Source organism: Rutidosis leptorrhynchoides, chromosome 1 (genome assembly GCF_046630445.1).
Source record: "Rutidosis leptorrhynchoides isolate AG116_Rl617_1_P2 chromosome 1, CSIRO_AGI_Rlap_v1, whole genome shotgun sequence".
Lineage (NCBI taxonomy): Eukaryota > Viridiplantae > Streptophyta > Magnoliopsida > Asterales > Asteraceae > Rutidosis > Rutidosis leptorrhynchoides.
Window position 1 is genome coordinate 262,578,545 of NC_092333.1, and position 72,089 is coordinate 262,650,633.

At 35.0% G+C, this 72,089-nt stretch overlaps 3 protein-coding genes across 4 annotated transcripts; 2 read left to right on the forward strand and 1 right to left on the reverse strand.

The window, feature by feature from the left end:
- The first annotated feature begins 15,665 nt into the window (after positions 1-15,665).
- On the forward strand, positions 15,666-16,184 carry LOC139897528 (uncharacterized). Its single transcript, XM_071880229.1, has one exon. It carries the CDS (start codon positions 15,666-15,668, stop codon positions 16,182-16,184), a length of 519 nt encoding a protein of 172 aa, XP_071736330.1.
- A 3,565-nt stretch (positions 16,185-19,749) lies between these two features.
- Positions 19,750-22,278, forward strand: LOC139886550 (heterogeneous nuclear ribonucleoprotein 1-like). 2 transcript variants are annotated; one of them, XR_011772512.1, is made up of 3 exons: positions 19,750-20,188; positions 20,297-21,449; positions 21,959-22,278. XR_011772512.1 is itself a non-coding variant. In XM_071870392.1 (2 exons), exons 1-2 carry the CDS (start codon positions 19,967-19,969, stop codon positions 21,368-21,370), a joined length of 1,296 nt encoding a protein of 431 aa, XP_071726493.1. In that variant the 5' UTR covers positions 19,750-19,966; the 3' UTR covers positions 21,371-21,579. The 2 variants fall into 2 exon arrangements, 1 of the variants encoding a protein (XP_071726493.1); XM_071870392.1 differs by lacking the exon at positions 21,959-22,278 and having other exon boundaries at positions 20,297-21,579.
- Positions 22,279-22,380: 102 nt separating this feature from the next.
- Positions 22,381-38,913, reverse strand: LOC139886549 (uncharacterized). Its single transcript, XM_071870391.1, has 24 exons — positions 38,774-38,913; positions 38,487-38,679; positions 27,078-27,299; positions 26,885-26,986; positions 26,653-26,754; positions 26,506-26,565; positions 26,341-26,419; positions 26,109-26,256; positions 25,771-25,894; positions 25,191-25,371; positions 25,026-25,054; positions 24,798-24,946; positions 24,581-24,683; positions 24,397-24,492; positions 24,267-24,319; positions 24,068-24,191; positions 23,907-23,969; positions 23,770-23,829; positions 23,440-23,675; positions 23,269-23,362; positions 23,046-23,182; positions 22,895-22,975; positions 22,704-22,809; positions 22,381-22,616 (listed from the first exon to the last, which is right to left on the reverse strand). Exons 2-24 carry the CDS (start codon positions 38,661-38,663, stop codon positions 22,536-22,538), a joined length of 2,607 nt encoding a protein of 868 aa, XP_071726492.1. The 5' UTR covers positions 38,664-38,679; positions 38,774-38,913; the 3' UTR covers positions 22,381-22,535.
- Positions 38,914-72,089: the final 33,176 nt, after the last annotated feature.

Genomic DNA, 72,089 nt, shown 5'->3' on the forward strand with positions numbered 1-72,089 from the left:
GTCTAAAGAAAAAGCACTTAAGGGATTTTACGGCAAAGCCTAAAAATCTAAAAGTATAAAAATAACTATGGCAAACTAAACTTAATACTAAAAGTTGTAACTAGAGTCTAAAAATCTAAAGGTAATAAAACTTAAAATAAATATATATATTTTTTTAATTTTATAGACAAAATCTTAAAAATATATAAAAAAAATTTTTTTTTTAAAAAACAATTTTATTTTTATTTTTTTAACTATTTTAATATTTCTTTTTAAGGATTTTAAATTTTTTTTTTTTAAAAATTTTTTTTTTCTTTTTTTCACGAAATTAATAAATTTTTTTATTATTTTTTTTATAAAACTTTTTTTTAACTCATTTATTATTCATGAATAGTAAATGAAACGAAATTAATTAATTTACTATTCACATGAAAGCGACATGATAAAAATTATTAATTATAAGTTACATAATATACCCCTGAAGTATTTAATAAATACGACTTTTTAAAACTTTACGATTCAAATTTGATTCAAAATTATTATTATATTATTATATTTTATTTCAATATTATTATATTATTATATTTTATTTCAATATTATTATATTATTATATTTATTAAATTATTATATTTAAATTAATATATCTTTAATCAATCAAAAACTAAAAAAAAAAACTTAAATACCCAGTGAAGACACAAAAAGTGTCACCGGCAGCGGCGCCAAAAACTTGATGTGTTCTAGAGGGTGTGTATGAAACGGCTATCAGTTTTATATTTATTTACTACACGAAATCACCTAAATTAAACTAAAACACAAAATGCAAGTATACCTATCGTGTAATAATATAGCTAAGGTAAAGTCCGGGAGGTCGATCTGTGGACACTATTATTGGGTGTCTTACTAGGTCAAATTAGTTAATTAATTAGTTAAACTAGATATAGTAATTATAAGTAACTTTGGGGGGATTTACCGTTTAATGACCGGTTTGTCGATTTTATATTTTAAGCGTACAGATAAATGACGATAATTAAAGTGCGTAAAATAAATAACAATATTAAAATGACAATAAATAAAATTGCGAGTAAATGAAAGTACGATGAGAAATACAATAAAAGAATTATGCTTATTTAAACTTCCGTAATCATGATGTTTGACGTTTTGATTTTAATTTATTATGCTGGGTTAATTGTCCTTTGTCCTGGATTTATTTGATACCTATCTGGTTTTTGCCCATAATAGTTCATCGGTCATAATTATAAAAATGATCGTCAAATTAACCTTATACCCGAAGTCAAATATTCCAACTAATTGGGGATTCGAAGTATAACAAGGTCTTAATACTTTGTTAATAATTACACTAGGTTATCGACTGTGTGTAATCCAAGGTCTTAATACTTTGTTAACAATTACACCAATTACCCTTGTATGTAATCCACCCCTGTTTTAATTAGTCCATGATTATTAATTTACCCACTTGGCCAGAATGAATAATAAATTACCCAACCCAATTGATTAATTAAATGATTGTAAAAGATGTCGTATAAAGGTCACTAAATAGGACATGCATAATCATTTAATAATTATTAGATTAACTAATTTGAAGATAGGTTCGACTGTAACACCCCAGGTAAAACGTTCCCCGTAGCATGATATTGTCCGCTTTGCAGAGATAGGGACGTACCCTTGTCTCCCCCGTAGGTTGCTCACGGATTTTTCTTGGCGACCAAACACGACGAGCACTTTCCCAGTAGGTCACCCATCCTGGTAGTGCTCTCTCCTGAGCACGCTTAACTGCAGAGTTCTCATGGGATCTGCTGCGCTTGTGGTCCCAAAACGCGTCATGCTAGCAAAGGTCTCCACACCCTTATAAGGTATGCTTCGTTCCCCTCTCTAACCGATGTGGGACGGATGTAACACGGATGTTACAATCCTCCCCCCTAATGGGACACAGGGTCCTCGCTGTGCACGTTTGGTCCGGGGCCTGGCTCTGATACCATTCTGTAACACCCCAGGTAAAACGTTCCCCGTAGCATGATATTGTCCGCTTTGCAGAGATAGGGACGTGCCCTTGTCTCCCCCGTAGGTTGCTCACGGATTTTTCTTGGCGACCAAACACGACGAGCACTTTCCCAGTAGGTCACCCATCCTGGTAGTGCTCTCTCCTGAGCACGCTTAACTGCAGAGTTCTCATGGGATCTGCTGCGCTTGTGGTCCCAAAACGCGTCATGCTAGGAAAGGTCTCCACACTCTTATAAGGTATGCTTCGTTCCCCTCTCCAACCGATGTGGAACGGATGTAACACGGATGTTACATCGATAGACTCCAAAGAGTTGTCATTCGATTAGACAATACCCCCCATCTATTAATGGTCCATGGTCCAATGTCCACAAGTGTCGGTCTTTTGTCCATACCCTAATTATGGTACAAAATCCAATAACCCAATCTTTAATATTTAGTTCAACATCATGATTACGTCGGCTCAAATAAGCATAATAATAACTTAGTTACGAGACATTAATTTAAAAAGGAAGAAGATAGCTTACAGTGGTGAATAATCGCGTAGCGTTACACGGACAGAGTTCCGACTTTAAAACCCGTAAAACATTTCTTACAATAAATTAATTATTATTAAACTTAAATTAAAATTATAATTATAAATATATATAAATATATAAATTACATATATAGAGAAAGAAGATTGGAAAAAGGTGTGTCTTTCTTCATTCTCCGTAGTCTTGTTTTATAGGCAAATGTTGATTTGAAATTTTCACTTATGACCCCTTAACTATGCTCAATTAACAACTTTATATTATTTATTATTATTCTTATTATGAATTATTTAAATATTATATTATATTCTTGTGCATAGTTGACTTGTACTTTCAGCTCCGTTGCGTCGAGCGTTGAAAGTTGGTTCATGTCTCGGTTCCGGATTTTCGAACGCCTTTTCGTATAATTTAATATCTTGTACTTTGCGTTTTGCGGCTTGTACGTTTGTAATTTTTAGACGTTTCTCATCAATATATTGAACCATTTGGATTGTACTTTGTACTTTTTAGCTTTTTGGTCGTTTGCGTCTTCAAATCGTCGAATCTGCCTTTTGTCTTCACCTTTTATTATTTAAACGAATATCACTTGTAAATAGAACAATTGCAACTAAAATCTTGTCTTTCTTGAGGGATAATGCTATGAAATGTGTGTTCGTTTTTAGCATTATCAGGATGCTCCTATAAAGCTTTCATGGGGTGCAAACCTCACACCTTCGATGGAACCGGGGGACCGGTTGTGCTCACCCGATGGTTTGAGCAAACGGAAGCCGTCTTTAGCATAAGCGGTTGTCGGGACCAAGACAAGGTCAAGTACTCCACTCACACTTTCGCTGGTGTCGCTCTCACTTGGTGGAACACCTATGTACAATCGGTGGGTACCGATGAAGCCCACGCCCTCTCTTGTGCCGATTTAAGGAAAAAGATGATCATCGAATATTTCCCTCGTGAAGAAACCCGAAAGCTCGAACAAGAGCTAAGAACTTTAAAAGCGGTCGGAAACGATCTCAAGGCTTATAATCAACGATTTTTTGAATTAGCCTTGATGTGCCCAAACCTTGTGAACCCCGAGTCTTCAAGGGTTGAACTTTACATGGATGGTCTTCCAAAGAGCATCAAACATGGGATAATGTCATCCAAACCCACTAATCATCAAGAAGCTTTGAATATGGCCCGCAAATTGATAGAAACGGTGGACGAAATCGTAGTACCGGCACCTAAAGCCGAGGATAAATCGGGTAGCAACAAAAGAAAATGGGAAGCCTCCCAATCAAGCAACTACAACAACAACTTCACCAAAAAGCCTTTCACCTCCAACGCCAAGAAAAGTTATGGCGGAAATAAACCTTTTTGCAATAAATGCCACAAACATCACTATGGTGAATGTGACAAATCATTTTGCCACCGGTGCCAAAGGAGTGGTCATGTGGCCAACGATTGTAGAAGTGCCGCTCCCGTCGCTCAAAAGGGGCCCAATGCACCAAAACCGGGTACTTGTTTTGAATGTGGCTAAACGGGTCATTTTAGAAATGCATGTCCGAAGAAGAAAGCCAACACCAACACACGCGGCTGAGCTTTCAACATTAACGCCCAAGAGGCCCGAGATGACAATGAACTAGTCATGGGTACGTTTCTTCTCAACAAATCTTATGTTTCTTGCTTATTCGATTCGAGTGCCGATAAATGTTTTATATCCAAGACTTTGGTTCATACTCTTAGCACTCCACCACTCCCCCTAGATACTACTTTTGCCATTGAGGTGGCCAACGTGAACCTATTGAGTGCCGACACATATTACCGGGGGTGTACGTTAAACATTTTGGGAAATGAGTTTGAAATTGACTTGATACCCATGGAACTAGGGAGCTTCGATGTAATAATCGGTATGAATTGGTTAGTCAAAAACGAAATCTCACATTATTTGCGATCTTAATGCAATCCGGATTCCTATCAAGAACGGTGAACCCTTGATTGTCTATGGCGATAAGAGTTGCACCGAACTCAACCTCGTCTCGTGCCTTAAAGTTAGAAAACTACTCCGTAAGGGTTGTTTTACGATCCTTGCCCACGTTAAGAAAGTCGAGTCCGATGAGAAGCATATCGATGATGTGCCAATTGTTAGTGACTTTTCCGATGTATTTTCAGACGAATTGCCGGGTCTTCCACATCATCGCCCGGTTGAATTCCAAATTGATCTTATTCCGTGAGCCGCACCCATAGCACGTGCACCGTATAGACTTGCTCCATCTGAAATGCAAGAATTGCAAAGTCAAATTCAAGAACTACTTGACCGTGGTTTTATCCAACCTAGCCATTCACCATGGGGCGCTCTGATTTTATTCGTTAAGAAGAAAGATGGATCCATACGAATGTGTATCGACTATCGTGAACTAAACAAATTGACGGTTAAGAACTGATATCCTCTTCCATGCATCGATGACCTCTTTGATCAATTACAAGGATATCGTGTATATTCGAAAATCGATCTCCGCTCGGGTTATCTTCAATTAAGGGTTAAGGGGGAAGATGTCTCCAAAACCGCTTTCCGGACTCGTTATGGTAGTTATGAATTTCTTGTAATGCCATTTGGTCTCACTAACGCACCGGCGGTGTTCATGGACTTTATGAACCGCGTGTGCAAACCGTATCTCGATAAATTCGTTATTGTGTTCATCAATGACATCTTGGTCTATTCTAAAAGCGAAGAAGAACACGAACAACACCTTCGACTCGTGCTCGAACTCTTGATACAAGAACGACTCTATGCTAAATTCTCCAAGTGTGAATTTTGGTTGAAGGAAGTTCAATTTCTTGGTCATGTTGTAAGTGATCAAGGTATTAAGGTCGATCCATCAAAAATCGAAGCCATTAGCAAATAGGAAACTCCTACTACTCCTACTCACATTCGTCAATTCTTGGGTCTCGCCGGGTACTATCGTAGATTCATCGAAAACTTCTCTTTGGTTGCACGTCCTCTAACCGCGTTAACTCACTAGGGAAAGAAATTCATTTAGGCGACCGAGCAAGAATCCGCGTTTCAAGTCTTGAAGACAAAGCTAACCACCGCTCCTATCTTGTCTCTTCCCGAAGGCAATGATGATTTTGTTGTATATTGCGATGCCTCGAAACATGGTTTTGGGTGTGTATTGATGCAACGCAAGAAATTCATTGCTTATGCCTCTCGACAACTAAAAATTCATGAACGGAACTACACGACACATGATCTCGAACTCGGAGCCATTGTCTTTGCACTTAAAATGTGGAGATACTATCTTTATGGAACCAAGAGTACTATCTTCACCGATCACAAAAGCCTCCAACACATCTTCGACCAAAAGCAACTAAACATGAGACAACGCCGGTGGATTGAAACTTTAAACGATTATGATTCTAAGCTTCGTTACCATCCCGGGAAGGCAAAATTAGTAGCCGATGCCTTAAGTCGAAAGGAAAGAGCGGTGCCTCTTCGTGTCTGAGCTTTAAACATCATCATTCACACTAACCTTAATAGTCAAATTCGTGTAGCCCAAGACGAGGTTCTCAAGGATGAAAACATCTCTCTCGAACACTTGAACATCCTCACCTCTCGATTCAAAGTTAAAGAAACCGGACTCCGATATTTCGCCGGAAGAATTTGGGTACCTAGTTATGGGGACCTACGAAGCCTTATTTTAGACGAAGCCCATAAGTCAAGATATTTGATTTACCCCGGTGCCAATAAGATGTACCACGACCTCAAGGAACAATATTGGTGGCCGAACATTAAAAGGGACGTCGCTACTTATGTTGGAAAATGCCTAACTTGCTCCAAAGTCAAAGCCGAACATCAAAGACCGTCCGGACTACTTCAACAACCTGAAATCCCGTAATGGAAGTGGGAAAGGATAACGATGGACTTTATCACCAAACTACCAAAGACGATGGGCGGTTATGATACTATTTGGGTTATTGTTGACCGTCTCACCAAATACGCGCACTTCCCAGCCATGAAGGAAACCGACAAAATGGAGAAACTTGCACAACTTTACATTAAAGAGATCGTCACCCGTCACGGTGTACCCTTATCGATTATTTTCGATCGAGATGGCCGTTTTGTTTCTAGATTTTGGCGTACTTTACAAGAAGTGTTGGGAACGCGTTTAGACATGAGCACCGCATATCATTCACAAACCGACGAACAAAGCGAACGCATAATTCAAACCTTGGAAGACATGCTACGAGCTTGCGTTATCGATTTCGGAAAAGCTTGGGACAAGCACTTGCCTCTCGCCGAATTCTCCTACAACAATAGTTATCACGCGAGTATTAACGCCGCACCATTCGAAGCATTATATGGCCGAAAATGTCGTTCTCCTCTTTGTTGGGCCGAAGTAGGCGACACACAAATCACCAGACCCGAACTCATTCATGAAACAACCGAGAAGATCGTTCAAATCCGAGATAGGCTTAGGACGGCCCGAAGTCGTCAAAAGAGCTATACCGACAAAAGACGCAACGACCTCGAATTTCAATTCGGTGACCGCGTAATGTTAAAAGTCACACCTTGGAAAGGTGTAATCCGTTTCGGGAAATGCGAGAAGCTAAATCCGCGGTATATTGGTCCTTTCGAAATCTTGGAGCGTGTTGGAACCGTTGCTTATCGTTTAGACCTTCCGCCTCAATTGAGCTCCGTTCATCCTACTTTCCATGTGTCAAACTTGAAAAAGTGTTTTGCCGAACCCGAAATCGTCATCCCTCTCGAGGAACTTACTATTGATGACCAACTCCACTTTGTGGAAGAACCGGTTGAAATTGTGGACACCTCCGTCAAGACGCTAAAACAAAGCCGAATCCCGATCGTTAAGGTCCGTTGTAATGCCAAAAGGGGACCCGAGTTTACTTGTGAAAGACAAGACCAAATGCAAATAAAGTATCCTCATTTATTCGCGGATTTGGAAACGCAAGATCTCGAGGAAGAAACAACGACTACTACGCCTACTTAAATTTCGGGACGAAATTTCTTTTAAGGAGTAGGTAATGTAACATCCCGCCTTTTTTCGTTTACTTTCTGTTTAACTATTTTAAAGTCCATTGTATAATTATAACATCTTCTGTTAATACGCGTTTTAAAATATTTTGTTTAGGTAATTCACGCACCCGCTGTTGAACTTGAGGGACTAAACTTGTCAAGAGGCAAAAGACTTGACTAGTTCAACTAGTCAACAAGCCTTCTCCTCCATTCATTTCTCCTCTTTCTCTCTTTTACTACTTCAACTTTTCTCTCAACTTTCAAACAAAGAATCATCATCTAAATCCAATCTAGCAAGTGTTTTGCAAAACAAATTACATATTTGAAATCCTTGCAACTTCCTCTTCGATTCCATACCGATTTCATCAAGTTTGGGTAACTTTCTAAAATCACTAGATTCTTTGTTCTTGATGTTTTTAACTTACAAAAGTGTTAATTAGTGTCTATAGCTCAAGTCTAACATGAATATATGATTTGTATGTTCGATTTCGTTGTTTTGAGTAACTAGCATGAACTTGTCACATGAGTGTGTTTAATCTTGGGTTTTGGGTGACTAAATGTTGTTAGATGTTAGAAGTGTATCTATTAAATGTGTTAATAGCATCACTAGCTTCAATTTGATGTGTAGGTTGATCAAGAATGCTTCATTAACATGATTATTGATTTTGTGATATTGAGTTAGCGTTTGATAGAAGAAAAATGAATTTTTGATGCATTGAATGCTTTGCAATGTTGTTTGCAAGTGTTTAGTTGCATTGTATGCGTAATTATCTACGAAACGGCGTATCATATGTGTGCATTTAATTCTCGAATCATAATTGTGCATTTATGAAATTGAAGCATTAATGATGAGCATTAATTGATCATTTAATTTGGAAATTTGATTATTGCAAATGATGTTTTTGATTGATGAAACGTGTTTAGTTGTGTTCCTTGTCAAATTACCTTTCCAACGATATAAGATACGTGTCGTAAGAGTTTACGGTTTGTATTTTTTGTTTAAATGAAATTTGGTTTGGGACTTGGACAATTGAAACTGACCAGGCACCAGCTCACGTTGATTGCCGCAGCGCGGCCATCCTATGTCGCGGCGATACAATAGGCGTGTTCAGAATCTTTTCACCATGACACTTTTTTGAAAAATGTTTGCTATGCTACGCACCTCCGATTCACATGTAACTTGTTCTAACATGCTTATATATGATTAAAATCCTCAAAAAAATAGTTCGGGACCCGACCCGAACGTGTTGACTTTTTCGTTGACTTTGACTTGACCAAAGTTGACTTTTGTTCAAACTTAACCAATACTTGTTTAAACCGTTCTAATCTTCTTGCATATATGATTCACATGCTTTATAATCGAGTCGTAATGAGCCATAGGACTAATTGAACACTTTGACCAGCCGTGTTTACCGATATTGATATGAACCTATATGTTTAGGTCAAGACTAGCATTCGTTCTTGCACACGTTACCATGTGAAGTACAATTTACTATTCGTGTAACTAAGGTGAGATCATAGTCCCACCTTTTCAACAACTTTTACTTTTAAACTATGGGATGAGAAACATATACGTATCATACTTTTATGCTTTGAACACAAGTACGAAAACAAACATTCCACAGCGAGTTTGAACAAAAAGTCTCAATTTAATTATCATTAGTTACACTTGCAGGGTGTAAACGTGAACTTATGTTATGTGATCACATTGGGCTTGACGAGCCCTCATTCGGACGGTTCGCTACCGTTAGCGGATGAAATATATTTTCGAGTATAGTGTATGTTCTAACACTACGTAACAGGGTATAAAACAGTGAAGTCTTGATAATTGGGTGCTCGCGAACATACTTTTGAAATACAAACGATTTGGATAATCAACTATATTAAATCTTGTGGTTCAAAAACAACGTTACTAATACACCTATGATTTCACCAACGTTTTTCGTTGACAGTTTTCTATATGTTTTCTCAGGTCCTTAAACGCTATGTGATACATACTTCCGCACTCTTTTTGATACTTGCTTTGATGTCGAGTATATATGCATACATGGAGCATCTTTTGGCTTACTTTCAAAATTGTGTCGCATAGGTTTCATTTGTACGTTAAACATTGTAATGTAACTAGTCGTGGAACTACCTTTGTAAACTTGAAAAACTTTTACATTTGAAATGAATGCGACATATTTTGGTCAAACATCATTTTAAAGACTTATGATCACGTAACGGGACCTAAGTAGACGGCGCCGTCAATGACGATTTTGTCGGGTCGCTACAAGATGAACTGAAATTAAATGAATATGGATGTGGATATGAATGAACAAAAAGTAAATGGATATGTATATGGTTACAGAATCATCCGATTCATATCTGATCCATTGCCATCCCTAATCACTAATATTAAACCGGTAGATATGAAGTAAGAGCATTGTGATCTCTTGGATATAAAGGCACTTGGTGTAGTCCGGCTTTCTCTAGCCAAGAATGTCGCCTACAACATTGTGGGTAAAACCACGACTGAAGGAGTGTTGTCTGTACTATCCAACATGTATAAGAAGCCCTCGGCTTTAAATAAAGTCTTCTTGATCGGGCAGCTAGTTAACACGAGAATGAAGGAAGGATGCTTTTGCAGCAGATCATGTTTTTGAATCGGTTGAAATAAGTTGGGGTTAAATTTGAGGATGAGTTGCAAGCTTTGTTTCTTTTGTCTTTGTTGCCCGAGAGTTGGTTTGGGACGATTAAAACAGTTAATGGTTCATCTGGAACTACTAAGTTAACCTTTAAAGGGATCCAAGATTTATTTCCCAGTGAGGGAATTGGGAGGAAAGATTCGACTAAAATTCTGGTTCTCTTTTAAATGCAGCAGGCAGACGTAGGGACAGAAGTAGAAGCAGGACAAGATCAGATCCATCACATGTGAGAAACGTTTTTTGTTGTAAATTGTAAGCAAGTCGGTAACTTTAGATCGAAGACCCGGGTTTGAAGGTGGGTGAGAATATATTGCCGGTAATTGAAGATGCTTTGATATGCCATGAGGAGTTACTTGACGAATCTTGGGATATGGATTTGGGTGCCTCATATCATGCATCCCCATATATGAACGAAATGTTTAATTTCAGGTGGTATTCTAGTAGAGTTAGAATTTCATACAGATAATTACTTGATGTTGCAGGTTTTAGTGGTCTTTATATAAAACACTTAGATTATATCTGGATCTTGAGGAACATGAGGTTTATTCCCAAGCTCACGAAAATGTTGATCTCAATTAGGCAGATAGATGATGTAAGATGTCATGTTCTGTTTAGAGATCAAAAGTGGATAGTATCTTAAGGCGTTTAGACCATTGCTTGCGGGGTTAAGAGGAGAACCATGTATATAGTTGAGACTCCTATTGGGGAAAGGCTAAGTGGGAGGTTAGGTGTTGAAAATCCTAGCATGCTTAAACTTTTTGATTTTGTTGAGGGATCTTGATTGAGTGGGAGCTTGGGAAGAATTGGAACTAGTGGGGAATCGAGTTTTAATGGGAGCATTGAAGTCACTAAACTAGTTGGTCGATTCGGAAGCACTATAGATTTCGAGACTTCGATTAGATCACCTCCAACGGCAACTTTGTTGCAATTGACCAGAGAAGATGAACATGATTATCTTGTGGGAGTCATTGGTATTACTACATCCGTACAGTTGGAGATGACTCGGGTAAAAGAATTTGGTTCCAACACTTTATCAATACTTTTCACCTTAAGATGTGTTTCCAACACAACACATACACACAATTTTTCTTCATGTATAAACTTTTTCAATTCTTTTTGTTTATTCTCAGTACTCATACCTCTAATATTCCAACTTGCAATTTTTACTTCCATTTGAAAAACTTAGATTGCAAATAACCAGTCTTCACTGTAATACATTAGGGTCACCCCTACCTAAATCATTATCGCCAATATGATTCAAAACTTCATCAACAATAACATCCTCTTCATCAACTAAATTCATACCCATCTCATTAACATTCTTGCCCTTTAATTGATCCCATTTCAACTGAAAGTACTTTACCATATCATAACACCATTTTTTTATTTCTGCATCAGATGATTTCTTCAATTCTTTAAGAAACTTGTCAACAGTCAATCTTGGGTCTACTAAAGGGTCAGTAAATTCATCCTCATTGTCAGACAAGACTGCATACTTATTAACACTTTTATTGAATTCTTTGGCAATCTGCTCATTAAGCTTCTATTTGTTCAATGGTACTTTCTTGTTCTGTTATTGATTTACAGCCTTCTTATTATAGGTACTCTTATATTTCTTTTAGTTCTAACTTTTTCAAATCCTTCCTCATCTACACCAGTCTTTAAGCTATTCTTTACCAATTCCTACTCAGTTTGTGGTCTTACTTTACATTCATCGTGATTGTGCCCAAACACCACACAATGCTTACACAAATTTGGTTTCCAGGTATATTCCACTTTCACTTGTTTAACCAATTTGACAGCCTACACTTTATCTTTGTAGTTCACATCAGTCTTCTCCAAGAAACCCTTAGCAGCTTCAATTTCAACTAAGATCCTAGCATAACCTGCCTTATCAGTCCCCTATTCGCACATTGTAGTACTATCCATCACTAAAGGTTTCCCTATCCTGCTAGCTAAGGTGCTAATTCCCTTATTACTCCAAGCCTCAAGAGGTACACTTGACAATTTAACCCAAACAGGTAGCTTACATGGATCCATTTTTCTACAAGCATGTCTGGACTCCATTTGTGAACCACCAAAGGTTTGCCATTAACCATCCAAGGAATTTGATCTATTGCCTTATTCATACCATCTTCATTGTCAAACTTAAAGTAACAGACCTGCTCTCTATCTATTATAATATCCTTTAAACCAAACTTATTCCACATTCTTTTCAAACTATAGCTTATGGTTTCATAAGCCATATTACAACCAACAAGGTAACCACAAGCAGTAAGCTGCCATTTTTTGCTACCTTCCATTACAAGATCTTCATCAAAGATAACAAACTCATTGCCATCAACATCAATAGTCGTAGGAATAAACTCTACATTCCTAATATTGTTAGTAGTATCCGTAACAACAACATCAACATATGATACATGACTCTTAACAATAGGAGTATTAGACACATTTTCATTCAACATGCTATCCACTTTGGAATTCACACTACTGCTACCAGAATTATTCATATTCAAAACAGAGGTATCATTACCTAAAGTAACTGGAGAATTAGCCTCCTTATTGATTGGCTTGTTCTTATTCAAAACATTACCCTCATTTTCAGTATCAATTGAACCAACATTAGCCCTTGGAATTGATTCAGCTGTGTTTTTAATGTCGATCTTACGTTTGTTCAAATCATGATCCTCCAGCGTTTCAGTTATCTTCGTCTCACGTTGCGAAACCCTACGAGCTTCAGTCATTCTAGTTACACCGGATGAACTTCACCGATGTATCATAGCTAAATCTTCAATTTTTGTTAAACATGAGAGATCTGCAAGAGGAAATGATTAGAAAAACTCGCCGGAATCTAGATCTAATTGGAGAACGCTGTAACCGTTTTTCCCGCCCAATCGCCTTGTGGAGAGAGAGTTTTTTTTTTTTTTCAATTTATAGTAGTAGTAGTAGTAGTAAAGATTTTTGCACATATCTATATTTATTTATCGTATTTCGAGTGTAAATGGGTATATCCATGGATGAAACTTTTCATCCATATCTATTTAGATTTATCCATATCCGTATTCATATTCACTTAGATTATCCATATCCATCATGAATATAGATCGAATAGATATTCACCGGATCCGGTAACCATTGCGATCCCCTAGGCAAACACACACACACACACACACACACACACACACACACACACACATATATATATATATATATATATATATATATATATATATATATATATATATATATATATATATATATATATATATATATATATATATATATATATATATATATATATGGGGGCAGGTTCAAACGAGAACCACAAAAACGGCGAGAACTGCTAGAACTTTTGAATTTCAAAGTTTTTATGCATTTAAATGCAACAAATTACATGCAAATGTTAATTAATGTTCATATCATTAACAAACATATGTTCATTACCACAAATTACATGTTAATTTGTTAATTATATGAATATGTCCACTTGTTCACAAACAAATATGCACATGTGAACGAGCAACTATATATTTGATGATATAGGTAAAATATAAGTTTTTTCAAACTATTTTATGTTCATTTTTACTCTCCATTAACATTTATGGGTGATTCAATTTATGAGTATGTGAAAATATATGTAAATTAAAAGGTCTCACAGTTCTCGCCTTTTTTGTAGTTCTCGTTTGAACTTTTTACTATATATATATATATATATATATATATATATATATATATATATATATATATATATATATATATATATATATATATATATATATATATATATATATATATATATATATATATATATATATAGTGATAGGATCAAGAGGGAAGTAACCATTCGGGGGGAAGCAAAAACTTTTTTTTTTTTCGTTTTTTGAAAAAAACTTTGTTCACGAACATTATAGATGAGATGAAAATATGAACATTTAGTAGAGACACTTTGTGATAAATGTTTTTATTTTGGCGGGAAAACGCTCGAAGAAGTAATATATAACAATTATCGTGTTTTTCGAGCGTATTTTGAGGTTTTAGCTATTGGGGTTTAGATATTAGGGTTTAGATATTAGCGTTTATAGGGTTTAGAAATTTTGGGTTTAGGGTTTAGATTTAGGGTTTAGATTTAGGATTTAGATTGAGTTTTTAACACGGACGGTTTAGAATTTAGGGTTTAGGGTTTAGGGTTTAGGGTTTGGTGTTTTGGGTTTATTCCATAAACCCAAAACACCAAACCCTAAACCCTAAACCCTAAACTCTAAATCGGGCTAAATTTTACTTCACAAAACATGAAGAAAAAAAAACGTTCATGTTCTTCACGAACAATATTATCTTGAATGTTATTTTTGTCGATCGTTTTTCCGCCTAAATAATAACATTCATCATGAAGTGTCTCTTCTAAATGTTCATATTTTCGTGTGATCTTGATGCCAGAAAAAAAAAATAAAAAAAAACGAAATTTTTTTTTTTTTGCTTTCCCCCGCTTCTTCCCGATTGGTTACTTCCCCATTGATCCTGCCCTTATATATATATATATATATATATATATATATATATATATATATATATATATATATATAGTAGAGGGATAAAATGAGAACTTTTTTAATGTGAGAATTCTAGAAAATCTAAAATACACCAAAATACACTAAAATTTGAGAAAAAAAGGCAGGTGAAAATATATATTGAAATGGATTATATAACTATCCTAAATCCTAATTAAATATATAAATATTGAAAATGGACTGGTGATTAGATGAACCAGAAACTTAAAGTGGCTAAACAATTGTTAATTTTGAATATTTTGATAAGTGCAGACCAGATTCTTGTTGGCAATTATGATCGATCAATCAATATATCCATATCCATAAATTTTTATTTCACAATTCATAATATTCTGAAATAGATAGCAGTTTCAATCACGTCCGTCATCAAACTGCCTACGAAGATCTCTCTTCTCTTTGATCTCTCTATAATCTATACAAAAATTGGTCAAACAACAACGATCTCAAATCTCAATCACCATCGTCTACAGATCAAGAATAGAGAAGGCAGAGGAAGAACTGAATTGATAATAAGAATCAAAAATGGCGTCCTCATTAGGAACCCATTTCACCTCATTCATGTTCCTGTTTCCTCTCGGCGTTCGTCGTCTTCTATCATCTTCTTCTATCTATCTCAACAACAACAACCCATCCCTCTTTCGATCCAAAATATGGTATTTTTCCTCGTATCCCACCGTTTGGTCTTGGAAAAACGTTGACTTTTTTATATTCATTATTGCTCTTCCCATAGCTTCTTTCGCCCATTTCTTCTTGTTTCTTGCATTTTCAGGTCACCCCACTTATAAATTCTCCTTCTTGCAGCAATCTTTAGTACTTTTCCTCTTCTGGCTACTCCTTATTTTAATCGGCATCAAACACTTTTTTGATCCCATTTCAATGCCTGATCATTTCATTTTTGTTTTCGCTGGTGTTGCGTTTCTTGTCGAGTATCTCATGAATGGGAAAGGCCTTTTTGGTCTTGCTCAATTTCACTATTCCTTTTTAGGTGGGTTGGCTCTTGTTTGTGCTGCATCTTGTTTCTTTCTTTCTATCACACCGTGTGCGTTTTTTGCTGATTTTTTGTTGTCTGCTGGGCTTGTTTTAAAGGGTACTTGGGTGTTGCAAGTTGGATTGTCACTGTATACGGACGCGTTTGCGTTTAAAGGGTGTGGTCAAGTTGTGATTACTCCTGCACAAGGAAATACTGATGTTAAATGCGATCTCGAAGAAGATAAATTGAGGGGTATGGCATTAATGAATTTGTTATTTGTCGGACATTCGATTTTGGTACTGATAATCTGCTTTGTATTATTGGGATTAGTGGGTCGTTTTAATAAGGCGAGTTCAAGTGATCCTGCACAACTAGAGTCTAACCGCATGCTAATGCGACCTCTTCCTGCGCTTGACATGGAATGACCTACTGTGTTTGTACTATAATAATGTGATTTTGGTTTTATCTTCCTTGAAAAAATTTAGTGAGACACAATTGTTAAGCCATTGCTTTAATGCTTATTTTATTCCTTGTAGCAAATGTCATTTAGATGATTGATTTTATACAGTAAAGGTTTAGTAAAGTTCATCCAAATCTCATTTCATATGTTAGTGTAAACATGTTATGTTTGGCAGTTAATACCTTGTGTTGTTGTGATTATAATCTGCAAGGATATCGAAGGGGGAAATATTTAATCCTTGATTCAATTTCAAATGGAGGCAGTATAATCTATGATGAGCAGATTATACAGGTCCATGATCTTTTAAACCGGTACTGATTGGGAAAAATGGTAAGATTATTAGCAGATGATATTGAACTTAAGGAGGGTCCTTGTTCTTTTAAATACAAGAATTACGAATAAATATCCGTTTTGAAGACGTACCTAAAGGGGATAAGGCTAATGAATGGAGTCACTAGTATCAGGTGAAGGTTGACCAAAGTTCAATTCTGATGTTGTGGAGTTGATGTGTACTTTCGCGATATCGAAACAGCAATGTGGTATTCCCCTGGAGTCCGATTTACATGTTTTTATAGATTTTTAGGATCTTCATGTTTCCGTCATTTGGTATAGATGTCGAGCCGGTGCACACACATTGGACAGCTATCCATGTAAAAACTGATGACTTTTAACTTATAATCCTAGTGATCCCTGAAGTGAAACAGTTGACTTGTTGTAGGTGTTAAAGATGGAATCAATTTCTTTGGGGCGTTAAAATTAGTATATGTTTTGGAATATTGTTGTTATCTTTGATATAAAAATGATAATCCCACAATTGTGGATCTGGAGAGGTGAGACGACGTTAACTATGGTTGGGATACGCGAAGTCACGACACGTCCTAAGTGCCGCAGTGAGGCGTGAAAAGTCTCAAAGATAGTGTTTAATATTTCGCCGGCGTTACGATTGGGCCTCTTATTTCGGCGATTGTTATATAGGTACCATTAAGTAGGTTGTGTACTTGTGTTGGTTTTTGTTTGTTTGGTACATGTTGTAGTTGGTCGTTATCACTCGTTTTGGTTCTGTTCTCGGTTGAGCTTGGATGTTTTCTTTTCTACGATTTTTTAGGGCTTCATCTATTGGATTATGTATTCCGATGAGCAACGTTATAATGTTGTAGTCTTTTTCGCAGAAATTTAAAAATAACAAAATAAGCTCCTCTAAACACTCCGTGAATGAACGTTCATAGTTAGGGGTGTGCATGGTCCGGGTAGAACCGAAAAAAACCGAGAACCGAGGAGGAACCGAACCAAAACCGAAATACCCGAAGTTATTTGGTCTGGTCCTTGGTCCACAGTTTTCCATTTTTTCGGGTTTCGGTCCGGTCCGGGCCAAACCCGAAAAAACCATGGTTTTGGACCGAACCGGATGATGTATATATATGTGATATATTCTTTGGTGATTTGAAGAATAATATTCGTGTTCGGCATCATACAAACCATATTACATTCATTATCTACATTTACAAACAAAAAAGATAACTATGAAAAGTATTTTATAAACAATTGTGGACGTTTGCTATATACTAAAGTTGCTATATAATAAACTTATCGATGAATGCATAAACAAGTTGGTCTTTGTAGATAATATAACATCGTATTCTTGCCGAATTTTGTGACGCCCCGTACTAAATCATCATGTACGGACCATCAACAACAGGATCATTACAAGGTTAAGTACTATATGCGTTTTCAAAAAGAGTTTGCATTCATTAACTAAAGTGATGTCTAAACCAACATCGAAAGTTTTACAATTCAAAAGCATGATTCGCTAAGTAGAAGCAAATCATAAGTGTACGTGACCCCAAATGGTCGTTACAATAATAGTTCAAAAGTACTAATAGTTTGAATGCAAAGATAAAGTAGTTTATGCCGGACATCTCTAAGCAGCAGGGTGTCTATGGCAAAACAAGTATGACAGCGGAAGCAACTTCAAGCACCTGAGAAATACATGCTTAAAAACGTCAAAACAAAGGTTGGTGAGCTATAGTTTAAGTATAACAGTAATGTAAGTAGGCCACGAGATTTCAGTGCTACAACGAGCGTTTCAAAAGTATGTAAAAGTATATGCTTAACCGTGGGCACCCGGTAACTAACTTAACGTTTACGTACCCCCTGAAAGTGCACTTGGCAAGTGCGTATAACCTCGAAGTATTAAACACTCGTTAAATGCTAGCGCGACTAGCCCGAGTGGGGATGTCAAACCCTATGGATCCATATCTAAGATTCGCGTTCACGGTTCAAAAACCAATGATTAAACGTTACCGAGCTAAAGGGAATGTTTCTGCCGTTATATAACCCACACATATATAAAGTTTAAGTAGTCATGCCTGGTATGTAAAACATAAAATCCGCATGTATTCTCAGTTTCCGAAATAAGTTAAAGTAAAAAGGGAATGCTATAACTCACAATGATATGTAGTAGCGGTAAAGTAGTAGTCGGGAAAGGTGTGCAAGTAAACGGTCCGAAGTCCTCAACCTAAGTCAAGGTGTGCAAGTAAAGGTGTGCAAGTAAACGGTCCGAAGTCCTCAACCTTAATATAATACTAGCTTAAGAAATGGGCTTACAAGTCCATATAAATTGTAGGGTGGGCTTACTAGTCCAAGTCTATTAATTAAAGGCGCAAGTTTAAATAAAGATGCAATTAAATAGATAAAGCCCAAGTAATTAACCACTAACCTTGGTTAATTAAAATGATTAATAATAAATAATCATGAATGTAAATAATATCCCAAAAATATTATTCGTGAAGTTTTGTGTGTCACAAAGACGTTCCGGGCATTTAAAAGTCAAGTACGGGCAATCATGGCAACATGTAAATGTAATTACATACATTCGTTTAATCACATGTATTAATAATAATTATTATTAATAAATAAGCGTTGAAATTTTCAGGGTCGTTACAAATTTGCTTACTATTTGAAAGTTAGATTAGTGTTTTCTTACCGTAAACATGATAACATCATGCATTTCTATCATCTAAAGTTATGGTTACTACTTTAATAATGAATTTTGATTAATTTGATTAAGTTTTTTTATGTTAAACGTATTATAGATTGATAGTTATGTGATGTACATTTCTAAATTTTGGAATGAAAGAATATATATTAGTTTTTCCAAAAAATATGAATGGGCCGGGTATTTACCCGGACCATTTGGACCGAAGCAAGAATCGGACCGAACCGAACCATGTAGAAATGGTCCGGTCCTCGGTTCTTATTTTCATAAAAATTTGGGTTTCGGTCCGGTCCGGGTATCGTCTGGTTCGGTCCGGGTATGGACCATGCACAGCCCTATTCATAGTTAATGCATTTTATAGTTGATGCATTTTTTAGCTAAGGAAACAAAAAGAGGGGGTAAAAATGTAAAAGAAAAAGAACGAGATCGAAGCAAAAATCTGAGAAAGGGAAAGAAAAAGTGGAAATTAAATCGGGACCGTTAAAAGAGAATAGCATCTACCAATACACTTTTGTTAACTCGCTTCTTCTTGTGCCTCTCATCGTCGTTGACCTATCCTCACCCCCATCATCGCCCCCGCCACACACATACAATCCCCTTCTCTCTCTTTCTACGAATTCTGGAGAGAAAAAACCACAGAGTTCCAAACCCTAACTATCGGACACCCTATACATATATATTTATTCTTATTGATTCAATTAGAATAGAAAGAATTAGTATATATTAATAATAGCTCGATAGATTATAAATCAATGGATTCAGATCAGGGAAAGCTATTTATCGGAGGAATTTCATGGGAGACGTCAGAAGAGAAGCTCAAAGAGTATTTCGGTAACTATGGAGACATTCTTCAGACCGTCATTATGAGAGATAAGATCACCGGCAAGCCACGTGGTTTTGGTTTTGTCGTTTTCTCAGATCCCTCTGTACTCGACGCTGTTCTTCAAGATAAACACACCATTGATGGCCGAACGGTACCCTACTTCTCTCTCTAACCCTAATTCTTCAATTACTGCATCAATTTAGATGAAATTCTAGTAAAATAAAATGATGTTCATGTTGCTTTTGACTGTTTCTTGCAGGTTGAGGCTAAGAGAGCCCTATCAAGAGAGGAACAACAGGTATCGAAAGCTGGAAACCCGAACGCCGGTGGTAGAACATCGGCCGGTGGCGGCGGTGGGGATACGAGGACAAAGAAAATTTTTGTTGGGGGCTTACCACCTACTCTGAGTGAAGAAGGATTTCGTCAGTATTTTGAAGCTTACGGACAGGTAACTGATGTAGTAGTAATGTATGATCAGCAGACTAATAGGCCTCGTGGATTCGGATTTATTTCGTTCGATTCTGAAGATGCGGTTGATAGGGTTTTACACAAGACATTTCATGATTTGAATGGTAAGCAAGTAGAAGTTAAGCGCGCTCTTCCCAAAGATGCCAATCTTGGTGGCGGACGTTCCATGGGCGGCGGTGGAGGCTATCAAGGTTACGGTGGATCATCTGGTGGTTATGAGAGTAGAATGGATTCAAACAGGTACATGCAATCTCAAAATGCACCTTATGGTAATCCTGGATATGGCTATGGTCCTGGAAATAATGGAATGGGTTACAACGGTTATGGTGGCTATGGTGGTACGAACCCCGGGTATGGTGGTCCAACTAGTGCACCTTATGGAAATCCAAATGTACCGAGTGCAGGTTATGGTGCTGGCCCGACTGGTGCTGCACGAAACGCATGGAATGGTCAGCAGTCGTCTGGATATGGTGGTGCTGGAGCTTATGGAAATGCTCCGTGGGGTGGTTCTGCTGGCGGCGTTGGTGGTGATCCGCAAGCAACAGGACCTACCGGTCAATCTCCTAGCGGAGCTGCTGGGTATGGGAATCAAGGTTACGGTTATGGTGATGGGTCTTATGGTAATCCTTCTGGGTATGGTGCTGTTGGGGGCCGTATTGGGAGTGGTCCAAATAGCAATTCTGGTACTGGTGTTGGTCCTGGCGGAGATATGCAGTCTGGTGGCGGCAGTTATGGTGGTTATGGTGATGCCAATGGTTATGGTAACTCAGGCTGGAGGGCTGATCCATCACAAGCTTCTGGGAACTATGGTGCTGCGCAAGCTGGGTATGGTGGTTATGGAGGTGGTCCAGCTCGGCAGGGTTGAAAAAAGAGATTTTGATCTTATGAAACAATCATTCTGTTGTGGGTTAGGCCTCATGGGTATCGTGATTGCGATTGGAATGGTTGGCTTGCTTGATTCTTAGTAGTTTGCCATATCTTTTTTACTGGATTTAAAATAAGTCGTATTTTTGAGGAGTAGAGTTGTTCAATCATTTGCTTCTAAGTTGGGTTTCTGTTTGGTTTGCTTATTATTATTATTATTATTATTATAGTGTGTACTAGATTTTGTTACGGAGTTACTTTTATAATGGTGCTCTAAGATAATCATTAATCATCATTTATTATTTTAACATATATTAACTGCTGTGCTGATATATGCTGTGATGTGGTAATTTTTCTGCAACTTTTTACAGGTGAAGCTATTATACATACAAACTTGTATAAGGCGTTTTGTAGTTGTTTATCAATTTGTGACAGGAGTAAGATGTAAATAAGTTGCTTGTAGGAGTAAGTGAAAGTGTAAAGTTACCTATGGGATACTGTAGTTGTAGCGGATAGTGGTAACGTTAGTGGTAGTTGAAGTTTGACAATGGCATAATCATTTTGTCTCCTGTGCCCTTGTGTTGTACAGGAGGAGAAAGATGCTCAACTTTAAAGTGAAGTGTGACCAAGCCGAGCTTAAATCCAAGGATATGATTGTGTTGAAATTGGAGCTTGAAAGTGTGTAATGATGTTGAAGCTCCTTACATGGATGCGTTCTTCATTCGGATGGAGTTTTCATTTCTGGATATAGCTCATGGCGGTATGTCAATATAAGAATGGTTAAGAAGTTAATATTTTAATCTTATTTATTTACTTATACTACTTAGGGTTAATGATAACTTAGAGGGGTATCTTAATCTCAACAATCTCTTTAGTTATTATAGATAGTAGATGGAAATTGGTACTTTATCCAGGTTCTTTGGGAGAGTGAGTTAAATGTTAAAGGGTTGCAATAGGTTGTCTTATTGTTCAGCCATTGATAAAAATTTAAGAATGTTCCATTGATGGGGCAATGAAACCAATTAAAATATCAAAAGAATGCATGTCTTTTTGTTATCTGTTTTTATAAATAAATAACAATTGGATTGGATAAAACAGAAGACGAATAAAGTCAATTGGTACAACACAAATGAATTACTAGTTAAACTGGCCTTAAAAGATTACACTTAATTTAAAGAATAAGCTGAGATCATGCCATTGTACGGATCCTTCAGCGCATCAATATTTCCAGGCCTTGAGAATTCAACCTTAAAGAAAACATGACAATGGATTATTATTATTAGGTTGACAACATCAAATATGTATTGCCTATAGTCAGTGTTTGTAGTCGCTACCTGATAGACCCCGAGCGTGTGTGTTTTAAAACCAGCAGCACAGTAATCAAAATAGTACTCCCACGTACGAATGAACTTTTGATTGAAGCCTAAAGCAAGAATTTTGCTGCAACACACACTTGATCAGTAAGTGCAAACTGAGTCATATATCAAAACAATACCTTACAATATAGATACTAAGCCTTATTTACCTTTGCTTTTCCATGAAGTTTGTTCTCCAATATCTGAGTGTCTGATAATAATGTATCCCTATGTTCTCCACTTGCTCAACACTTACAATTTTAAGCATGTTAACGAGTTTTAAGATGACCAAAATTATTAAAGTAACAAATTAAGACTTACCAGAGTCGGGATGAGGCAGCCATGGCCGTTGTGACTCTGCTAAGTGAAGGTAAACACCCTCCCGGAAATATGTATTCTTTTATAAAATCTGAGCTCCGTCTGTACTCATCGTACCTCCCATCTGGGATGGATATGAACTAAAACATTTATAATGTCAGCACTTATTTCTTCTTGTTATTATTATTGAAATTAATAATTTTAATATTCCAAGTCAAAAACATACCTGTAAGACAAAAAGACCGTTATCTGCTAGTAGTGATTCACAACACTGGAAAAACTCCTCCATGTATTCATGACCAACAGCTTCCAGCATTTCACTGCAAATTAACAGACGCATTCATCTCCGTTATACGGATTTCATTTTTGAGATGGGACATAATTAGGCTTAACTTACCAGGATATAATTCTATCATATTTGTACGTGTCTGGCAATTGTCTATAGTCGCACAACAAAAATCTGATTCGGTCCTGTAGACCAGCTTCCTTTACTTTGTTTTCTGCGTATCGAAGTTGCTCTTCAGAAAGAGTGATGCCTGTGTATTTACATCCGGTTCGTTTCACTAGTTCAATAGCTAAAGTTCCCCAGCCACATCCAATTTCAAGAACCTTGTGGTCCTTATCAACTCTTGCCTGTTAATGGTATCAGGTATACAAACAAATATAAAACGTATATTTTGCGAGACTTACGAAAAATCAAAGTCCCAAAAAGTATGCAGACACTCACTTTTTCGATTAATGAAGAGATTTTTCTCATCTGTGCTGTTTTCAAGTCTTCGTCTTCACTCTATTGAAAGTCGTTATGTACATAAAGAGTTATTATATCGAACCAACAAGAAGGAAAATAATATTTGAAATACTAACCTTGAATATTGCACATGAATATGTCATGGTCTCGTCCAAGAAAAGGCCAAAAAGCTCGTTACTCTAAGAAGCACACAAATAAAAGTTACTTTGATAAGTCGACGTATAACACATTGTATGCTTAATATAAGTTGTTGCAACATAGAAATTTTATTTTATACCAGATCATAGTGGCGAGATATGTTCCTGCGTGCTTGAGTAACAGAATTTTGCCTTGTAATATGTTGATAAAAATACTTGGCAGATGCGACTCCTGCTGTTAAAAGCATCGGGGTCCACCAGCCTCTAATAAAGACAAATAGAATAAGTGAACAACGATATATGATGTCTCTACAAAAATTGAGTTTCACATGAAACTACCTTTTATTGGAGCTACAGGCAGTACTATTTAAATCTCTGTTAAGAATGAAAATCTGCAAAACGGGACTTTTTCAGCGAGGAAACAAACCAAGGAAATAGCTAAATATCAACTCATAACCATTTAAATTACCATAAACATATTTAGAAGGCCTTCTTTTTTATCAACAAAGGAGAAGTCCCCATTTATGTACGCATCTGCAAGACCTAAATCAGCTTCTGTAGCAATCTGCACGAAGCAATTTCACCTTATTAGCAGATGAATGAATTAGTAGCTATATTTGAGTAACAATTTGGGTTGACTCTATGTTTCTAACCTTCCAATAAAACTGGGGATTGTGAATTTTCAAATAAACTTTCAAAGGGCTCTTCTTTTTAGTTCCCTCAAAGGTAAACATTGTACCTCCTTCTTCCAATAAACTGTATAAATAAGGATATCTGTAAGTGTGTTGTTGTTGTTGTTGTTGTTGTGTAAGTGTGTGTGTGCAAGTGTGTGTGTGTGTGTGTGTCATCAAGTGTTGGAATGAAACTCACATTAAGCTACCCATAGCGATAAAATCTTGAAGGAACCTAGACACCAAAACCCGAGCACCAGTTTCCCTCAAAGAGGGCACCATATGTTTAGGGTCATTGAGTATTTCGCAACTCGTTTTAAGCATGCTGTTTGCAGCAACCATACCAGCCTGAAAATTGGTAAAACGGTGAGATTGTAATAAATCAACCAATAGAATATTAATCTAGTATTAAGAAAATTTGATATACCTTTAGTCCATCCTCATGAAATCCGTAACCTATATATAATAATATAAATTACAACCATTAATAATTCTAAAATGTTGATGAATAATTGATATAAATTGGTTAGAACATTATGAACAATTGACTTATGAAATGTGGTACAGTTTCCAAATGGGTTAAAATAACTACCTTGGTATGCACCACAGAACCAGATTCCTCTCTTGCCTTGAATTTGATGAAGCTCAAGGGAAGCTTTGGTTGCAGCAACGGATGGAACTGGATGCCCTGTTGTCCATTTCAGCATCATATTCTCTGGCGTGCGAGGTGGATTTAGGGTAACCAGATAAGGTAGCCCATTAGCATCAATGTTCTGTATATTATTATCAGTTGTTAAAAACATCAAAACACTTTGTGGAAACAAAACTAAAGTCGCCTTTACATATGAACATGTGCACTAAAAAAAGAAGCATATTGAGCAAACGCACATGGTTTTCTTAGTTCATGTTGGTTGTATCCGACCCTTTTTCCTGGTCACCCAAGATATGCTACTAATGAGGTTTGAACCTCAGACCTTTTGTGAGGAATTCAGGGCCAACCAATAGGGCTTTCCGAGATGACGTATTGAGCCAGTTACAAATTTGCCCACGTTTGACATGTGATTAGGGTTTTTTTTTTTTTTTAAATAACTAATTAAATCAAATTATCAAAAGTTTTCATACCATGCAAGAGCTCTGCATTAGCATATAAGAGTTAAGGGTAAGTTACAAACCTGAAGCACATTTAACCAGTATGTTAAGCAAGCTTTGTTGTCCACAGTTCCAAGAAAATTCCAAGCACTCCATGCTGATGGGTTCTGGGGCATTAAACTCTTGTCGCGATGTAAAAAAATGTCGCTAGAAAAAAAATAAAATATTAATTATCATAAAACTAAATAGAAGTCTTAGTCTGAATTTGAAATCCAAAGCTTAGAAGCATCACAATCAAAACTCTAGTAAAGAGAACTAGTATTTTTCGTGATAAGAAAGTGCAGCGTATGCAATGGTGATGTTCATTGAAGACATATTAAGGATAAAAAGGTAAGAGGATGTAAGGATAATGATTATATACCTGTAGACGTAATTAAAAGCGCCAAGTATTCTTGTTTCTTCGTGTGTTGCTTGTTCTCCTAACAGTCTGAGAGTATCTGGTGCATGAGCTGCTATTATGCATCCAGTATACCTTTCTTTAGATCCGTCTTCACACGTTAGTAAACATCCTGTTCATACTCCATAACATCATGATTTTAAATACATGAATAATAATAATTATTAATAATATAATTAAAAGAAAAATTTCTAACCATCATCAAGTTTAGAGACACTTTGAACAGCGCAGCCCGTTCTTATTTGGCAGCCTCTTTTCTCTAATTCTTCTTTCATCTTCGGTTCATTCCAACTTATAAGTAAGGCTCTTATTTTTATAGAATTGGATTAAATGTGACCATGAAAATAATGAAAAATTATACCTTTTTAACGTAAGCCTGTGAGCGACATCTTACAGTAAACCACTGAGGGCGGCCAAAAAGCTGATAGAAGATTTAAAACAAACAAATAATTTCAAATGTGAGTGATACAATTGTGAAAGTTTGGGTATGAGTAAGTAGTATATATACCTGAAGCAGATGATGATTGCGACAAAACGATAGAATAGAAAAGGCAGAGAAGCTCATAACTCCTTCTGCAGGGCAGGACCAGATGGAGCAGCATATTGGAACCTGTTAATACACATTAGTCACATTGATTAAATTAAATTAAAATTAGATTAGAACATTTCTAATCAGGAATAATTAATTAATTATTCATATAAAACAGATGAAAAACCTAAAATGCTGAAAGTCTTCTTACAAGGTAAGCCTTCTGAAACAATTCAGAATATTTATGTGACTTAATAAAGTCTCCCAATGTTTGGTTGCAACCAATGTCTTCATTCTGTTCAACCTTTTCAAGGTACCTACATAGATATACGGATTACAGTTAGTTTATTCACAAGTAGTTGCAAATAAAATATTTTTTTTATTGGTATAAATAATGTAGCTAGGTACCTCAAAACGTCATCTTTAAATTTGGTAATTTCTCGAATCATCTGCCAGAAGTAAGGATTAATGAGATTCTTCTTTTGGGCAAACAAACCTGATAAAGCGTTTCGACTGCCCCATTCACAGCCTCTGCCTTCATCTAAGCTGACCGAGAAGGACATATCAGATATCTCAATATCGACTCCAAGTGTCTCAAATAATTCCATCATGTTTGGATATGTCACCTGCGCGCACACGTATTACATTCATATAACACACATTCATATAACACCTCCACAGTAAAACTACTTACTATCCTAGTGTATCATTTACAGCTTACATCAGTTTAGGTGACGGGACTTGGAGCATATTGTGGTGCATACAAATTCTGATATCATCATATATATATCAACTACAAATTCTGATATTAGAGAAGATCACGAGTTAATTAAATTATCTTAATGTGTCAATGTGTGTCAGGTAGTTAGTACACATGTATAAAACTCATAAAATATGCATGTCTAAAATTATTAATGACATTTAATTGTCATTAATGGACTTTAAGTTTCAAAAGATTAGTGATAAACATAAAAGTACTATAAATTGTAAAACGTAAGACATAAATGTACCATGTCAAATGTCATATTAGAGGTATTAGAGATAACTTAGGGACCAAGTATCTTGATGAACTTGGAGAGCAAGTTTATGAGTAAATATTGTATAGATATAGTTACCATATATTGTTGTATTTATCTTATTCTTCAAGTTATGTATGTATTATAAATATGAATGAAATCTATCCCACAATGTGTGGAGAATTATTTTCTAATATGGTATCAGCCTAATCGATCCTCACGATCAATTAAAAATCCTACTATTCTTCTTCCTCTCTAAAAATCGTCTCTCTAATTTTTATTTTTATTTTCCTCACGGCTACCGCAAAAAGATGTTGCCGACAGCCTAGAATACAATATTCTTTCTATTTTATCTAGTTCTGAGTTATTCCTATATGCTATACTCCTTCACGTACCTTGCCAAGTTTTAGTCCACGCATCCGCAAGATTCTATTATCATTATTATATATCTACCATAATTTTCAAGTGTAAATTCTCCACCCGATCATTGAGTAATTATAATCATGATCGTAAACTTAATACCTTTGTCGAGCAAGTTTTTATCCAGAGATTGAGTCAGGCCCCTATGTGTGTGCCGCCATATCTACAGCGAGTCCGAGTCAGACCCCCATATATGTGCCGCCGTCGCTACATTGAGACCGAGTCAGGCTATCTCTTGCCGCCGTCTTTTACACCGCCGACACATCTAACTTCTTTTTATCTCTTCTTCTTTTTCTTGAATCTCAACTTTCTTCAATTTCTTTTGTAAAAAAAACAAAAAAAAAAAAAAAAAAACCCTTCTATATTCTATATATATTTTTTTTTGTCATGCTCGTTTTGTCCACCACAGTGTCGTTAGGATAACCTTGGAAGAAGCACCGTCTGAAGTGCTCGGTTTGCACATCACTCGTGAAGTTAGGACAACCTTAGAAGAAGCATTTTCAAGAGCTTGTACTGTTCGCTGTTCAAGTCTTTCCGCACCAAGCTCGAGTTGGTTTCACACCTCTTCGCTTGAGAGGGGTGGGGGGGGGGTGGGGGAGGGTATTAGAGGTATTAGAGATAACTTATGGACCAAGTATCTTGATGAACTTGGAGACAAGTTTATGAGTAAATATTGTATAGATATAGTTACCATATATTGTTGTATTTATCTTATTCTTCAAGTTATGTATGTATTATAAATATGAATGAAATCTATCCCACAATGTGTGGAGAATTATTTTCTAATATGTCATCACGTTCAATTTGACACATCAAACTATCAGACTACTACAAATGCTATTGGTCAACTTAAATTGAAGCATAGAGGCGGATCTAAGACCACAGATACCCGTACTTCTTCTACCCACTCTTTGATGGCAACACAAACGTCTTATAAGCGCTTGTAATGGGGTGTTTGTGGGTGATTTTGGGCAAGACTTCTGTCAATCACAAACACAAGAGGGGAGGGGGAAAGAAAGTGAGGTGGCAAGTGCACATTTTTTTTAGAACGACAATTTTGGCATCAAATCATCTCATTTGCCACCTACACATCCGTTAGGAAGAAACTCTCCGCATCCATCGTGCAAAGCGTACCCGGAATGCTTTAGGTTAGCTGCTTTAGGTGGCAAGTGCCCATTGGTTGGCGTTATTACTTTTTCAACTTTTTTATTTTATTTACCTTTCAAATAACAATCAAATTTTTAACACATCATTCATTATCTTTCTACAACCCTCTCAACAACCTTCCCCATTACAACTCATCCATTCCCTCATCATTTTCATGTAAGCACCATAACTCAAAAAACCCCTAATCCACTCCACATCAGCTCCACCATTATCCATGGTATAAGGTTATACTCAATTGTCAACTTAGATTGAATCATAGGGCGGATCTAAAGTTGCACTTGATTGCCTCTTAATGAATTTATTTCACGTTTTTTTTAAAATCAAAATTAATTATTTCACTTGTTTATTTCCACCTTTTAATGATAAGCGATGTTGGATAAAATAAAGGGTTAAAGGTACAAATATGTCACATACTTTCACTTTTGTTCCATTGTAGGCTATATACTCTAAATACTCTTACTGTATGGTATCAACTTTCAAAAAGTGTGTTCATGTAAACGACTAAACTTTTTTAACCTGGAACAGAAACAAGTGATGACGTGTCATCCTACTTGGCGTTAAGTTGTCATTCCACGTAGGAACAAAAGAGAAACTATATAGCTTACATTAGAACAAAAGAGAAACTATATAGCCTACATTGAAAAAAAAGAGAATGTATAAAGCCTATTTATAGCTTTCACCCTTAATTATATTCATTCCATGTCATCTTTAAATGAAAAGAAAAAATCTCACATAATTAATTTACCGGTACAACCGGTGCAAGTAACGTTTTGTTGACATGAGTATACTTTTTGAAAGTTTATAACCTATAGTGAGAGTATTTGAGGTATATAGCCTACAATAAGACAAAAGTAAAAGTATATGAATTATTTGTAGCTTTAAGCCTAAAATAAAAATATGCGTTAAGATATTCAAAGTTGATATAAATCTTTTAACCGTTAAGCATCTTCAATTTCTTTGAAAATCCTCCTTACATTATATACATAACATTTAGTAATCAAACAAGTGAACCATTCGTCTCAATTCAGTAGGCCACAGACAAAAACGATACACAGTTTTAAAAATGTTACTATCAAACTGGACTCTTCATTTAATTATCAATTTCACTCTTAATTTTTATCTAATTTGTTTTACATGCATGTAAGATTATAAAATAACTTTATCTCTTTATTGTTATCAGTTATAAAAGTTGACTAATAATATTTTATGTAAAATAATAATCGTGTCCCTTCTCATTAATTATCCAAAAGTATTTATACAAGAGCTTAACTTGCTAACCAAGACTTCCTTTATATTAGAAAGGAATCCTAATCTATTTAAATTAAGGAATCCTATACAATTTATAATAAAAGTGATTAATTTGATGGCTAAGATAATTAGATACGCTATTAGTTCCCCACAGTCTTAGCGAGCGGTGTACAAATGCATAGACTGGAACGAAAATCACCAAACAATAGAAGTCCTTTAATAAAAATGTCTGCAATTTGGAAGGGAGTACGCACATGTAAGACATAAACTTGACCACGAGCGACATTTTCACGTACAAAGTGTATACCTAATTCAATACATTCAATGTGTTGATGTTGGACCGGATTTCCTGACATATTAATAGCACTAACATTATCACAGAAAAAGTGTTGCGTTTGACACTGGTCGTTGAAGCTCGAGAAGAAGGTTGCGAACCCAACAACATTCAGCAACCACATTAGCCACTCCTCTATATTCTGCTTCGGAACTAGACCTAGAGAGGGTAGGTTGTCGTTTTGACGACCACGAGATAATATTATCACCCAGATATACACAATAACCGGAAGTAGAACGTCGAATGTTCAGGCATCTTGCTTAATCTGCATTTGTATACGCCACGAGAGAATGAGATGGTGTGCATGCAATATGTAAGCCAAGTTGAAGAGTGCCTTGAAGATAACGAATGATGTGTTTCATGGCATCCATGTGAATCTCTTAAAGAGCATGCATGTGAAGACATATTTGTTGAACTGCATACGAAATATCGGGTCTAATAAACGTGAAATACTGAAGTACACCTACAAGGATGCAGGAATACGTTGGGTTATTATACGGTTTGCTAGTAGTAGCACTCACTTTACCATCAGTGTCAATTGGTGTGGATACAAGATTATAAAAGGGCATTCCAGCACGTTCTATAATATTTTCAGCGTAGGCTTGTTGAGTAAGGAAGATCCCATCTTTATTTCGAGTTACCGAAATTCCAAGAAAAGAATGTAGTGGCCCTAGATACTTCATTGCAAACTCGTTTGCCAATAGAGACATTAGTTTAAATCAAAGTCTCAGAGTAGAAGTAGTTAAAACAATATCATTAACGTAGAGTAGAAGATATGTAACCTTTGATCCATGATGGTAAATAATAATATAAATAACGAGTGATCGCACTGATTGTCGTAAAACCCACTAGTAGAGACAAAATCCGCAAAGCATTTGTACCAAGCACGGGGCTCTTGCTTTAAACTATATAGTGACTTTGTTAATAAACATACATGATTCGATTTTCGTGGATCATGGAATCCCATGGGCCAGTGCATGTACGGTCTCAGAAAGGTTACCAGGATGGAAGACAATTTTAACATCTAGTTGATGTATATACCACGATTTTGAGATAGTAAGACTCAGAACTGTGCGTATGGTAGCAGGTTTTACTACACCAAAGGGTATCACATTGGTGACGTAATATACTTAGATTTGGTGACGCTTATTAAAAGATTCAAGAAAACAACTTATGAGAAACGAGAAACGGGACTAGTCTAAAAGGTTGGGATTGCGATCTTAAAAAACTGGTGCAAGATCTTTTGGCGGAAACAAAATTTGAACATAATTGTACACATGTATTATCTTGCACAAAATGATACAAAAGATAATGGTTTCACTATTTCATCACTTCAAAGAATATATAATTTTCGACATGAGTAACCCACTTCAAGGTAATTTAAGGACTAGAGGTAAGGGTAGATATCGTGATACAATTAATAGAGAAAAACATATAAGAATGTGCAAGACCAATGAGATGATCTAGTCGAGCAAATTTAGTCTCTTCCTTTGAGCTTTCACATTTTGCATTAGATATTATCTGGTTTTATGAATTATACAAATTATAGTATTTTATTTATGTATTCTTTTAAGTTTTAGGATTTTAATAATGTAATTGCATAATTTTTTAGAATTTTAATTGCTAGTATTTATAATTATGTAATGCTTTATTTATTTAATTACTATGTCTTTTAAAAATATAATGACAACGACAATGACAACGAAACCCAATACCACAAGAATGGTGTATGGGGAGGTGAGATGTAGACAATCCTTCCTCTATCCGAGAATAGAAAAACAAGTCATTTCTCCACACAGGGTAGAGAAAGTCATCCCTCTCTCTATTCGACGGATAAAGAGATTGTTTCCGAGAGGACCTCCGGCCATAAAGTAGAAATATATTTTTTTAAAAAAAATAGTAAAATAAAATTAAAAATATGAAGGAAAATAATAATAATAATAATAATAATAATAATAATAATAAAATAAAAGAAAAAAGAAAATAAAAATAATAACCACCTAACAAATGATGTTCAAGTTATACAATGTTTTTTTTTCTATGCAAGAGTGCTTTAAATTACAATAAGGAGGGACGGAGGGTGGATTAAACTCTAAACACATGAAATCTTAACAACTGAAGACCAAATCAGGCCCAACTAAGACTCCAATTGGCTATTTCATCTGAAAATACCAAGCAAACTAACGTTACTTCATTTTTTGATTCACATTACACTTCAATAATGCAGTTCTTTGAGGAAAAATATGGCACGTGTACTTATGTTGGTGAAATCATGTTTGTGATTATAGTGGTGGTTGTGGGATTGGTTCTATTCACGCTATTAATCGGAAATATGTATGTAATTTTCATATTTTCATATACTTTACGAATTTTTTCGATTTGGATAATTAATCAAACGGTAATGTACCATACCATTTTGGATAATTAATCAAATGGTAATGTACCATACCATTTTGGATAATTAGTCAATGGTAATATACCATACCATTTACCAATTTATTCGATTTGGATAATTATTCGATTTTGTGTATCAAATGTAATACACAAAATGCGGTATCGTTAATTTTACTATAGAGTTCTAACTTAAAAATAACGATACTTTTTTAATTAACATTTAATAAAATAATCCTTTAAATAGTTCAAAAAAAATAAGTTATCTTTTGTAGATAAAAAAATTGAGGTAAAAAACTTTTTAATAGTATTTGTCCTTATTTAAATTATAGCTAAATTAGTTAGAAAACATCAGGATGATACTTCAGTTGAAATTTCAGCTCTTTCAAAAACAATTTCATCCCTTCAGTGGTATCTTATTGGTCTTGAAAATTTTAAATAGTTTTGTCAGTTTGTTTATGATAATTTAGAAAAGATTCTTATATCTAAAATGAAATGTCACCTAATATATTTATTGTTATTTGATTGGTCCAGAAATGGATGTATGTGTACAGAGGGACCATGCCTAGTTGCCAACCGGATGCTTGTTTCTTAACCGTTACTTGTGAGGAGAAGGTCATTGTGGGGAGGTGATCCGTACACCACTTTATTTTTGCCATACACCACCAAAACAATTATTTGGACATTTTTACCCTTCCTTTTATTCACCACCAACTCCCCTTAACTTCTCAAAGGAAGGGTAGAAATGTCTAAATAATTATTTTAGTGGTGTATGGCAAAAACAAGGTGGTGTACGGATCAACTCCCGTCATTTTGGCCTTGTGGGTAAGGTTAATGATGATGTGATAAGGTTACTGAGAAAAAGAGTTGCTGTGAGAAAGTTTGTAACTATGTCAATGAAGATTGAAAGTTGGTTGAAAATTAATCCTTTCGTTTACTAGTTATTGTTTACTACTTTTTGAGTTTTATTTTTTTAATTAATTGTTTACAAAAAAAAAAAAAAAAAAAAAAAAAAATTAATTGTTTGCTATCATGAATAAACAAAAATAATAATGTAAGTTTTTATTACATTTTTATGTATTTAAATAAAAAAGTAAATAAAAAGTAGAGGTAAAAATTAGAAATTTAACAAAAAAGACATGGGCAAATAATTTGTTCATGATTTTTATAGGAGACAATATATATGAAACTAAGAAATAATGAAAATAAAAAAGAAAAGATAGATAATACAAAATATGCACAAGCCCACTTTTACTTTCATTTTATTCGTTAATAGTTGCCACACTCTCATTTATTCACCCTACCACACCCCAAAGGTGTGTTGTATGTATCCCACATGGGATTTAACTGGCGTCTAATAGCCCCATAACATATGGTCTTATGTCACAGATATCGTGGCGTTTATCCTCTCATCCACTCTACGTTGACACCACAAACGTCTGTAGTGGGCGTTTGTGACCAAAACCATTCGATGCTATGGTATTCCTCAAATGCCAAAGTGAGAAGCTGTTGTTAGTGATGTAGTGGGATCTAATTTGTTGGAGGAATTTAATTGATGTGTAATTGAAAATTACTATGCCTGAATATATATATAAAATATAAACTTAGAAAAACTCACACCTGCAACTATGTAAACGAGGGTGATAATAAATGAAGATAAAATATTTTTATTTTAAACTTAATACTTTTAAAGTAAGTTACCAACGAACGTTTGCTTCAACGGTATCAAGCCACAGTGTGGAAAGGCCCGCGATTAGTTGCCAAGCAACCCGAGTTCAATTCCTGGGGGCGGAACCAATTTCCTGCGATTAGTTGCCAAGCAACCCGGCCAGGTCCTGCGATTAGTTGCCAAGTAATCCGGGTAGGAGTTTCCTTCTAGCGTGTATGAGTCCAAATGATGAGGGTTGTTGAAATAAATGATCCGCTGATGTAAATTCGTCGTTTAAAAAAAAATAAAAATAAAAATAAAAAAATAAAAAACTCTTAGAGTAAGTTAATAACCTTAGAGTATGTTTTGGTCTACAAAATATCACACATGTTCTTAATATTTAAGTTTAGCTCCCTTAAGTTTTTGTATGAATTTATTTATACTAAAGTATAATTTATCTTGTTATATTTCTTTTTATTTTATTTGAAATTGATTTATCTAATGCAGTTTTAAATTGAACAAATATATAAGAATAAAATGTTATCGATGAAATGTCACGTGAACATTCATTAACAACGACCTTCTCCACTACAACTCTCTTTCCTTTATCATTGTCATGTCAGGATTATAATAATAAGAAAAGGCCCTTATCCAATATGTGTCATCGTCACTACTAGTCTTAGAATAGTGGTGATATTTACATATGGTTTTAATTAATTTATTATTGTTATAGTCATCCATTAAGTACTTAATTACGTTGTTCATACGAGTTAACATATTGGTAACTAATTTTTTGAATGTAAGAATGTAAATATAGTCGCTCAATTATGTAACATATAAGCTAACCAACAAACCACTATTCAATGCATGTTTGTATATATCATAGTACTCTTCAATTATATGTAGCATATATAATAAGCTAACGAACAAAACACTATTACAATACTTATATCATTAATTAACATTATATGGATATACTGAATTGAATTTCCAACATTCTACGTATCTAAAATCTAACTAGAACATACACAAATATATATACACACACAAATATATATATATATATATATGATCAAGAGGGAAGTAATCAATCGGGAGGAAGCAATTTTTTTTTTTCTTTTTGTTTTTTGAAAAAACTTTGTTCACGAACATTATAGATGGAAGAAAATATGAACATTTAATAAAGACACTTTGTGATAAATGTTATTATTTTGACGGGAAAAAGCTCGAAGAATTAATATATAACAATTATCGTGTTTTTCGAGCGTATGTTGAGGTTTTAGATATTAGGGTTTAGATATTAGGGTTTAGAAATTTAGGGTTTAGATTTAGGATTTAGATTGAGTTTTTAACACGAACGGTTTAGAGTTTAGGGTTTAGGGTTTAAGGTTTGGTGTTTTGAGTTTATGGAATAAACTCAAAACACCAAACCCTAAACCCTAAACTCTAAATTGGGCTAAATTTTACTTCACAAAACATGAAGAAAAAAACGTTCACATTCTTCACGAACAATATTATTTTGAATGTTATTTTTGTCGATCGTTTTTCCGCCAAAATAATAACATTTATCATGATGTCTTTTTTAAATGTTTATATTTTCGTGTGATCTTGATGCATGAAAAAAATTCCAAAAAAACTAATTTTTTTTTCTTTGCTTCCTCCGCTTTCCCCCGATTGGTATATATATATATATATATATATATATATATATATATATATATATATATATATATATATATATATATATATATATATATATATATATATATATATATATATATATATATATATATATATATATATTCAATGATATAATATAACTACTATTGATTGATAATAATAACATAAGAAACGAATAAAACTATTAGTTATATAAAAACGTGGAATAAAGTAACATTTTACTTTTTTTAGATTCTTGATTGGAAAAAGGTACATTATTTTTGGACAAGACGAGCTTCTTGTGGGATCACTTAATTGAAAAAACCATTTGTGTGGAGCAAATGAGATGTTGGTTTTGCATTCGAAAACTAGACACGTCCCACTTTTAATGATAAACCCTTAATTAAACCCTAAAAATTAAACAATTAGTAACCACATCATGCTAACCGGTTGCAATCCGACTCTCAATTCGGATGTCAAGAAATGCATTTGGCAAGCGGTTTGTTGGTGTGTACTTTATTGGATTTGGAAGTATAGAAATCAAAGGGTTTTCAACAACAGGTGCGGTTCTATTCCAAACATCTTCAACGAGATTCAAGTAATTTCCTTTGATTGGATTTCGAGACGAAGCAAGAATTTTAATTTAGATTGGTTAAGATGGATCTCTAATCCAAAAGAGTGTGGTTAGTTTTGTTGCGCTCTCCGCAACTTGTCGTGATCTTCTTTCTCTTTAGTAATATATTTTTAGTCGGGCATTTTCACAATTTCTTATTGTACGGGTTTCCCCCCCTTAGTGGGCTTGTGTTAATCTAATCTTGCTTTTCGAAAAAATTTTTTTCACAATTTCTTGCTGTATCATGTTTGAGAAACTCTATGCTTGTAACTTATGTTATTTTAATGGAAGTTTTGCTTTTTTAAAAAAAAAAAGTAACCACATCATGCATTTCTAACATCATTAATAATCTGATCATATAGTTATCAATGCCAATTTAATTTATGTTTCCGTAAAAAAAAAATAATAATAATAATAATAATAATAAAAAAAAATCAAATGTTGGAAGCATGTATCACTTGTGTGCTCGATGTACATAGTTGGCATGCGCATACGCAAGTTATGGAGAAGAAACTTTAGACCATTTGTAGTGGAGCGTGATAGGCTTAAAATCTGCACCATCACGCCCCTATCGCGCCACTATCACGCCACTATGGGGCATGATGAGATGAAAAAATGGTGGGCGTGATGAGAACATCACATGACAGAAAAATGGCGTGAAGGGGGTAATGACCAATCAGAATTTGGATAAATGCATTTACATTTTAATTAAATCAATAAAAATAATAAAATAACTCCATCACACAACCATCACCCCATATCACTACAAACTCCATCATGCCATCACCTTTACCAAATCATCACTATACCCCACAAAAACACTCCATCACGCCCCATCACTCCGTCACCACTACAAATGGTCTTAGACTTAGCTAATTCCTAGAAGTTCCTTCTTTTAGTTAAGTTTATGTCATCTTTATACTACCGGTTTCAAAATTCTGTTTAAAAATAATTATTACTTACAAACAATAACCAATAATTATCATTATATTCTTCATTTTTATTACGTTATTTCTTCAAAGTAAATTGAGTTAAACTTAAATTAAATTACCTTAAAAATAGCATACTCAATTTTTAACGAACATAACTTAAATCAAAAAAGAACTTAGTAAGACAATATATTTTAACAAGGAGAGTAATTAGTGATTAATTATTTCTTATATTAAGGTCAAAACTATAACTGTACCTCACACGTTGTTAGATATACTCAATTATTACTACACATAATTATAAAACTCCCGACACTGCTAGACTAAAGGTAATCCGGTAATCGGTAATTAATTAGTGTTAAAACTATAATGAAGAGGAGATACATACGCGATTGAAGACCATGAAACCGAGATCGACATCAACAGAGTCCATAGTGACAGTTTTGGCATGTCCACCAAGGTAGTCTTCCTTCTCATATAACACAACATCAACCCCTGCTTTTGTGAGTACATACGCTGCCACCAACCCGCTAATGCCCGCACCAACTACCGCCACTCGCATCATCGTGTCCTATCCTTTCCTGCACCCATACATTACATAATTAGTATACTAATTAACCCAAGCAGGCAGCTAGCTGAAAATTTGAGGCATATATATTGCTTCAATTTACATACCTTAATATATAAGCTGTAACAGTTCAAATGAAACAGAACACCTTGCAATGAAAAGAGTTAATGATGTAAGAGAACAAGTAGAGAATTAGTAGAGATTTGTTTACTACCAAGCGATTGATAGTAAACAACTCATGTGATTGGATAACTAGCAGATGCACCTCTATCTATCTACTAAATATATATACTACGTACTCCACTAAAGTACATGTATATATTCGCTGTATAAATATTTAATTAATATTGTAAATTTGAAAATATAATAACGACGTATACCAAAATGCTAAGAGAAAGAGAGTATCAATAATACCGTCCCGTGACAAAATAGTCACTTGATTATATGTACAACCACTTGCCATCGCTAGACAAAACTAGCTATTACTGAATCAAATACACCCTAAATATTTTAGTGCAATACTATTAAGCATATTTTAGCTACCAGTTAAGATAAGCGGTAGCCGGATGGTTTGAGTGCAAAAGGTGGGAGAATGTTTGTTTACTCTCCGATTACGAAACTATGCAGATCCGGATTCAGGATCCGATTGCGAGGGTGTCTTAGCAATCAATCTTTTAGGTCTCGACTCAATCAATCTTTGAGGTCTCGACTCAGTAAGGAACTCGAGTGAGTTTTGTACTGAGTCAAGTAGAGAGATAGTACTAAGAGTAAGAAAATAATAGTGTCAACACTATGTGTAGAATGAGCAGTGCATAGTACTATTTATAGATAAATACTAGGGTTTGTATTATCATGGGGTCTGAGTGCCTGACCTTGTTGATGTGTCATTATTAGATGGGCTGACCAATCATTGAGGATTGGACATGATCCTTTTAGGATTGACACGTTGGGATTACGTGACAAATCTGTGATGTATGCGCATTGCCTAGTGCCGGGCTAATTACGGATTGCTTGCAACCCGATTGCGTCTTCCATACACCGTTGACTGGTTACCACCCCCTTGATGATTTTGATCTCTTGGTAAAAACATGGTTGAGAACGGTATCCGTATGATACATACATCATATTCCGTGTTTAATAGGATTTTTTCTGATGAGTTAAGTATTTTAGATATAGATATGATACACGTATGATTAAGACTCGCAGTTCAGTAGTAGTACCTGCAAAGGTGATGGCGCCGAACTTAAATCATTATCATAGCTTTCGTAGGCCTCCGATAGTGATCTTTTAAAGGGACATGCATTTAATGTTTCTGATGTTGATGAGACACTAACAGATTTCAGAATCTCAAGTAGAATATGGTTTTCTCCCATCTTTGTTTTATGCTCTCCATACAAAAAGAGAACTTTTTGACCTTGTTAGATTATTTTATTTTCTTGATTAAAAGGTAGATGTAAACATGCACCCTCTTGGAACATTTAGCTATGTAATCTCTTGTAATTTTCTCTAGCATCTTGCTAGTTATTAATAAAAAAATTGCAGCTACACAAAAATTTATGCATAAATTAGCTTTCTCATTGGCGAGCAGTTGATTTTCCCGTATTGCAGTGCTTTGCTTATAAAGTAAACTGGCATGGGTGATTTCTTCCGTTCAGCGACAAACACCAAGCTGATCGTTTCTTTAGACACCATAATGTTTAGAATTAATGTTTCGCCAGCGACCGATGATGTATAGGGGTAGGATAAATGGAGAAGTAACCAATTGGGGGGAAGCGGGGGGAAGTGGGTGAAGTAATTTTTTTTTTTTTTGTATTTTTAAAGTTTGGTTTTTTTCAAAAATTTTTTCAGGCATCAAGATCTCACGAAAATATGAACATTTAAAAAAGACACTTCGTGATGAATGTTATTATTTAGGCGGAAAAACGATCGACAAAAATTACATTCAAGATAATATTGATCGTGAAGAATGTTGTAAGTAACTAGAGGGGGTGAATAGTTACTTAATACGATTTTTAAAACTTTTTCGATGATCAATAAGATTTGAACAATGCTTGATCACCTTAATCAACTCAAACCAATGTGTGATGTGTTTATGTTTGTAATAGTGCGGAATGTAAAGTAAAAGCATGGACACAAGGATTTATAGTGGTTCGGGTGGATGTTAAATAACTCACCTTAATCCACTCCCCGATTCACTAAATTGGATTTCTTATTCACTAAGCACCTTTCTCCAAATTCGGTGGAGATCCGATTTACGAGTCTTGTACTTCTCCTTAGACAACAAATCTAATCCTTCTAATCCTTTGAAAGATTACCTCCAACTTAGATCAACGTGTCTTCAACTTGGACAAGTATTAATCTTCAATAAGATTAATCAACTCCCTAGTTTCCTTTAAGGAAGATGATAGCTAAGATATCATATGCTTTTAATTACAAAGTACAAAGACTCACTCTTTCTAGTGATGACAATCCTAAGACAATTCTAAGGATTATTACAACACTATGCAAACTTACAAAGATTAGAATTTGAAAGTAAGTTTACAAACACCCCTTTTATAATCTATGATATTATAAAACTTCTCTTGTTAATCACAAACATATGTATGAATGTTATGTTCTTGTGATTCTCTGATGACTTTGAGTTGTAGCATGCAACATGTCCAAGTCTTCAAAGTTCTCCAAGTCTTGCTATTTATATGGAGAGATAAAAAGTCAGCCCTGTCTGCGGCTTAACCTATGGTTTGTAACATCCTGCCTTTTTCCGTTTACCTTCCGTTATACTATTTTAAAGTCCGTTATATAATTACAACATCTTCCGTTAATACGCGTTTTAAAATATTTCGTTTAGGTAATTCACGCACCCGCTTTTAAACTCGAGGGACTAAAGTTGCCAAGTGACCAAAGTCTTGACTAGGTCAAGTGGTCAACCTTCTCCCCTCCACTTATTCACCACCTTCCATCTTCTCCTACTTTCACCTTTTTCTCTCACACACCAAAAACAAAGAATCATCATCTATTTTCGATTTAGCAAGTGTCTCACAAAACAAATTACATATTTGGAATCCTTGCATCTTCCTCTTCGAATCCATACCAACTTTATTGCATTTGGGTAACTTTCTAAAAACACTAGATTTTGTGTTCTTGATAATTTTGACTTATAAAAGTGTTAGTTAGTGTCTATGGCTGAAGTCTAATATGAATATGTGATTTATATGCTCGATCTTGTTATTTTGAGTAACTAGCATGAACTTGAATTTTGGTGTGTTTGATCTTGTGATTTGATTGCTTAAATGTTGTTAGATGTTAAAAGTGCATGTATTAAAGGTGTTACTAACATCACTAACTTCAATTTGATGTGTAAGTTGACTTAGAAAGACTCCATAAACTTAATTGCTAAATTTGTGATTTTGAATTAGGGTTTGATAGAAGTAAAATGGATTTTTGATGCATTGAATGCTTTGCAATGTTAATTGTAAGTGTTTAGTTATATTGTATGCGTAATTACCTACGAAACGGCGTATTATATGTGTGCAATTGGGTTCCGAATCATTGGTTGCATTTATGAGCTTGAATATCATTAATGATGAACATTTAATGTGGTTTTGATTGTTGTAAATGCAAAAATTGATTGATGATACGTGTTTAGTTGTACTCCTCGTTAAATTACCTTTCCAACGATGTATGGCATGCGTTTTGAATGTTTTCGGTCCATGAGTTATGTTAATTTGAGTTTTGGTTCGAGACTTAACAAAAATACTGCAACCAGCATTTTTCCAGGAATGCGCGTCGCGCACCCTTTCGCGCGCCGCGTAAATATGAAGCTTCAGATGCTTACCCCCTTTAGACAAAGTCCTGACCTGGTTCCACGCTTTAGTGCGCGCCAAGCATACCTGCGCGCGCCACGCACATTTCCTGGCCAAACTTTCTTTTTGTTTTATTTTTCATAAATTCTTTTCTCGCTAAACCGCAACTCCGATTAACATGAAATTTGGATAACATGTTCATATATGATTGCTCATCATGGGAAAGTTATCGGACACCCGACCCGACCCCGTTGACTTTGACCAAGTTTGACCTTTAGTCAAACTTAACCAAATACTTATGCAATCGTTCCAACGTGCTTTTATCTTTGTATCTTGCATGAAACTTGACAATTTGATTCACATGCTACATTAATCGAGTCGTAACTAGCCATAGGACTAATTGAACATTTTGACCGACCGTGTTTACCGATATTGATACAACCTACTTGTTTAGGTCAAGACTAGCGTTCGTTCTTGCACACGTTACTTTGTGAAGTACCTTATTTACTTGTGCACTCAAGGTGAGATCATAGTCCCACCTTTTCAACAACTTTTACTTTAAACTATGGGATGAGAAACATATACGTATCATACTTTTATACTTTGAACACAAGTACGAAAACAAACATTCCACATCGAGTTAGAACAGAAAGCCTCAATTCAATTATCATTAGTTACACTTGCAGGGTGTAAACGTGAACTTATGTTATGTGATCACATTGGGCTTGACGAGCCCTCATTCGGACGGTTCGCTACCGTTAGCGGATGAAATATATTTTTGAGTATAGTGTATGTTCTAACACTACGTAATAGGGTACAAAACAGTTAAGTCTTGATAATTGGGTGTTCGCGAACATACTTTTGGAATACAAACGATTTGGATAATCAACTATATTAAATCTTGTGGTTCAAAAACAACGTTACTAATACACCTATGATTTCACCAACGTTTTTCGTTGACAGTTTTCTATATATTTTCTCAGGTCCTTGAACGCTAGGTGATACATGCTTCCGCACATTATTTTTGATACTTGCTTGGATGTCGAGTATACATGCATACGTGGAGCGTCTTTTGACTAGACTTAATTTGTGTCGCATAGGTTTCAATTGTACTTAAAATGTTGTAACATGTTTGGTCGTCGAACTACTTTATAAACTTTGAAACATATTTATAATTGAAATGAATACGACATATTTTGGTCAAACGTTGTTTTAAAGACTTATGATCACGTAACGGGACCTAAGTTGTGACGACCCGGAAATTTCCGACCAAATTTAAACTTAATCTTAATATGATTTAGACACGATAAGCAAAGTCTGTAAAGTTGAGTCTCAAAATTTTTAAACTGTTTTATTTAAATCATTTGACTTCGACTGCTATCGACGATTCACGAACAATTAATTGTAAATGGATATGTGTGTATGTATATATAAATAATATTCGAAATATAATTTGATGTATTATATGTTGTTGTGATTAAAAAATTAATAAAATAAAAATAGGATATTATAATAATTCATATTTAAAAATATATCTCTATATATATAAATAAAGTATATTAAAAATAAATATTAAATGATTGTAAGACTCATTTGATGTCCTGATTGATATTAAGTAAGTTAAATTCAAACTTATATGATTTTAAAATAATCGGTGATTCGAAAATGAGTTTTATAAATTTTAGGCTTATTAAAAATGTATTTAGGAACTATTTGTTAAGTTTTAACACTTTTTATATTTTACCCAGATGCGAGAGGGACGGTTGATGTAATTTTTATTTAATACATTAATGACCAATTTTATGCCATAATGACCAAAATAAATAAAAATAATTACTGTAAAAATTTGGAATTTTTTTGAAATACTTTTAAACGCCACTAATTATCAACGGAGCACGATATACTCACCATATTAAAAGTGTCGGCAGGGAACACACTTATTGAATCCGTGATTTAATTCATTCACAAGAATTCTGTAGGTTTGATTGAACATCACCTTTTCTACATCTATATATTATACACATACATATTAATATTGTAACGACCCGACCAAAACCGTTATTGACGGCGTCGTTAACTTAGGTCCCGTTGCGTGGTCGTAGTCCCTATATGAGACTCGTTTGACCAAAATTATGTCGCATTCATTTGAAAGGTACAAGACTTGCAAGTTTAGTTTACAAAACCGTTCGACAACAAGTGTAAGTTTACAAAAGTCATAAAGTATAAATGAAATAACTTGCGACATGATATATAAGTTGAAAAACACCGTTGCTATAAATAGCGTAAGTATGTAAACAAAAGTTTGAATCCAAAAGTACTATCCCTAGCGTATGTATGTAAGTATGCCTGACCCCAAGCAAGAAATCAGAGTGTATGCATGTATGCTCGACTCCAAGCAAGTATGAGTGTACGCGGAAGCATGTATCAAATAGCCAAGTATGAACCTGAGAAACATATAGAAAACTGTCAACGAAAAACGTTGGTGAAATCATAGATGTATTTGTAAACGTTGTTTTTGAACCACAAGATTTAGTATTCCCATAGTTGATTATCAAAATCGTTTGCATTCCAAAAGTATTGTTCGCGAGCACCCAATTATCAAGACTTAACGTTTCCTTCCATTGAACCCCATCACTATAGTGTTAGAACATACACTGTTTCTCAAAAATATATTTCACCCGTAGACGGTAGCGAACCGTCCGTAGTGAGGGTTTGTCAAACCCGTATGGCCACACAATATAAGTTCTCGCTTACACCCTGCAAGTGTAACTAATGATAATCGAATTGAGGATTTTTGTTCTAACTCGCTGTGGAATGTTTGTTTTCCTTGTACTTGTGTTCAAAGTATAAAAGTAAGTAGCACCAAATGTAACAAAGTATATGTTTCTCAGCCCACAGTTTAAAGTATAAAAAGTTGTTGAAAAGGTGGGACTATGATCTCACCTCGAGTGCACGAGTATAAAAGTACTTCACAAAGTAACGTATGCATGAAAGTTGCTTAGCCTTGACCTAAACAAGTAAGTTATATCAATTAACCGGTTACGACACAAGGTCGGGTGAAATGTGTTCAATTAGTCCTATGGCTCGTTACGACTCGATTAAGTATAGCATGTGAATCACGTTGTCAAGTTTCATACAAGAAACAAGTATAAAAGCATGTTAGAATGATTGTATAAAAGTTTGGTTAAGTTTGACTAAAAGTCAAACTTGGTCAAAGTCAACGAAAAAGTCAACACGTTCGGGTTCGGTCCCGAACTATTTTTCTGAGGTTTTTATTCATATATAAGTATATTAAAACAAGTTTCATGTGAATCGGAGGTCGATAGCTAGTCAAACATTTCGCGTGAAATGCGCCAAAGTGAGCAGAATTCTGGCCAGGCCAATCCGCGCGCCGCGCGGGGATGTGGCGCGCCGCGCCACTACCTGGCCAGAGAATTCTGGTCAGTTTTCAAAGTGTGCACGAACCAAAACACAAACAATCACATTTCATGATCCGCAAACAATTAGAACATGTATTTTATATCATCGGAAAGCTATTTCGACAAGGAATACAACTAACCACATATCATCAATCAAAAACATCATTTACAATAACCGAAAACTCGTCAATTGATCAAGAAAGGTTTATTTTCAAAGTTTCAAGTTCGTAAAACGTATTTTATGATTCGGGAATCCAATTTACACATACGATATGCCGTTTTGAAGGTAATGAAACATACATTACTACTAAACACTAACAATTAACATTCCATGGCATTTAAGCATCCAAAAGTTCATGTCAAGAACTATCAAACCCTAGTCAAACATCACAAAATCATTAATCGGGTTTTGAAGTTTTCTTAATCAACCTACACATCCAAATGTGGCTAATGATACTAGTAACACAATTAAAACACGCACTTTAACAATCTAACAACATTAACTCATCCAAAATCAAGGATTAAGCAAACCCATTTCAAGTTCATGCTAGTTACTCCAAAAACAACAAATCGAGCAAACCAAACATATATTCATGTTACACACGAGCCATAGACACTAACTAACACGATTTCAAGTATATAAAACGAATTTAGAGAAATTTAGTGTTTTAGAAATGTTACCCAAAATGGATGAAATTGGTACCAAATCGAAGAGGATGATGAGAGGATCCCGAATATGTAATTTGTTTTGAAGTTTGCTTCCCGATCCGAATTTAGATGATGAATTATATTTGTGTTCTTGAGAGAAAAAAAAGAAAGAAAGAGAGAGATGGAGGGATGATGGAAATGGTGGAAAAATGGGTTGACTAGTTGACCTAGTCAACTAGTTTGCCCATTTGGCAACTCCGGTCCCTCGAGTTTCAAAGCGGGTGCGGGATTTAACCGATCGAGTATTTTTAAAACGCAAGTTAACGAGAGATGTTATAATTAAATGACGGAATTATTATGAACGTTAGTCAACGGAAACTACGAATTTAAATAACGAAATGTATTATTTAAAAGAAAAAAGACGGTGTTAAAATAAATTTAACGGAAAAAGGCGGGATGTTACATTATCCACAACTCAAAAGAAATTTCGTCCCGAAATTTAGTTGGAAGTAGTAGTTGTTGAATCTTACTCGAGACCTTGCGTTGTAAATTCTACGAATAAGTGAAGGTACGTCCTTGAGTATTTCCACGAATTTTGACGGTCGAGATCATATGTTGTTTTAAGGTTTGGCTTCCATGATTCATGGTTTCAACAGGTCCTCCTAGGAAGTGAGGGTTATCGTCGATAGTGAGTTCATCAAAGGAGATAACAAATTCTCGTTTCGCAAAACACGTCTTTGGATTGATACATCGAATGTAGGATAAACGGAGACCCAAAATGAGTCGGAAAAGTCTAAACGGCTAGCGACGGGTCCAAAACACCCCAAGAATTTAAAGGATCAAAATACCGCGGATTTAGCTTCCTACGTTTTCCCGAAACGGATTGCACCTTTCCAAGGTGCGACTCTTAACGTGACGCGGTTTCCCGCGTGGAATTTGAAAGGTTTACGTCTAACATCGGCGTAGCTCTTGGTGATTACGAGTCGCGTAGGGTTTTACCTGAATATGAATAAATTTTTTTTTTTTTTTTTTTTTTTTTTTTTTTTTCGGTTGCTCATGAATAAGCTCGGCCCCGGTGAATTGATCATCGTTTACTTGGTTTCGACAAAAAGGAGAATGACGTTTCCGGTCATATAAGGTTTCGAAGGCGTGGCGTCAATACCCGAATGAAAATCATTGTAGTACGAGGATTCGGTTAACGGAAAATACTTTTCTCAAGTAAATTTGAAGTTGGTAATACAAACTTGTATTATGGTTTCCAAGGTTTAAATTGCATGTTTGTTCGGTCCGTCGGGTTGTGGATGGTACGCGGTACTCATGTCTAAACACGGTCCCGAGGCTTTTTGTAAGGCACTCCAAAATCTAGAAGTGAAACGAGGATCTCGATCCGAAATTTAAATGGAGATGGCACGCCGTGCCGAGCTAGAATTTCTTAAAATATGTTTGAACAAGTTTCGTTCTTCAAAAGGTTCACGCCGCGGAAAATTTATCGGTTTCCAAAAACATTCGTCGGAACTATTCACCCTCGAGGTGAATACTAGTATTACGTGGAGAGTCCCTCCCTCCATTGAAAGTTTAGAATAAAGATTTCCGGAACCGGAAGTACGAGTGTGGTGAGAGAGAAGTTTCCGCCTCAGTGCGAGCATAACGAGTAAATTGTAATTAGTCAATAAGACTGTGCGAGGACGAGCTAGTATACACGTGTAACATACGGTTGAAGCCGAGAGGAATCGGTAATTCATTCGGAAGCATAAATACAGTTCGACAGAAGTCGAAGGTGTGTCCCCGGTATGGTTGTTATAAATATTCTCGGAGTTTTCGGATGTCCAAACCTGAAAAGACGAAGTCATGTACATGGCACATGGTGGTGTTTAGGTTGATCGAGTCTAACCACCATCACGCGTCACTAGAACTTCGGTATGTCTTACCGTAATATAACCACGTTGATCGAGTGTCGTTATATTACGCCAAATCATACCTCCATTCCCACATCACTCCATGGGTTCAAGTTCGTGTCATCGTGAAAATCTAAAATGAACGAAATGTAACGACGTCTCAAACATGATTCGTATTGAATCGAAAGAATTAGTGCAACTCTAAGGATGCGTTCCCCGAGGGAAGTGTATGAGTGATTGTTCACGTCAATGCGGTTCGAATCAGACAATAACGTAGTTAGGTATGAAAAGAGTAACGAGTCATGATAGCGAGTAGTACGCAACCGTAGCGATAAATAGTGATGACGATACTCATCAAGAGTAGTGACAGTGACTTTACAATACTCATGGATTGTAAGATGAGACGGGGTGAATAACAACCAAAGAGTCAGAATTCCCGAACTAGAGTGACTAATGAAGTCGTGGTCATCCGTACGCGTATAAACTTTGAATTCGCGTGTATTACCAAAAAGTGGCGGAATACGAGTTCGTGTGATGAAGGTTGGGTACCATTAAAAAGTTTGCCTAAGAATGATTCAAGTATAATGCACAAGTAGTCAAGTATGTGCTATCTATAGCAAATGTATGTCGGAAAGCAAATGCTAACTATCCGGTTGTAGTCTAGACTCACTAATGCGTCCTAACGACTCTGTTAGACACACTAATGCACGTCCTAGTTCCCTACAACCAACGCTCTGATACCATCTGTAACGACCCGACCAAAACCGTTATTGACGGCGTCGTTAACTTAGGTCCCGTTGCGTGGTCGTAGTCCCTATATGAGACTCGTTTGACCAAAATTATGTCGCATTCATTTGAAAGGTACAAGACTTGCAAGTTTAGTTTACAAAACCGTTCGACAACAAGTGTAAGTTTACAAAAGTCATAAAGTATAAATGAAATAACTTGCGACATGATATATAAGTTGAAAAACACCGTTGCTATAAATAGCGTAAGTATGTAAACAAAAGTTTGAATCCAAAAGTACTATCCCTAGCGTATGTATGTAAGTATGCCTGACCCCAAGCAAGAAATCAGAGTGTATGCATGTATGCTCGACTCCAAGCAAGTATGAGTGTACGCGGAAGCATGTATCAAATAGCCAAGTATGAACCTGAGAAACATATAGAAAACTGTCAACGAAAAACGTTGGTGAAATCATAGATGTATTTGTAAACGTTGTTTTTGAACCACAAGATTTAGTATTCCCATAGTTGATTATCAAAATCGTTTGCATTCCAAAAGTATTGTTCGCGAGCACCCAATTATCAAGACTTAACGTTTCCTTCCATTGAACCCCATCACTATAGTGTTAGAACATACACTGTTTCTCAAAAATATATTTCACCCGTAGACGGTAGCGAACCGTCCGTAGTGAGGGTTTGTCAAACCCGTATGGCCACACAATATAAGTTCTCGCTTACACCCTGCAAGTGTAACTAATGATAATCGAATTGAGGATTTTTGTTCTAACTCGCTGTGGAATGTTTGTTTTCCTTGTACTTGTGTTCAAAGTATAAAAGTAAGTAGCACCAAATGTAACAAAGTATATGTTTCTCAGCCCACAGTTTAAAGTATAAAAAGTTGTTGAAAAGGTGGGACTATGATCTCACCTCGAGTGCACGAGTATAAAAGTACTTCACAAAGTAACGTATGCATGAAAGTTGCTTAGCCTTGACCTAAACAAGTAAGTTATATCAATTAACCGGTTACGACACAAGGTCGGGTGAAATGTGTTCAATTAGTCCTATGGCTCGTTACGACTCGATTAAGTATAGCATGTGAATCACGTTGTCAAGTTTCATACAAGAAACAAGTATAAAAGCATGTTAGAATGATTGTATAAAAGTTTGGTTAAGTTTGACTAAAAGTCAAACTTGGTCAAAGTCAACGAAAAAGTCAACACGTTCGGGTTCGGTCCCGAACTATTTTTCTGAGGTTTTTATTCATATATAAGTATATTAAAACAAGTTTCATGTGAATCGGAGGTCGATAGCTAGTCAAACATTTCGCGTGAAATGCGCCAAAGTGAGCAGAATTCTGGCCAGGCCAATCCGCGCGCCGCGCGGGGATGTGGCGCGCCGCGCCACTACCTGGCCAGAGAATTCTGGTCAGTTTTCAAAGTGTGCACGAACCAAAACACAAACAATCACATTTCATGATCCGCAAACAATTAGAACATGTATTTTATATCATCGGAAAGCTATTTCGACAAGGAATACAACTAACCACATATCATCAATCAAAAACATCATTTACAATAACCGAAAACTCGTCAATTGATCAAGAAAGGTTTATTTTCAAAGTTTCAAGTTCGTAAAACGTATTTTATGATTCGGGAATCCAATTTACACATACGATATGCCGTTTTGAAGGTAATGAAACATACATTACTACTAAACACTAACAATTAACATTCCATGGCATTTAAGCATCCAAAAGTTCATGTCAAGAACTATCAAACCCTAGTCAAACATCACAAAATCATTAATCGGGTTTTGAAGTTTTCTTAATCAACCTACACATCCAAATGTGGCTAATGATACTAGTAACACAATTAAAACACGCACTTTAACAATCTAACAACATTAACTCATCCAAAATCAAGGATTAAGCAAACCCATTTCAAGTTCATGCTAGTTACTCCAAAAACAACAAATCGAGCAAACCAAACATATATTCATGTTACACACGAGCCATAGACACTAACTAACACGATTTCAAGTATATAAAACGAATTTAGAGAAATTTAGTGTTTTAGAAATGTTACCCAAAATGGATGAAATTGGTACCAAATCGAAGAGGATGATGAGAGGATCCCGAATATGTAATTTGTTTTGAAGTTTGCTTCCCGATCCGAATTTAGATGATGAATTATATTTGTGTTCTTGAGAGAAAAAAAAGAAAGAAAGAGAGAGATGGAGGGATGATGGAAATGGTGGAAAAATGGGTTGACTAGTTGACCTAGTCAACTAGTTTGCCCATTTGGCAACTCCGGTCCCTCGAGTTTCAAAGCGGGTGCGGGATTTAACCGATCGAGTATTTTTAAAACGCAAGTTAACGAGAGATGTTATAATTAAATGACGGAATTATTATGAACGTTAGTCAACGGAAACTACGAATTTAAATAACGAAATGTATTATTTAAAAGAAAAAAGACGGTGTTAAAATAAATTTAACGGAAAAAGGCGGGATGTTACAAATATGCACTTACTAGCCATTACCACCACAACCATAACCCACGTGCCACCACTCCACCAGCAATCGGAGCACCACCGTGAGCCACCCACCTTTCACCACAAAGCACCGAAAAATAATCACCAAACCTCCACCATGCTCCACCACTTTTCTTCAATATTTTTTTTTCTTCTTCTTTCTGTTTCTTTTTAACGAACCAAGGCACCAACCAAACAACCAACACCTTACTGTTTCTTGCCTCTTAGTTCGTTGTAAAACTCAGAATCGAGAACCACCACCACTAGATCAACATAACCCACCATTGAACCACCACAAACGGTTGTTATTATTTTTATGTTTCGATCAACCCAGATTCACAGCTGCTACTGTCGTTCCTTGTTTTTAATAGACGATAACAAGACCAAACCCAACCCATCGATTCAATTAATTAAAGCCAGCTGCTGCATATTTTTTTTTACCTCTATTGTTTGAATATTTTATGTTACAGTCACTGTTTTGCTAGCCCTTCCTGATTTCTTTTTGATCGAACAACTTTTGATATCTCTTTTCTATTTTGGCCAAAATAATCACTATCACAAACCGCTAGTGGTTGCTGCTCTATGCTATTTTTCATTTCTGTAATAAGAACAATGATATTGATGAAGAAGACGATTAATAGTATAGGATAGTGATGGACAAAGATGAGTGACGTGAGGAGATGATGACTGAAGCAATAATAATATTACGGATTATGCATGATATCACGATGTGATGGTGAATATCGTAATGATAATGATATATGAAGGAAGTTCCAGGTGAAGAGTATGTGTGTTTCAAAAGGTGGTTATCACTTCTTTTTACCACGTTACAGCAACACCTTCGATGTATGATACATGGCTCCTTCAATTTTTTTTATTTTATTCAAACAGCCATTTAGGCAGATGCAGACGCAACACTCGTTTACTATGGTATGATTGCAAAGAAAATCGATATATAATGATACCATATGCTAAAAGATGATGAGATGATGAGATGATGTGATGATGTGATGATGAAGTTGTTTAAGATTATGATTAGAGAATGATTATAATTAAGATTAATGATGATGTTTAATTTTGATGATGATGAATAGTTATGGGTTTGATTTTAGAAGAAGGAGAAGACAGAATAATGGGTTAAATAGATTCAGTGTGTAATTTAAATCAGAAAAACATGGCAGCTGAGATGGTTAGGAGTGTTGGGCTTAAACAATAGGTCCTGAGTTCGATCCTAGCTTGCAGTAGTTTCTTTTTATTTAACAGTTGGGTCGTAATTGTTCTGGGTCGAATCCTTATTCTATGCTTTGTTGGGCCGAAGGCTGTTAGGTTCTGTTGGGCCGGGATAGAACTATGATGATGATTAGGATTAGGAAAAAGAGAAACCGAATTATTACGGTTTATAAAATATATGTGTGGGAAATAAATCAGATTTATGGTAACGGAAGAATGGTTAAGGAGTGTTGGGTGTAACCGAGAGGTCGCGAGTTCGAGCCTTGTCTGAGGCATTTATTTTTGTGAAAAGCTTCAAAGATTGTTATTATTATTATTATTATTATTATTATTATTATTATTATTATTATTATTATTATTATTATTATTATTATTATTATTATTATTATTATTATTATTAATTATTGGTATTATTATGTTAGTATTAATAACACGAGTATTATTATTATTTTAGTTATTATTAAGTCATATCATTAAGTGTTAATAGTATTATTATTATTATTATTATAAATATCTTTATTATTATCATTATTATTATGATTATCATTATCATTATTAGTAATATTATTATCATTATTATCATTATTAGTAAAATTATTATTATAGTTATTATTATTATTAGTATTATTTTTATTATAATTATTACTAAAAGTATCATTATTTTTTTTATTTATCATTTTTGTTAAAATTAGTATTTTTATTGAAATTTACATATTTATTAAAAATTATCATTTTTATTAATTATCAATTTTATTAGTATAAAAAAAACTATCATTATTGTTATCATTACTAATAATAATATTATTATTATTATTATTATTATTATTATTATTATTATTATTATTATTATTATTATTATTATTATTATTATTATTATTATTATTATTATTATTATTATTATTAAGTATTACCATTATTACTATAATTAATATTATTATCATTATCGTTATAAAATATGACTATTTTATTATTATTAACTCTATTACTATACGTACAACTTATATATATATATATATATATATATATATATATATATATATATATATATATATATATATATATATATATATATATATATATATATATATATATATATATATATATATGAAAAAATATTAATCTTAATATATTATAAAGATATAAATCTTAATGCGTATTAAAATATTTATTGTTCGCTATTATTATATGTGTTAATATTGTTTGATATATAAATAATTGATATAGGTTCGTGAATCCGAGGCCAACTTTGCATTGTTCAGTTCCGTCGTATGAATATTTTTACTACAAAATATTGTATCGTGAGTTCATTTGCTCCCTTTTACTCTTTATATTTTTAGGACTGAGAATACATGCGTTGTTTTTACAACTGCTTTATTAAATGCTTTTGAAATATATTTTTGAACTGCGAATACATGAAATGCTTTTATAAATGTTTGACGAGAAAGACACAAGCAAAACAATCCTCGAATGAATTATTATGCAGACAGAAGTTCTGTGGATTATTATTGAATTATGTGGACATGATAATTGCCACCAATTGATGTGAATATTTTTCCCTGATTATTATTGCTTGGTAACTTAAGAATTAGAATTGGGTATGGCCCCAATTCACGTGAATACTAAAGGTAGCTTCCGGGTTTAACACCCCCACCCAGAATGTTCACTAAACGGAAGAGCTAGTGGGCGTGGTGTTTAGTACTTCGAAGTTTATATATTTATACAGACGAGATGTTCTGTTTTGGGGATATTATTGATGCGCATTATATGTTAAGGTCGGTTACCATGTTGAGCAATGAAATCAAATTGAATGTTATGTATCGAGAGAATTATTTTTATACACAGGTTATGTGTATTATTTGTGTGCACGAGATATGTGTACGGTTATTTAAAAATCGCGAGGCAACCTACGGGGGAGAAAAGGATACGAACCTACTCTGCTAAGCATTATGAAAAATGGTTTTGTACACGAGATAGGTGTACTGTATTAAAATCTTGTGGTCTATCAAAATAATGAATTTTATTGCTTATGATAAACCTATGAACCCACCAACCTTTTGGTTGACACTTTAAAGCATGTTTATTCTCAGGTATGAAAGAAATTTTCCGCTGTGCATTTGCTCATTTTAGAGACATTACTTGGAGTCGATCATCAATGGGACCAGATGTTGGTGACTTCGTCTAAATGGATTAGGACGGGGTATGACATGTGGTATCAGAGCGGTGGTCTTAGTGAACCAGGTCTTGCATTAGTGTGTCCAACTGATAGTCGTTTAGATGCATTAGTGAGTCTAGACTTCGACCGTGTCTCCATGTCAAAAGTTTTGCTTATCATTTCGTGTCAAAAATTACTTGCTTATCATCCATAAAGTCTAGACACATCTTACTGCATTGATTACATGAATAGTGTATAGACAAAATTCATATCTTAGCGTATCTGTTACTGTAACCCTTGCCTGATATATTCCGTAAATTCCTCCGTAATCTACGAAATCTTTTGTTCTATATATAGATATATATTATATATAATTAGAATACCACCTGATAGCTGGAAATCATTTCATATCGAAAAATTCTTTATTCAAACGTATGAAATGGAACTCGCCACTAGTTCAAGTCCCTCGGATTCCGACAGCTATTCCGATATGGAAACACGCTTGAGCTTCGAAAGCAGTATAACCGGAATGGATCAACAAATCAGTCATCACCAATTCTGGATGAATTGGGGATGAGTTCGTAGTCTGCTTAATCATTGGAGACAAGAAGAAGGCGATCTCTTTCATCCACCATATTGTCCTTTTGGAGAAGAACCTGAAGCACTTACCGGCGAACCTATCCATAATACCATTTTCTCTCTCATTTCTAGAGTATCTCGTCATGATTATAATCTATCCACAATTCTAAACCTTATTTATCCACTCGTTCCGATCGACAATCATCCCGGAATAATGGAAGAAGTAAATGAGCTTCGCGCTCGAGTAATAAATTTGGAAAATATGGTGCAAAACGTACCAGCTTCAGCAACATCACTGGCACCAACAGTACCACCAACAACCCAAGTTTCAACTTCACACGCCTCAACATCTCATTATGTACCTCGAGCACAATCATCGTTCTACGTATCGTTCTACCTCATTTATCTTCGCTCTACATGACGATTATGTAATCACTAATGTTTTAGAGATTATGTATCCTAGATCTAACGGTAAATCAAATGAGTTTAATATAATATTGACTCATTAAATCCATGATTACATCTGAAGAATATATATATATATATATATACATATATATATATATATATATATATATATATATATATATATATATATATATATATATATATATATATATATATATATTTTCATAAAGATTGTAATTAAAAATTCTTTTGTGCAAACTATTAATGGTGAAAAATATTTAACGGGTAGGTAATACCCGAGGAATATTTAGATTTCACATTAATAAGTTACACTATACATTCTTCAAATCTGATTCAACAGTCATTTACTATCCTACTTACATCCACAGATATACGAATCCGTTCACCACAGAATAACCATTTTCGTTCAATTTCATATTTGGATTTGAACCTATCAGAATCCAACAAGTGGCATAATGAAGAAAATATTGAACAAAAAATAAAATTTGTTAGAAACAAACAAATTAACTATGAGAAATTTTGTTAAGAATCCACGCTAACAAAGTCCTAGCTAACTGTTCCTTGCTAACTGATTACATTTTATTTATCCAATTTATCTATCGCAATTTTAATTCTCGCAATTTTATTTATCGTCATTTAATTTCTGTTATTTATTTTACGCACTTTAAATATTGGGACACGTATACAAGGTTTTGACATATCATATCGATGCATCTATATATATTATTTAGAATAACCATAGACACTCTATATGCGGTAATGATAGAGTTAGCTATACAGGGTTGAGGTTAATTCCAAAATAATATATATACTTTGAGTTTTGATCGAGTCTGAGACATGTATATAATGGGTCACGACACGTATTAATTAATTCGAATATAATACATTAAACTATATATGAATTATTGAACTGCTAACTGTGGACTACTAACTGTGGACTACCAACATTGGACAATTAAAATGAATTAAAATATTGATTATAACATATGAAACTAAACAATTCTTCAAGTTTGCCACTTGATTTCATCTTAAACCTCATTTGTATCTTGACGATTACAATTTGCGTTCAAACCTTTCATGATTCTTGAAAACACCTCAATTGAGAGGATGAACCAACCTCACTTCATCTACGGAAGGAAGGATTTATGTATATAGTTATGTACCTGAAAAACTCTCAGAAACTGAGTAAATGTTTAGCACATATCTGTGCTAGCTCCTTTAGTATTATTATTACAGAAAATAACATTTCAATTGTTTTTCAAATTAGCCAGTTTTGTCACAGCTCCAGCAAGTCAACTTCGACTTTTCAGTCAGACTAGACTTATTATAACCCCGATATATACGTTGTCATTTCGCTATCGTTAATGGGGCACCTTTCATATTCCACCATATTACCAGCAGACATACCAGCAACCTCGTTGCTCTTTGGCTTAAATCCCTCTAAACAAATCACAAGGACTAAACTTGTACATAAAGAATCCAGATGATTCTGTTTCTGATGAAGTCTTTAGCAAATACCTTGCTCCTTACTCTAGACCCTTATGGACAATATTCTTCATCATCCTCTGATCTTAAATGTTCCAAGATATCATCATATCTTTCATTATAAATATCCTCCATATTTCTGAAGATATTTTCATAACTATTCTACCTGAAATTATTTATCTCTTCGCGCTATCAATGTTACATCATAAGGGAAACTGTTTCAGTTTCTAAATTCTGAAAAATTCGAATTTAAATTATGAATGTTTTTGAAGTAGTGTTGGGAACTGATGCATGAGTTAATATAATATAATGACACTTGATCAACGTGATAATATTACAGTAAGTCATGCTAAATCTATAATGAAACGTGATGATTCACAGATCATAACGTCATCATGTGCCATGTTACACGACTCTTACATTCTACCTAATCTCCAAACATATTGAGAACATATCTTCCTGATAGTTCTATCTTCTCTCTTGAATTCTGGTAATTTAACCAATCAAGATAGTGCTATTATAATTTTTCTTTTAGAACGTTAGCTATGTTCATTTTAAATTTCATATCTATGAATTCTGGACCAATTATTCGCTTGACTTAAAGTCGGGAAGAGAAAACAAAAATATGGAACTCCAAAATATAAAGGAAATGAAGAAGGTGGATTTATAGTGAAACATCTGACAGAGAAATAGAAACAGATTATTGCATTTAACCAAAGAGGATCCTAATCTCCTTAATCCTGAGGAATCAGATCTTATACAGATTTCAAGGATTTTCTCTAAATCCCTTGAATTTCGGAATTCAACCATGATTACGTCACCGGTTAAGACGAACCTGCATTTACACATTTCACTCTTTTGCGATAACTTCACTCGTACTCTTCAAGTAATCAAATCGTTTTATCCTTATTACCCAATGGTGATAAAACTCTATTTATCAACTCATATTCGTCATGAAAACATTTTTTATTGTTAGCCATGATGACCTCACTCAAATTTCGGGACGAAATTTCTTTAACGGGTAGGTACTGTGACGACCCGAAAATTTCCGACCAAATTTAAACTTAATCTTAATATGATTTAGACACGATAAGCAAAGTCTGTAAAGTTGAGTCTCAAAATTTTTAAACTGTTTTATTTAAATCATTTGACTTCGACTGCTTTCGACGATTCACGAACAATTAATTGTAAATAGATATGTGTGTATGTATATATAAATAATATTCGAAATATAATTTGATGTATTATATGTTGTTGTGATTAAAAAATTAATAAAATAAAAATAGGATATTAAAATAATTATTATTTAAAAATATATCTCTTTATATATAAATAAAGTATATTAAAAATAAATATTAAATGATTGTAATACTCATTTGATGTCCCGATTGATATTAAGTAAGTTAAATTCAAACTTATATGATTTTAAAATAATCGGTGATTCAAAAACGAGTTCTATAAATTTTAGGCTTATTAAAAATGTATTTAGGAACTATTTGTTAAGTTTTAACACTTTTTATATTTTACCCAGAATCGAGAGGGACGGTTGATGCAATTTTTATTTAATACATTAATGACCAATTTTATGCCATAATGGCCAAAATAAATAAAAATAATTATTGTAAAAATTTGGAATTTTTTTGAAATACTTTTAAACGCCACTAATTATCAACGGAGCACGATATACTCACCATATTAAAAGTGTCGGCAGGGAACACACTTATTGAATCCGTGATTTAATTCATTCACAAGAATTCTGTAGGTTTGATTGAACATCACCTTTTCTACATCTATATATTATACACATACATATTAATATGCATTTACTAGCCATTACCACCACAACCATAACCCACGTGCCACCACTCCACCGGCAACCGGAGCACCACCGTGAGCCACCCACCTTTCACCACAAACCACCGAAAAACAATCACCAAACCTCCACCATGCTCCACCACTTTTCTTCAATATTTTTTTTTCTTCTTCTTTTGTTTCTTTTTAACGAACCAAGGCACCAACCAAACAACCAACACCTTACTGTTTCTTGCTTCTTAGTTCGTTGTAAAACTCAGAATCGAGAACCACCACCACTAGATCAACATAACCCACCATTGGACCACCACAAACGATTGTTATTATTTTTATGTTTCGATCAACCCAGATTCGCAGCTGCTACTGTTGTTCCTTGTTTTCGATAGACCATAACAAGATCAAACCTAACCCATCGATTCAATTAATTAAAGCCAGCTGCTGCCTAATTTTTTTTTACTTCTACTGTTTGAATATTTTACGTTACAGTCACTGTTTTGCTAGCCCTTCCTGTTTTCTTTTTGATCGAACAACTTTTGATATCTCTTTTCTATTTTGGCCGAAACAATCACTATCACAAACTGTTAGTGGTTGCTGCTCTATGTTATTTTTCATTTCTATAATAAGAACAATGATATTGATGAAGAAGACGATTAATAGTATATGATGGTGATGGACAAAGATGAGTGACGTGAGGAGATGATGACTGAAGCAATAGTAATATTACGGATTATGCATGATATCACGATGTGATGTGACTATCGTAATGATAATGATATATGAAGGAAGTTCCAGGTGAAGAGTATGTGTGTTTCAAAAAATGGTTGTCACTTCTTTTTACCACGTTACAGCAACACCTTTGATGTATGATACATGGCTCCCTCAATTTTTTTTATTTTATTCAAACAGCCATTTAGGCAGATGCAGATGCAACACTCGTTTACTATGGTATGATTGCAAAGAAAATTGTAATATAATGATACCATATGCTAAAAGATGATGAGATGATGTGATGATGAAGTTGTTTAAGATTATGATAAGAGAATGATTATAATTAAGATTAATGATGATGTTTAATTTTGATGATGATGAATAGTTATGGGTTTGATTTTAGAAGAAGGAGAAGACAGAATAATGGGTTAAATAGATTCAGTGTGTAATTTAAATCAGAAAAACATGGCAGCTGAGATGGTTAGGAGTGTTGGGTTTAAACAATAGGTCCTGAGTTCGATCCTAGCTTGCAGCAATTTCTTTTTATTAAACAGTTGGGCCGTAATTGTTCTGGGTCGAATCCTTATTCTATGCTTCGTTGGGCCGAAGGCTGTTAGGTTCTGTTGGGCCGGGATAGAACTATTATGATGATTAGGATTAGGAAAAAGGGAAACCGAATTATTACGGTTTATAAAATATATGTGTGGGAAATAAATCAGATTTATGGTAACGGAAGAATGGTTAAGGAGTTTTGGGTGTAACCGAGATGTCGCGAGTTCGAGCCTTGTCTGAAGCATTTGTTTTTGTGAAAAGCTTCAAAGGTTGTTGTTATTATTATTATTATTATTATTATTATTATTATTATTATTATTATTATTATTATTATTATTATTATTATTATTATTATTATTATTATTAATTATTATTATTATTATGGTAGTATTAATAACATGAATATTATTATTATTATTATTTTAGTTATTATTAAGTCATATCATTAATTGTTAATAGTACTATTATTATTATTATTATTATTATTATTATTATTATAAATATCTTTATTATTATCATTATTATTATGAATATCATTATCATTATTAGTAATATTATTATCATTATTATCATTAGTAGTAAAATTATTATTATAGTTATTATTATTATTAGTATTATTTTTATTATAATTATTACTTAAAGTATCATTATTTTTTTTATTTATTATTTTTGTTAAAATTAGTATTTTTATTGAAATTTACATTTTTATTAAAAATTATCATTTTTATTAATTATCAATCTTATTAGTATAAAAAAAACTATCATTATTGTTATCATTACTAATATTATTATTTTATTATTATTATTATTATTATTATTATTATTATTATTATTATTATTATTATTATTATTATTATTATTATTATTATTATTATTACTATTATTATTATTATTATTATTATTATTATTATTATTATTATTATTATTATTATTATTATTATTATTATTATTAAGTATTACCATTATTACTATAAGTATTATTATTATTATTATCATTATCGTTATAAAATATGACTATTTTATTATTATTAACTCTATTACTATACATACAACTTATATATATATATATATATATATATATATATATATATATATATATATATATATATATATATATATATATATATATATATATATATATATATGAAATGTCTTATAAATATAAATATTTTATAAAGAAGTATATATATATATATATATATATATATATATATATATATGAAAAAATATTAATCTAAATATATTATAAAGATATAAATCTTAATGCGTATTAAAATATATATTGTTCGCTATTATTATATGTGTTAATATTGTTTGATATATAAATAATTGATATAGGTTCGTGAATCCGAGGCCAACCTTTCATTGTTCAGTTCCGTCGTATGAATATATTTACTACAAAATATTGTATCGTGAGTTCATTTGCTCCCTTTTACTCTTTATATTTTTGGGACTGAGAATACATGCGTTGTTTTTACAACTGCTTTATTAAATACTTTTGAAATATATTTTTGAACTGCGAATACATGAAATGCTTTTATAAATGTTTGACGAGATAGACACAAGCAAAACATTCCTCGAAGGAATTATTATGCAGACAGAAGTTCTGTGGATTATTATTGAATTATGTGGACATGATAATTGCCACTAATTGATGTGAATATTTTTCCCTTGATTATTATTGCTTGGTAACCTAAGAATTAGAATCGGGTATGGCCCTAATTCACGCGAATCCTAAACTTAGCTACCGGGTTTAACACCCCCACCCAGAATGTTCACTAGACGGAAGAGCTAGTGGGCGTGGTATTTAGTACTTCGAAGTTTATATATTTATACAGACGAGATGTTCTGTTTTGGGGATATTAGTGATGTGCATTATATGTTAAGGTCGGTTACCATGTTGAGCAATGAAATCAAATTGAATGTTATGTATCGAGAGAATGATTTTTATACATAGGTTATGTGTATTATTTTTGTGCACGAGATATGTGTACGGTTATTTAAAAATTGCAAGGCAACCTACGGGGGAGAAAAGGATACGAACCTACTCTGCTAAGCATTATGAAAAATGGTTTTGTACACGAGATAGGTGTACTGTATTAAAATATTGTGGTCTATCAAAATGATAAATTTTATTGCTTTTGATAAACTTATGAACTCACCAACCTTTTGGTTGACACTTTAAAGCATGTTTATTCTCAGGTATGAAAGAAATCTTCCGCTGTGCATTTGCTCATTTTAGAGACATTACTTGGAGTCAATCATCGCAATGGGACCAGATGTTGGTGACTTCGTCCAGATGGATTAGGACGGGGTATGACATAAGTAGACGACGCCGTCAAATGACAATTTTGTCGGGTCGCTACATATGGTATCAGAGCGTTGGTTGTAGGGATTTAGAGTTCATTGGTGTCAACCCCGAGTCATAGGGTACATTAGTGAGTCTAGACTACAACCGGCATATAGACTTGAAGTAGGAATTACTTGACTACTTGGGCATTTATACTCGAACTCTTCTATTCATATCTAACTTTTATTCCATCTTAATCTCACGTTGTTTAATTTGATTGACACGCCACCTTGACTTGGTGAAATAATGTCGAATGCACATATGAATTAGGGTAATATAATTTCCGGGATTATATTACGGTGACTCATATGAACGTTCCGACATTATGACATAAAGAATTTAAGGCGAGTCAAGGAAAATTTTCTTTTTATCCTCATTCCATATCACGGTTAGTATTATTAAGAATACTAATCAACGATATTCTTGTGTTTTGAAGGAACAATGCCTTTTCGCCATGTACCACGCCATGAAACACCCGAACAAGCTCTACAACGGATGATAGCCACCGCCGTAGATGCGGCCATGACCGGTCACTCATCTAAGAACAACAACAATAACAACAACCACAACAACAACAACAACAATGGAGCCGGTAATTCAAACGAGGGGTGCTCCTATAAAGCTTTTATGGGGTGCAAACCTCACACTTACGATGGAATCGGGGGACCGGTTGTGCTCACCCGATGGTTTGAGCAAACGGAAGTCGTCTTTAGCATAAGCGGTTGTCGGGACCAAGACAAGGTCAAATACTCCACTCACACTTTCGTCGGTGTCGCTCTTACGTGGTGGAACACCTATGTACAATCGGTGGGTACCGATGAAGCTCACGCCCTCTCTTGGGCCGAGTTAAGGGAGAAGATGATCATCGAATATTTCCCTCGTGAAGAAACCCGAAGGCTCGAACAAGAGCTAAGAACTTTAAAAGCGGTCGGAAACGATCTCAAGGCCTATAATCAACGATTTTTCGAACTAGCCTTTATGTGCCCAAACCTTGTGAACCCCGAATCTTTAAGGGTTGAACTTTACATGGATGGTCTTCCAAAGAGTATCAAACACGGGGTATTGTCATCCAAACCCACTAATCATCAAGAAGCTTTGAATATGGCCCGCAAATTGATAAAAATGGTGGATGAAATCGTAGTACCAGCACCTAAGGCCGAGGATAAATCGGGTGGCAACAAAAGAAAATGGGAAGCCACTCCATCAAGCAACTACCACAACAACACCTTCACCAAAAAGCCTTTCACCTCTGACGACAAGAAAGGTTATGTCGGGAATAAACCATTTTGCAACAAGTGCTACAAACATCATTATGGTGAATGTGGCAAGCCATTTTGCAACAAATGTCAAAGGAGTGGCCATGTGGCCAACGATTGTACACCCCCGGTTCATTATAGGAATGCGTGCCCAAAGAAGAAAGCTAACCCCAATACACGCGACTGAGCTTTCAACATCAACACCGAGGAAGCCCGGGATGACAATGAACTAGTCACGGGTACGTTTCTTCTCAACGATTCTTATGTCTCTTGTTTATTCGATTCAGGTGCCGATAAGAGTTTTGTAACCAAGACTTTGACTCATTCTTTTAGCACTCCACTACTCCCACTAGATACTACTTATACCATTGAAGTGGCCAACGGGAAACTATTGAGTGCCGACAAATTTTACCGGGGGTGTACGTTAAACTTAATGGGTAAAGAGTTTGAAATTGACTTGATACCTATAGAACTAGGGAGCTTTGATGTAATCATTGGTATGGATTGGCTAGCCAAAATGAAATCCCACATTCTTTGCGATCTTAAAGCGATTCAAATTCCTATCAAGAATGGTGAACCCTTGATTGCCTATGGCGATACCGGACTCAACCTCGTCTCGTGCCTTAAAGTTGAAAAATACCTTCGTAAAGGTTGTTTCGCGATTCTAGCCCATGTTAAGAAAGTTGAGATCGACGAGAAGCATATCAATGATGTGCCAATTATTAGTGACTTTTTCGATGTATTTCCCGACGAATTGCCGGGTATTCCACCTCATCGACCGGTAGAATTCTAAATCGATCTTATTCTGGGAGCCGCACCCATAGCACGTACACCGTATAGACTTTCTCCATCCGAAATGCAAGAATTGCAAAGTCAAATCCAAGAACTACTTGACCGTGGTTTTATCCAACCTGGCCATTCACCATGGGGCGCTCCGATTTTATTCGTTAAGAAGAAAGATGGATCCCTAAGAATGTGTATTGACTATCGTGAACTAAAAAAATTGACGATTAAGAACCGATATCCTCTTCCACGCATCGATGACCTCTTTGATCAATTACAAGGATCTCGTGTATATTCAAAAATCGATCTCCGCTCGGGTTATCATCAATTAAGGGTTAAGGGGGAAGATGTCTCCAAAACCTCTTTCCGTACTCGTTAGGGTAGTTATGAATTTCTTGTAATGCCATTTGGTCTCACTAACGCACCGGCGGTGTTCATGGATCTTATGAACCGCGTGTGAAACCCATACCTCGACAAATTCATTATCGTGTTCATCGATGATATTTTGGTCTATTCTAAAAGCGAAGAAGAGCACGAACAACATCTCTGACTTATGCTCGAACTCTTGAGACAAGAACGACTCTATGCCAAATTCTCCAAGTGTGAATTTTGGTTGAAGGAAGTTCAATTTCTTGGTCATGTTGTAAGTGATCAAGGTATTAAAGTCGATCCAGCAAAAATTGAAGCCATTAGCAAATGGGAGACCCCTACTACTCCTACCCACATTCGTCAATTTTTGGGTCTCGCCGGGTACTATCGTAGATTCATCGAAAACTTCTCTTTGGTTGCACATCCTCTAACCGCGTTAACTAACAAGGGAAAGAAATTCATTTGGGCGACCGAGCAAGAATCCGCGTTTCAAGTCTTGAAGACAAAGCTAACCACCGCTCCTATCTTGTCACTTCCTGAAGGCAATGATGATTTTGTTGTATATTGCGATGCCTCTAAACATGGTTTTGGGTGTGTATTGATGCAACGAAAGAAAGTCATTGCTTATGCCTCTCGACAACTAAAAATTCATGAACTGAACTAAACGACACATGATCTCAAACTCGGAGTCGTTGTCTTTGCACTCAAAATGTGGAGACACTATCTTTATGGAACCAAAAGTACTATCTTCACCGATCACAAAAGCCTTCAACACATCTTCGATCAAAAACAACTAAACATGAGACAATGACGGTGGATTGAAACTTTGAACGATTACGATTGTGAGCTTCGTTACCATCCCTGGAAGGCAAACGTAGTAGCCGATGCCTTAAGTCAAAAAGAAAGAGTGGTGCCTCTTCGTGTCTGAGCTTTAAACATCACCATTCACACCAACCTCAATAGTCAAATTCGTGTAGCCCAAGATGAGGCTCTCAAGGATGAAAACATCTCTCTCGAACACTTGAACGTCCTCACCTCTCGATTCGAAGTTAAAGAAACCGGACTCCGATATTTCACCGCAACAATTTGGGTACCTAGTTATGGGGACCTACAAAGCCTTATTTTAGACAAAGCCCATAAGTCAAGATATTCGATTCACCCTGGTGCCAATAAGATGTACCACGACCTCAAAGAACAATATTGGTGGCCGAACATTAAAAAGGACGTCGCTACCTATGTTGGAAAATGCCTAACTTGCTCCAAGGTCAAAGCCGAACATCAAAGACCATCCGGACTACTTTAACAACCCAAAATCCCGCAATGGAAGTGGGAAAGGATAACGATGGATTTTATCACCAAACTATCAAAGACGGTGGGCGGTTATGATACTATTTGGATTATTGTTGACCGTCTCACCAAATCCACGCACTTCCTAGCCATGAAGGAAACCGACAACATGGAAAAAATTACACAACTTTACATTAAAGAGATCGTAGCCCGTCATGGTGTGCCTTTATCGATTATTTCCAACCGAGATGGCTGTTTTGTTTCTAGATTTTGGCGTACTTTACAAGAAGCGTTGGGAACGCGTTTAGACATGAGCACCGCATATCATCCACAAACTGATGGACAAAGTGAACGCACAATTCAAACCTTGGAATACATGCTATGAGCTTGCGTTGTCAATTTTGGAAAAGCTTGGGACAAGCACTTGCCTCTCGCCGAATTCTCCTACAACAATAGTTATCACGCGAGTATTACCGCCGCACCATTCGAAGCATTATATGGTCGAAAATGTCGTTCACCTCTTTGTTGGGCCGAAGTAGGCGACACACAAATCACCGGACCCGAACTCATTCATGAAACAACCGAGAAGATCGTTCAATTCCGAGATAGGCTCCGGATGGCCCGAAGTCGTCAAAAGAGCTATACCGACAAAAGATGCAACGAAGTCGAATTTCAAATCGGCGACCGCGTAATGTTAAAAGTCATACCTTGGAAAGGTGTAATCCGTTTCGGGAAGCGCGGGAAGCAAAATCCGCGGTATATTGGTCCTTTCGAAATCTTGGAGCGTGTTGGAACCATTGCTTATCGTTTAGATCTTCCGCCTCAACTGAGCTCCGTTCATCCTACTTTCCATGTATCGAACTTGAAGAAGTGTTTTGCTGAACCCGAAATCATCATCCCTCTCGAGGAACTTACTATTGATGACAAACTTCATTTTGTAGAGGAACCGGTTGAAATTGTGGATACCTCCGTCAAGACGCTAAAACAAAGTAGAATCCCGATCGTTAAGGTCCGTTGGAATGCCAAAAGGGGAACCGAGTTTACTTGGGAAAGGCAAGATCAAATGCAAAAGAAATACCCTCATTTATTCATGGATTCGGAGACGCAAGATCCCGAGGAAGAAACAACGACTATTACGCCTACGTAAATTTCGGGACGAAATTTCTTTTAAGGAGTAGGTAATGTAACATCCCGCATTTTTTCGTTTATCTTCCGTTATACTATTTTAAAGTCTGTTATATAATTACAACATCTTTCGTTAATACGTGTTTTAAAATATTTCGTTTCGGTAATTCACGCACCCGCTTTTAAACTCGAGGGACTAAATTTGCAAAGTGACCAAAGTCTTGACTAGGTCAAGTGGTCAACCTTCTCCCCTCCACTCATTCACCACCTCCCATCTTCTCCTACTTTCACCTTTTTCTCCCAAACACCAAAAACAAAGAATCATCATCTATTTCCGATCTAGCAAGTGTCTCACAAAACAAATTACATATTTGGAATCCTTGCATTTTCCTCTTCGAATCCATACCAAATTTATTGCATTTGGGTAACTTTCTAAAAACATTAGATTTTGTGTTCTTGATAATTTTGACTTATAAAAGTGTTAGTTAGTGTCTATGGCTCAATTCTAACATGAATATGTGATTTATATGCTCGATCTTGTTATTTTGAGTAACTAGCATGAACTTGAATTTTGGTGTGTTTGATCTTGTGATTTGATTGCTTAAATATTGTTAGATGTTAAAAGTGCATGTATTAAAGGTGTTACTAACATCACTAGCTTCAATTTGATGTGTAGGTTGACTTAGAAAGACTCCATAAACTTAATTGCTAAATTTGTGATTTTGAATTAGGGTTTGATAGAAGTAAAATGGATTTTTGATGCATTGAATGCTTTGCAATGTTAATTGTAAGTGTTTAGTTATATTGTATGCGTAATTACCTACGAAACGGCGTATTATATGTGTGCATTTGGGTTCCGAATCATTTGTTGCATTTATGAGCTTGAATATCATTAATGATGAACATTTAATGTGGTTTTGATTGTTGTAAATGCAAAAATTGACTGATGATATGTATTTAGTTGTACTCCTCGTTAAATTACCTTTCGAACAATGTATGGCATACGTTTTGAATGTTTTCGGTCCATGAGTTATGTTAATTTGAGTTTTGGTTCGAGACTTAACAAAAATACTGCAACCAACATTTTTCAGGAATGCGCGCCACGCAAATATGAAGCTTCAGATGCTTACCCCCTTTAGACAAAGTCCTGACCTGGTTCCACGCTTTAGTACGCGCCGCGCATACCTGCGCGCGCCGCGCACATTCCCCGACCAAACTTTCTTTTTGTTTTTTTTTTCATAAATTCTTTTCTCGCTAAACCGCAACTCCGATTAACATGAAATTTGGATAACATGCTCATATATGATTGCTCATCATGGGAAAGTTGTCGGACACCTGACCCGACCCCGTTGACTTTGACCAAGTTTGACCTTTAGTCAAACTTAACCAAATTCTTATGCAATCGTTCCAACGTGCTTTTATCTTTGTATCTTGCATGAAACTTGACAATTTGATTCACATGCTACATTAATCGAGTCGTAACGAGCCATAGGACTATTTGAACATTTTGATCGACCGTGTTTACCGATATTGATACAACCTACTTGTTTAGGTCAAGACTAGCATTCGTTCTTGCAAACGTTACTTTGTGAAGTACCTTATTTACTCATGCACTCAAGGTGAGATAATAGTCCCACCTTTTCAATAACTTTTACTTTAAACTATGGGATGAGAAACATATACGTATCATACTTTTATGCTTTGAACACAAGTACGAAAACAAACATTCCACATCGAGTTAGAATAGAAAGCCTTAATTCAATTATCATTAGTTACACTTGCAGGGTGTAAACGTGAACTTATGTTATGTGATCACATTGGGCTTGACGAGCCCTCATTCGGACGGTTCGCTACCGTTAGCGGATGAAATATATTTTCGAGTATAGTGTATGTTCTAACACTACGTAACAGGGTATAAAACAGTTAAGTCTTGATAATTGGGTGCTCGCGAACATACTTTTAGAATACAAACGATTTGGATAATCAACTATATTAAATCTTGTGGTTCAAAAACAACGTTATTAATACACCTATGATTTCACCAACGTTTTTCGTTGACAGTTTTCTATATGTTTTCTCAGGTCCTTGAACGCTAGGTGATACATGCTTCCACACATTATTTTTGATACTTGCTTGGATGTCGAGTATACATGCATACGTGAAGCGTCTTTTGACTTGACTTAATTTGTGTCGCATAGGTTTCAATTGTACTTAAAACGTTGTAACATGTTTGGTCGTCGAACTACTTTGTAAACTTTGAAACATCTTTATAATTGAAATGAATGCGACATATTTTGGTCAAACATTGTTTTAAAGACTTATGACCACGTAACGGGACCTAAGTAGATGGCTCCGTCAAATGACAATTTTGTCGGGTCGCTACATGGTTGACCATGGGTCAACCGCACGTGATTCGGTCTAAAATATATCCGCTGTATAGCCGTTTGAATCAGTTTTGGACATCACTCCTTACACACTTTACTTCATTTGACACCCGCAAAAAGATACCCAACATCCTACACAAGTACTATATCTATTAAATGTCCATTTACCTTGGATATATTGCCTTGATAGTGACTTATCATGCTCAAAGTGGAAAGTCTAACATTCTTGGATACAAGTCATGATAATCATTTGAGGCAATCTCAGTTTCGTCATAATCCTTTATTTGTAATTAACACATTTGTTAAATCTCTATTGCTTAGTCAACATGTCATTGATGACCCGAACCTACTTTAATCACAAAGCATGCTAGTATTCAATTTTGAACTGTTTGTAATTATTAAGTATGGTAATGATGTCTTGACAAATTAAGCAAGTAATAACAATTAAGCATGTTGCAAGACATCAAGTTAATCAGGTTTAAACTTATTCATAAACTTAATTTTGGATTTAAGCAAACCTATATGTGTTAATGTTTTATTGTTTTCCAAGTTTACTAGATTATGACATTCTAATATTTATCCAAGTAACAAATGCATATATTGAAGTAGTCCAAATACTAGTTGGTGAAATCCAACTTGTAACACATAGCAAAGCATGGTTCATACACATATTAATAACTACATATCCTTTAGCACTTAACACATAGTCAAACAATACACATGTACTAATAACAAGTAGTCAAGTAATATACATGTAATGTCTAGCAAGAGATCACTAAGTAATCTTAAAATTAAACATATAGTGATAACATAGCCTTAAACTAAGACTATGTAAGTTTTACTTGCAAAAATGACATTTCAAGATTAATGTGTAAGCATACATTAATGTCCATTCCAACACATGTACGAGAAAGGAGCAACTCTTGGTTTGGACTTGGTGACCATCCTAAGAATGTCTAGATATATATTTTAGATACACATGTTTTCCTAAAATACTTCTGTGTTTTCCTTAATCAAGGCTTAATCGTCATTAATGTGTCATTAGGCGTGATTAATCAAGATTAGTGTTTTAGTGACCAAAACTCCTTTGGGAATGAGGGAGGAAACTATCCTAAGCATGTTTGAACAGGTTTCATGAATTATAGATGCCCAAAAGTGGTCAAACATTTTTCGATCAAAAATCGGACAGTGGGTTTCTGTGGTCGATCCACGGTCAGCCGTGGAGTCGACCGTGCATCTCAGTTTTCGTAAATCTGAGTGCAAGTCTCCACGGTCTGACCTGCAATCGACCGTGGTTTAGCCGTGTACCCTGTTTTTCATATTTAGCTTTCTTTTGGTTTTGGTCTTTTGCTAGAGCAAGTGTGACTTAGTGAACTTGTTTATTTATGTCAAGATGTCTACCATCACCTTTAGTTATGTGCATATGTCATAATCAAAACACTTATTGTTATGGGTTAAGATTAGTATAGTCATTAAGCATAATCCCATGTTAACTCACATTCTACCCCAACATTCTCCCCATTTTTGATGATGACAAACACATAAGTGATGGTGGACATTTATCTATAAATACATACAAGTGTTAACATCACTTATCCAACTTTCTCCCCCTTTCGTCGAAGCAAAAAGGTTAGCTCCCCCTGGAACTAAGCTAGCCCTAAGACAAATGCTCCCCCTTGAATCGTATATGGTGGAAAAAAATAACCACCACAATACATAAAAACACACAATTTTATTCTTTCATAAGAAAAAGTGCACACATAAGCACCAAATATGGTGGGAACAAATAAAGAAACACACATAGAGCAAATGCTCTTATTTAAAACAACATACTGAGAAAACATGCGTAGTATCTCACATAAGATAAGCATGAGAAATACATTAAGGTTGTTTTAGGATCGAT

Coding starts and splice junctions, on each gene's coding strand:
- LOC139897528 (XM_071880229.1), top strand. CDS start 15,666: ATGCCTGATCATTTCATTTTTGTTTTCGCTGGTGTTGCGTTTCTTGTC.
- LOC139886550 (XM_071870392.1), top strand. CDS start 19,967: ATGGATTCAGATCAGGGAAAGCTATTTATCGGAGGAATTTCATGGGAG. Junction 20,189..20,296: donor ACACCATTGATGGCCGAACG/GTACCCTACTTC, acceptor TGTTTCTTGCAG/GTTGAGGCTAAGAGAGCCCT.
- LOC139886549 (XM_071870391.1), bottom strand. CDS start 38,663: ATGATGCGAGTGGCGGTAGTTGGTGCGGGCATTAGCGGGTTGGTGGCA. Junction 25,372..25,770: donor ACTGGTTAAATGTGCTTCAG/GTTTGTAACTTA, acceptor AATAATATACAG/AACATTGATGCTAATGGGCT. Junction 22,810..22,894: donor AACTTCATGGAAAAGCAAAG/GTAAATAAGGCT, acceptor TGTGTGTTGCAG/CAAAATTCTTGCTTTAGGCT.